Consider the following 72,089-nt stretch of genomic DNA (forward strand, 5'->3'; position numbering starts at 1 on the left):
GTATACATATGTATGTGACACTTATAATTGTTCTCCATCTTTAATGAAATATACTGATTATGTTATATTTTATGTAAATATTTCTTTAAATCCTATAGCTTTTGTTTAATAGTTATAGATTGATACATGTATTTTTTTTATAAATGTTTTCATTAAATAAGAAAATATTTTTTAATTGAGCAACACATTTTGTAACTACTTTATTTGTCATACTAGACTGAATTTGTGACTGTCGATCACAATTTAGCAACCAAATTTTGGTGGTCAAATCTAGGAACTAAATTTGTAATCGCTTAGTTGCAATTTAGTGGCCAAATTTTGGTGGTCAATGATAAATTTGTATCTTGATATAATTTTTATATTATTCATACATATTTATTCTTTATTTAAAAAGATTTTTGCATTGATTATCCTATTATTTGTTGTAAATGAACATATTTAAGAATACACAGGATTTTTGAACGTTTTAGACACAAACTTAATAGAATTATTCCAATATAGACAAAGCACATCCAACCCACAAGGAGTCAGCATGCCCGTGCTTCAACAATATCTTTATTGCTTTGTATGTTAATTAGGAATGCATGTTGAGAGATATTAGGAGAATTTAATGTGAGTTAGAACTGCATATATCTCGCTACAGTGACACACTTGTCGCTGAGTGAGATAGAATGAGCAAAATTTAGCTCTCTGGATTATCAAAGATTGGCTCTCTGGAGCATTCTGGCTGTAACAAGAGATAGATAAGATCAATCTATGTGTTGCGAGAGAGCTCGCTATAGTGAGGAGTTGTCTCGTCTCGCTAGCTGTAGTGAAAATATCAGAAAAACTATATGAAAATAAAGGAGTATCATTGTCTACACTTTTTGCTAGCTACAGTGAGAAGTTCCTAATGTAGCGAAAGAGCCACAAACACAGGAGTATTTAAGGGTTTTCAATTCAGGAAACCTGGATTATAATCCAAGTTATGATCCATGATGAATTCACTTTTTACTAAATTTTTATACATCATTTATTAATTTTTATAGAAAAGAATAGACTTAGATAGTGTAAATAAGATGAACATTCCAATTAGGCTAAATAATATAGGTTTCTTAGTTTTTGGTTAATTTACATGAATTTAGATAGTTTATTTTGCATGTCTTGATCATTTGAATAATGTGGCAGGAATCCCCAAGCTTATTTTGAAGAATTATTGGATTTTGAGGAAGTTGAGGTGAAAGTAACCACTTTCAAGATTGATAGTAACCACTACAGCAAGCTACTTTCAGCAAAGGGACCAAAGTAATCACTTTCAGAGTTCAAAGTGATCACTCCAGAGAGCCCAAAATCCACTAAGCTGCGCGTAATCACTTTCAAAGTTGAAAATGATCACTCTAGAGAGTGCAGAATTTCAGAAGCTGTGTATAAACACTTTCTAAATTCCAAGTGATCACTCCAGAGGGTGCAAAATACGTGTGTTCACTATGAAAGTTCATAGTGAACACTCCAGAGAGCCCAGAATTCATTAATGCTGCGCGTGTTTACTCTGAAGATTCATAGTGATCACTTTGGAGGGCGCCTACCTTAGTATAAATAGATTTTTTACCAAATTAGGGCAAGATTTCTTACATTTTTGTACCTTTTCTCTTCCTTACTTAATTAGGACGATTTTCCAGAGCTTAGGGCAACTTTGGGTGACAGCCAAGGGTCCAACCTAGGGTTTGGTTTCTCATTTCCATGGAGGGCTAAATTTAGTGTAATCCTTGGTAAGTTCACATAGATTCTTGAGTTCCTTAATTTTAATGATAATATAATTCCTTTCTTCTCATGAATTACTTCTTCCTTGTCTCTTGAATTGAATTAATGGTGAATGAGGGGGATATTGCTTAATTAACCCTAATTCATTTAAGGAGACTCTAAATTAGGGATTGCTTAATCCTAGATTTAATTCTAAGGTTGCATAACTTTGGGATGAGAGATTAGAGCCTAACAAATTGCGTAATTTTGTTAAGACCATAAGGTTGATTTTCGCTTGTTAAATTAACCTAATTCATGGGAGAAAGGATGAATGTTAAATCTTGAGTGGAATGAGGATAGAATCTTTATGGATGAACTAAGGATTGTTGCTTTCTATTGTTTGAATTAAGTAAACTTGCTTGCTTGTTGCTCTTTACATTGATTTGAAACCACAAAACCCCCATTTTAATTGCTTGTTCAATTATTGCCTTCAACATGTTTAATGAAGATTAATAGCCAATGTTCACGGGAGACAATCTAGGGTAACCCTAGTACTACATTAATTTGTTTAAATTTTGATGAGGATTTGCGACAAATCTTTTAAACACCTCAAGGAAAAACTCCATCATCAATCCACCCTCAGTTTTCTCTGACTTCTCTCTTCTTTTCATCTAGAAAATATCATATAAACCTCCAATTCGTTTTATATTTGAATTTGGGAGTTTCTTCCTCTTCCTTCTTGGTAAGTTCTTGAAGTTTAATTCTCCATTTCCTCAGTGATATTCTAGTTTCTTACTTCTGAGAGGATTTGTTTATGATGTTTAGGAAGAACTCAACTCTTGAGCACGATCCTTCTTAAACCTTAATCTAGATTGCATGTGTGTGTGTGTGTGTTTTGGTTGATAAAATATATTGTTGTTTGGTACAATATGTGTTTTTGTTTTGGATAAATTAAGTTTTACATAGTATGAAATATGTACGATATTGGACTGCGTCCAAAGGTATTCGATGTTCGGCATTGTTAATTGATATATGTCATAAAACTGAATATGAACAAGATAAAAAGGATAGTAAATATGATGTTAGGAATAAAAAATTAGTATCATGATGAGAAGTGAGAAAAAGAGTAAAGTACGATAGAATAAGTGATATGGACAAATATGGATAGTTTGGTATACTGCGAGTGTGGAAGATCGAGGCAATTCTAAGAATCTTGGGAAAATAAGGGTTGTGGATGTTTTTCTTTAATTTGTACACAACTAATGAGAGTAAGAATACCATAGGCCTCATACTTATTTCCTTACTTAAACTCTTGACTATATTTTTGTTAAAAAAGACTAAGTTGGCACATGTTGTATTCGTGTAGCTACGACTATCCAATAATTATCTGTATTAAGGAAGATATCAAGGGATCTCAGAGGCATTGAATGATTGAGACGAAGAAATTTAGGACTTATTATATGACTGAGATTATCTTGAAATGTAACTGTATTTTCTATCTGATTAGTATGTTATTTATGTATGTGTGATTTGTTATGAATGTTAATTATATATGGTAATGTGAAAATATGCTCATCCTTATCATAAACATTTCAAGAAACCAGGATGGCAATTGCATAGACAAGGATTAGTTTAGTAAATTATGTTGCTTGTAATAGATTAAATTATGTTTTAGAGAATATCATAGACTTGTTTAGTTTCATTTTAATATAGATTTTGTGGATGAACAATTATGTACCATAGAGATAATCTTAAACTATGATGTACCCTTCGACTTTCCAGTAAATAGTAGAATTCATTGTATACTTAGCTTTTATGTTTATCGAGGCGTTGTAAGGCCTTCTAGACTTGTAAATAATACATTTACCTATCATGACCATGACCTTTAAGGAAGACCTATTCGTTGGACCTCTGAGAGCTTTTCCAGTATAGAAGTGGTGGCAAATCCCAAAGATGCATATCTTGGAGAAGACGATGAGCTGACGGTTGAAGATATCACTTATATAAAGGGTTGGAATAGTGGGAGTGACTAGTATTATGCCCAGTTTCTTCTGGTTATAGGATTGTAACTGCTTATAGAGTTTACTATATTTTGTCTGCTTATAGAGTTTACTATATTTTGTTATGTAAATATTTCTTTAAATCCTATCACTTTTGTTTAACAGTTGTAAATTAATATTGTATGCATATGTATGTGACACTTATAATTGTTCTCCATCTTTAATGAAATATACTTATTATGTTATATTCTATTTCATTCGTTCGTCGCATGAGACAAAGTTTTAGGAAAAGGATTTATACACAAAAAAAAGTTTGAATTTTCTCTCATTTCAAGATTTGTTTGGAACGAAATTTATTTAATTATTTTCAATAAAATACAAAAGATTGCATATATTAGGAATGAAAATATATGATGTTTCATTTTAATTCTTGTTGTTAATACTGGATTATTTGTTGTTTAGGTAAGAAATTATCAATCAATTAATTTATCTTAAAATCTTGAGTAAGAAGAATCTAATGAGTAAATATAATAAAAATACATCATAAAACTTTGATATTTATTCAAACTATATTATGACTAAAATACAAAGTTAATTATAAATAAAATATAATCCGTGCATTTTATTATCATAATAAATTTGTATTTTATTATCTTATCTGTACTTTCATGAATTTAAGTAACTGATTGGATCAGTCAACATAATCTCATAAAATGTAAGATTAACCAATTCAATTAGTGAATAATCTCATATTTTTTTCGTAAACATGTATATTTGTAATTTTAACATTTGTAGATATATTGTCCAAAATTTAACATTTATTTCTATTTTAAAATATATCACCCATTAAAATAATATAATGTAATAAAGTTTTTAATAATTTTATTTTTTTATGAAATTAATATACTTAATAAGAACTTTTAATTAAATTAATAATCAAATTATTTAATCTTATATTTTATAAAAATTATTAAATAATATAAATGTTAAAATTTAACATACTGTGTAGCCGGATCTTTCTTTATATACATATATATATATATATATATATATATATATATATATATATATAACGAACAAGTTTATTTTTGTCCTGTTTGACTCAAATCAATTTTTGTACTCAAATAAAGTGGGACCAGACCGGATCCACCAAACTTATAATTATAAAAAAAAATAAAAAAAATTCTATGATATGTATAAAAAATTTATAGATTATCGTACATAAAATTTTTTACCAATAATATTTAGAGATGTATTTAAATAATAAATTTATTTAATAATAAATTATTATATTTTTTATATTTAAATAAATTAAAAAATATTTAAGTTAAAATTAAATAAATTAAATTTTAAAAATAAAATAATAATATTATATTAATATTATATTTTTAATTTTATTATTATTAATATTTAATTATTAAATTAATATATTATTTATAATTTTTTGTTTATGATAAATAAAAATTACTTAAATATAAATTATATTTTATTTAAAATAAAAATTTATAAAAAATAATAAAAATATAAAATTAAAAGTTTAATATACAATAAATATATATATATATATATATATATATATATATATGTAATAGGACTGTATAGTAATAATATAATTTTAAATAAATTACATATAATAATATTTTTTTTAACTTGTCACGTGTTTCTGTTTTTGTTTATATAAATTTTTTGAATACAAAATCATAAAAAAAAATTAGAAAATTATAGCACATACCTTATTAAAATATATTAATTTTAATATTATATATAGCTAAATCATAGAATTAATGAAGTATAAATTAAAATTAAATTATATTTCATAGCATGATTTTAAAACAAATAGTATAAATAGAATATGATATTTTAATATGAAAAATATTATATATTAAGTCTTAAAGTGTTAATAATAATACATAATTGCTTAAAAACTATAAATTTTAATAAGACAACTCGAATTAATTAGAACGCGAATCTGTTCTCTAAATACACCGATTTTGAAAACTTGAACCTGTCAGAATTAACATCGTATTAGAACACGTTTTCAGTGGGACAAGTCGGGTCTTGTACATTAAAAAAATATATTGTCTTGTTTTATTATCAGCTTGCATATTTCTCCGCTGAACAAAATTAAGTACAAAAGTTAGAATGAGGACATATAAATTAGTTATCCATTATCAGCTTGCTTGTTTTATTATCCATCGATTTTTTTCTTTTTCTTTGTGATAATAAGTTATCCATTTTTTCGTTGTTTAACTTCAAATCTTTAATTGATATTTATAAGTAAATATAAGATTAGTTATCTGTAAGATTTTAAAATCAAGATTTTAATAGATTCTTGCAAAACTTATAAGTCAGAATTTTAATTGATTCTACAGGACTCTGTGAACTTTGCAGAATTTTGTAGATTTGTCACAAAGAGTTCAAGATTTTTCTTATATATTCAAATTTAAAAAGAGTCAAAGACAAAAATAATAAAAAATATTAATATCTAAATAAATAATAATAATAATTTTTTACAATATCATGTCCTCTAAATAGCATCCACCCACGTATCCATAGCTATACTAGTCCTCTAAACATTAACTTCTTTTCGCTCTTATTCTTGAGTTTGAATAAGAGGCTCAAAATTATGATATTCATTAATTGGTAATATTGAAGATGAAGGTTAATCTATTGGTTCAATTAGAAAATTCATCAGAATGACATTATTCGTGAAGAAAGTTATATAGTGTTGTACATGTTAACACTGCAGAATTTATATAATTATAAAGGTATTGTTGATCATACATAACACACATCATAACATCAAAATATATTTCCAACAATATATATATAATTACATAAGCGCGTTAAACGCGTACCTGATGAGAATGCACGATCCATAAGCAGTTCTTCTTCACAAGTGAGCGTGTACTACTCTCTTCTCTGATTGTTCTTATCGCACACAAGTAACTGTCTAATGGGGCAACAGTTATGACCTAATCAGATGAGAGCAGGAACCTCTCACTAGGCACATAGAATGGCCCAACCCATCACGGATCATTCTCACTAAAAGCCCAAACATAAATCTATACGATTAATAATAATTTTGCATATTTATTAATTATTTCATAATTAATAACAAATATATCTATAATAATTTAATAATACTAATCCACAAATTAATATAAATATTAATATTAATGTTAAAAAATCTAACATTCTCACACTTGGATAGCATCGTTAAATTACTAAGTTCACAAACTATGTTATCATAACAAGTTATTAATTATCACAAAAGAAATAATAAGCTCTTAATAATATACAATCATATCCGATAGGGATATAGACCACACACTACAAACAACTTATATTTCAATCACAATATAGATAAAGGAAACATAAATATCAATTCCTCAAAGGTCCAAGCATAAAAAAACATAAAAGATATGCCAACAAAAGTGTCACAATCATGTCAATGAGCAAATACAAAATTAAGCTCCCACTAATCCAAAACATCAAAAGACTTGACTAAACCCATATGAGCTACATGATTTTGAAAAGCTCCAACGGTCAAGCCTTTGGTTAGTGGATCTGCCAACATGCTCTCTGTGGAAATGTACTTAATTCGAGTCTGAAACTCAAGTACTTTCTTTCTAACAAACAAGTACTTTATATCAAAGTGTTTTGAACGAGTAGAACTCTTATTATTCTGAGATAGAAGTACAGCAGCAGTATTGTCGCAATAAATCACAAGTGGCCTAGATATACTCTCAACAATGCGGAAGCTAGAAATCAAATTCTTTAGCCACATAGCCTGACGGGTAGCCTCATAACAAGCGACATACTCTGCTTCCATAGTAGAAGTAGCTGTAACTGTCTGTTTGACACTCTTCCAAGATACAGCTCCTCCTGCCATCATAAAAATAAAGCCTGAAGTAGACTTACGGTCATCAGATGATAAGAAAGAAATCAAAATAGGCACCTTTATGAAAAAACAAGAGCGCGACAAGTTGATTAAACTCTTGCATGATTATAATGACGTCTTTGCATGGTCTTATCAAGATATGCCAGGTCTAGATGTTGACATAGTCGAGCATAAATTGCCACTAAAACCAGAGTGTTTCCCGGTTAAGCAGAAATTAAGGAGAATGAAGCTTGAGATGTCATTGAAGATTAGGGAGGAGGTCAAGAAGCAATTTGATGCAGGTTTTCTTGCTGTTGCCAAATACCCTCAATGGGTTGCTAACATTGTGCCAGTTCCCAAGAAAGATGGAAAGGTTCGGATGTGTCCTCTTCAGCCATTTTGATCTGATTATAACCTGAGTAACCATCTATAAAAGAGAAAAATGAATGTTAAGCTGTATTATCTACTAGCATATCAATATGAGGCAATGGAAAATCATCTTTAGGGCTGGCTCTATTTAGATCCCGATAGTCAACACACATCCGAACCTTTCCATCTTTCTTGGGAACTGGCACAATGTTAGCAACCCATTGAGGGTATTTGGCAACAGCAAGAAAACCTGCATCAAATTGCTTCTTGACCTCCTCCATAATCTTCAATGACATCTCAGGCTTCATTCTCCTTAATTTCTGCTTAACCGGGAAACACTCTGGTTTTAGTGGCAATTTATGCTCGACTATATCAACATCTAGACCTGGCATATCTTGATAAGACCATGCAAAGACGTCATTATAATCATGCAAGAGTTTAATCAACTTGTCGCGCTCTTGTTTTTTCATAAGGGTGCCTATTTTGATTTCTTTCTTATCATCTTCAGTCCCTAAATTAATTGTCTCAGTGGGTTCATCATGAGGTTGGATCTCTTTCACTTCTTGATCGACCAATCTTAGAAATTCTGAGGGTAAATCAACATCACTATCATCTTCGACAGCTTGATTAATGGGACAATCAAAATTAGTGGATGAGATATTAGCACTGTTACTTTCAGACATGTCACTTTTGAATCTGCATTGTGCAAGAGTTGAGACAAAAAGAAAATAAACGACAAGATTCAACTGATAAAGAAAAAGACACGAAAGATTACTGAGAATTCAAATTACATTTCATTTAAATATACTTAAAAGGAAACATGTGTCCCAATTTACAAAACAAACTGATATTTTAAATTACAAAAAGAAATCATATATCAGTGTTTTCAAAAAGTAATGATATCCTAAAGCTTTGGAACAGAACAATAGGATTAACTTCAAGGATTACTTTGAATAGCTATTAAAAATCACAGGTAACTCGATGATCTCCCAATTGCCAACTTCTGTGTTTGGCGGACAAGTACGGACTAGGTCCACAACCTCTTCTTCAGGTGTATCCACATCAGCAGCAGCCACTGTGTCTTGAAACTCAAATCCAACACTATAGAAACTTTTCAGGAGATCACAAATGGGGACCCCTTCAGTCTTAGGCTCCCTACCTTCCAACCTGGCTAATCTTCTTTCTTTCTTTTCCTCCATGACTCTTCTCTTATCAGCTTTAGTGGGCGTGTATCCCAACCCAAATCTGTCCTTATTCTCATGGAGTTGTAACCAGTTTGTTGCTTTCGACATGACTTGCCCCAACATGTATCTGTACTGACAACCTCCATTGAGCATGACTTTAGCAGTCATTATGGATGTATTAGACAATCGAGGCTTTAAAATTGGAGCTCCCTCTCCTACATAAGTAGCATTCGCAATCTCTAAAGCTTGAAAAGAGGTCTCTAGAGCTTCTTCAGCAGCTTCAATATAAGGAGTGGACGAAGGCTTACTCACCAACACATCTTCTTCACCAGAGACAATCACTAACTTATTATCAATGATAAACTTTAGTTTCTGATGCAATGTGGATGGTACAACTCCAGCAGAATGAATCCAAGGCCTCCCTAAAAGACAGCTGTAAGCTGGCGCGATGTCCATTACTTGAAACAAAATCTGAAAAGTGCAAGGACCGATTTGGATTGGGATTTCAATTTCTCCAATGACCTCTCTCCTTGTTCCATCAAAAGCTCTTACTATCATGGCACTGGGTTTCATATGCGACTCATCACAAGGTAATTTTGACAATGTTACTTTTGGCATCACATTCAGAGAAGACCCATTGTCAATAAGCACTCTAGCAATAATGTGATCTCGACATTTCACAGATATATGCAGTGCTTTATTGTGCCCCATTCCTTCGACAGGTACTTCATCATCAGAGAAGGTGAGATAATTGTTTGAGACAATATTACCAACAATGCCTCCAAACTTGTCGGTAGTGATATCATGACTGACATGAGCCTCATTCAACACTTTCAAAAGAGTCCTCCTATGTGGCTCAGAGTTTAACAACAGCGATAAAAGAAATATCCGTGTTGGAGTTCTGTTTAATTGTTCCACAACTTGATATTCGCTTTGTCGAATAAATTTCAAAAACTCACAAGCTTCTTCATCTGACACTACTTTCTTTATTTCAGGCATTTTCTCTTCGTCAGCGTCTTCAAACTCGCCCACTTTGGCTTTCCCCTTTGAGGATCTCTCTATCTCTTTTGTTCGCTCCTTTCTCAGCTCCTCAGGTGTGTAAATGCGACCGCTACGGGTCATCCCACCAACACCAGCAACGTTTGAGACGACGAGAGTATCAGAATAAACCCTTGCATCATACTTCCATGGTACTGCTTTGTTGTCCTTATAAGGGAATGGAGCCGGTACTTGTATAGTGATAGGTCTAGGTCCATTGGTAGTTGGGGTATCCACACACTTGGTGTAATGAATGACCAAAGGTTTCAGAAAAGTTAGTGATTGTTCATCAACAGTCAAAACTTCATTTTTCCTTTTAAAGTGCCCGATTTGGACCAAATGCTTGTCCATCAGGGTTTGCAGAACATGCTTGAATTCTTCACAATCTTCAATGGAATGGTATGCATTAGGGTGCAAATCACACATATTTTCTTCATGTACAAAACCCTTGATCAAGTCAGCCTTGCACAACTCATAAAAAATAACCTTAAGAGGAGTGGTAACCTCTTCAACTTTCCTTTTTAAAACATGTGCAGACTCTTCCTCGACGACATTTACCGATGATCCTCCATGCCCAGGTAGGGGATTACTCCTAATGTTAGGATTATCCTCCTTGAAATTCAGCCATTTGGCATTAATTAAGTCTTGCACTTTGAACTTTAATGCCCTACAATTCTCTGTCGAATGACCAATACCACCAGCATGATACTCGCACTTAGCATTCGGGTCATACCCTCTTGGATAGGACGGTTCTACAGGTTTCATTGGACAAGGTACAACTAATGAACTTTAGAATAGACGAGGTAGTAACTCAGTGTAGGACATAGGGATTGGGTCGAATTGAACTTGCTTCCTTTCTTGACTGTTTTGGGGTCTTATTTGGTTGGGATTTGGGTTTTGGTTCCAATGTTGGGGTGGTCTCATGGGTGGTGCTATAGGAAAAGTAGGCGGAGCGGGTTGGTAGGGTCGCGACTGATAAGATTGGGGACTTGGATTCTGTGAAACAACATTGACATATGGGTAAGACATTTGAGGGGCAAGAAATGTGGGTTGAAATTGAAAAGGTGCAGGGTTAGGTCTGATGAAAGGAACTTCTCTTGGGTGAAAAGCTATAGCATTAGTCTCTCCCTCCTTCTTTCTTCCTGGACCATTTGTAAATTTCTTCAAATTGGAGGGTCTACCCGAATTGTGAAATATCTTACCATTCCTCATTCCTCTTTCCACTCTTTCTCCAATAATCACAATATCAGAGAAGTTTGACGAAATACTTCCAATCATCCTATCATAGAAAGGTGATTGGAGAGTATCAATAAACATAGCTACCATTTCTTTTTCAGACAAAGGGGGCTCCACTTGAGCTGCAACTTCTCTCCATCTCTGGGCGTATTCTTTAAAAGTCTCATCCTCCTTCTTTAACATATTCTGCAGTTGTAATCTATCAGGAGCCATATCAATGTTGTACTTATATTGCTTTAGGAAAGCATCAGCCAAGTCTTTCCAACCACGAATACAAGTACGCTCAAGATGCATATACCAACTCAAAGCTCCTCCAATCAAACTGTCTTGAAAAAAGTGAATTAGTAGCTTATCATCATGGGTATGTGATGCCATCTTCCTACAGTACATGATCAGATGACTCTTTGGGCATGTCGTTCCTTTGTACTTATCAAAATCAGGCACTTTGAATTTTGGAGGAACTATCACATCTGGGACCAAGCAAAGATCCGCGGCTTCTCCAATGCCATAGCTACTCCCCTCAATAGCTCTCAATCTTTCTTCCAATATTTGCAATTTTTCTCTAGATTGGAAGTGCTCCTCTGAGTAATTGGGTTGGGGTTCTTCTAAGGTCTTATGGGAATGGAATGGTGATATGGCTGGGTTTCCATCAAGGCTAGGATTAGTGATTTGTGGTTGGTGATGGATCGGTTGATTTGGGGTAGGTATAGTGTGGGGTATATGAGTTTCTTGAGGATGAGTATTTTGAGGGTAAGCATATGATGGGATGGATGTTTGGGTTGGTTGGATTTGTGGACCTGAAGGTTGTGCAGGATTGGGTTGATTTGATGGTTGGCCAGTGTTTGGTGGGTTCTCAGCTATCGGTGGTGTATAACCTTGAGGAAGGCCATATGGGGGAAATTGGACATCTTGTTGATTGAAAGCTTGTTGTGGAGGCCTTTCTACATGCAAGGTTAAAGGCACCATTGTTTCATGAGGAGGAAAATTTTGGGACGGTCCTTGTGTAGGGGTAAAACCTGGTGGATAGGTAGGAGTGGGTTGTGCTGGAGGTGCTTGAATAGGGGTCCCCTCTGTGGTTCTTCGCTCTAAAGACTTCAGTGCCTCTAGGATTTGTACCATTTGTTCTTTCAACTGATTAACATCATTTCTTAGCTCTTCATTGTGCTCCTCTAACTCATCCATGATCCTTGCTTGAGCGTGAGTTCTATAAGGATGCTTTAGAAAACGTTTCCCCATTATATTTGTTTAATTTTCTGAAATAGTTTGTAGTAAAAAAAGAATTAATCAAAATGAAAAATGCACTTAAAAAAAATAACAACCAAAGACTAAAGAATCATCACAGTTGTTGAGCGTCTTCAAGTCTTTAATGGAAATTAATGTAGGATCCTCGTTAAATGAAACACACCAAAATATAATCCATAATCAAATTAAAACATCAAAGTACATCAGAACTTGATTCAAAATACATCTTTCTTTCTTTTTTTTTTACCCATACCCTAAATCATTACATCACCCCTTCCTAGCCCTAGCTATCATTCCTTTCATCTCTGAGACCAACCAGTTGCAATGGCTAAGGAAATCTTTAATTTCTTGAGGTATCATGTAGAAAAAAGTAGTTGTCTCAGCCTTTGACAACATATACGGGACGTCATCAATCGCGGCATTAGCTAATGATGCAAGTTGTATGAAGCGCTTGATCCAATACTCAATAAGCTTATCTCCTTCTTCTATCTGACCATTTTTCACTTTCACAATAGCTTCGTACTCTTTCATGATTCTGATCACTTCCCACTTTTCAGCATTAATTTCAGCCTCGCATGCCATGACAATTTCCTTTATCTGCTCTTCCATATTTTTCACTCGTGTTTGGAGTTCACTGGCTTGAGTCAAAGCTTCTTCTCGATCTCTTTTTGCCTTGTACAATGCACCTTTCAATTGTCGTTTCTCATATAAAGCTGCATTTCGCTCCTTCACCCTCAATCCTAATTCCTTGTTTGCAGCTTCAAGGCAACGTTGAACTTTAGTTGTATGGCTTTGCACAGACTTCTGCTTCTTACAAACCTCTTCATAGGCTTGTTGTTTTTCACTGTTTTCTCTCTTCAAAATGGCGCAAGTTTGACGGCTCTCTCGAAGCTCCCTTTCTACCCTCACATTCTTTTCAATCATCTTAGCCAGTCTTACCTTTAATTCTTTTACTTCTTCATTCTCAAAGGGTTCTGGATTAGATGGCTCACTTTCTTGGGAGGTACCTGGATCTTTGAATGGTAACTTAATCTCTTGGACTCTTTCTTTAACCCATTGACGGTAACTTGCTTTCGCTGCACAACTTCTCACGCCTAACTCTTTTCCTTTTCGAACAACCCTTGCCCAAGCATTCCTTGCCTTTTGGATAAGCTCAGTGAAATTTCCATCTTCATAATAGACAACAAAAGGAATCAACAATTCCTCAGCAGGTGGTCCCATCATGGGATAAGCGAGCTGACGTTGTCCCATAATTGGATTGTAATTAATACAACCCCGAGTACCCATAAGAGGAACATTTGGGTAATTGCCACAATGATAAACAATAGTCATTGATTGTTGCCATGGAGTGTGCCACCTGACGTGTCCTTCATTCAAACTGGCTAAGTGATTAGCCCACTCTTGACCATTTTTCTGCCCAATCTGAAACCTCAGCAAATCAGTGATCGGACACTTGATCTCACTTGGCCTTTTAAAGGCATGAGCTGTGAGCCATATATAAAGCATAGGTAGACAACATATAATCCTCTTTCCTTTCCTTTCATGGCAGAAACTCAATATACAATAAACATCAGCTAGTAGTACAGGGACAGGATTTTCAGATAGATTTTTGCATGCAAGAAACACATCTATTGCTGCTAAATCCACAAAGCTGTCATGCTTAGGGAAGAGGACAATGCCATAAATGGTGAGTGCTAGGACATCTATGAAAGTCTCCCAATCTTCTTTTTCTGCCAAATTATGCATTTGTCACTCAAGAAATTCTCTTGTGAATCCTCTATTCTGATGTTTTTCTTGGTAAGCTTGCTGTAACTCGGCTGGATGAATCCTTAAGACATTGGCGATAGTCGGCAGAGATGCATGATGTTTCATAGGGCGATATGGCTGTTGACCCTCCAAAGGCAAGTCTAGAATTTGCTCAAATTCCTCTAAGGTCGGAGCCAACTGAAAATCTTGAAAAGTGAAGCACCTCAACGGGGAATCATAATACTGGGCTAGAGCTGTTATGGCATCTTCTTGCACATTCACTTCCATCAATCTCAAAATATTTCCATACCTCCTCACTAAAGTGAGTTGTTGGACCGTCTTCAGCTTCTTTCCTAATTCTCTCAAACTAGTAGTGTCAACCTTTTTAACTTTTAGATGCAATTTTCTTCTCAACTCTACTGATCTCATCTCACTGCTACTTGATCCCACATTAATTTCCATTTCCTCAAATACTCAAATAACTTTGTGATTCTCAACCTATAAATAAAAAGAAAATGATGAGAAATTATTTCAAATCTTGTATTTGTTTCATTAACATAGAATCCTAGTAGCCATAAGGATTAATATTGATTCTAAACAGATAAACATCCATATAAGAATCAACATTAATTCTAAAGGAATCGATAATCCACTCGGCTTTTACATTAATGAGACAAATATGTGATGACCATGATAATGCGAGGACAATATGAATCATCACCCTTTTTAAGATCTTTTGAATTTTATTTTTGATAAATCTAAATTGATACTTAAAAGGGTAATGCTTCATCTGACAATGCAATGGTGTAAGAAATTATGCAAATTGTCATCCTTAACCTTATTTCGAAACTAATTTTAAATTTATTACAAGTGTCAGAAGGATGGCAATAAGCATGATATTCAAATAAATGATATGCAATGATATATGAAATGATGATGATGTAAGAAAAATTAATTGAAAGAATCATGTGAATCACTAGTCCTTATATCATTCCAAAATATAGTAAAAAAGAAAGAAAAAAAAATAAAAAAATTCTTCTCTTCTTTTTATTTAAAACTTTAAGACACTAATAATTCACATGATTTCTAAAAGAGTAAATAAGGAAAGAATACCCCCTTTTGTGTCCTATTTCAGGTCGCCTAAAGGGTCTAACTTAAAGATCTACAACTTTCTTTTACGTGTAAAAACTCACAAAAGGTGGCTTGTAATCCTAAAAGGTCACTAGAGCTAAGATCCAATCCTTGATGTTGACCACAACAGTAGGGAGTCTACTAGATGCGGGACATCAAGAAAAGGTCAAACTCTAGCTAGGGTTTTCACGATAGCCAAATAGGACGTGCATCCAAAATGACACCGCTACATAACCCCTCTAATCCTAGGTATACTCAGACCTGGGTATAAGGCTCCACTCAAAGTGTGTGATAAATGTGTAAGTGGTAGTGTGTAAGGGAGCATACAAACCTTATCAACTCAACAAAAATAAAAAGCTGCAAAAATTAAACAACACGAGAATATACAAATTATCAATAGTCATCTACCCTAGGATTAATAACAATATCAATATGGGCATACAATGAGATTACGCAATTCATACACAAAATATTTGCACGAATAAAAGAAACACTACAATTAACTCAAATAAATAAAAAAAAGGGATTAAACAAATAGAAACAAAATAAAACAAATTCGCACAATCAATTATCAAAGGCTTGACTCTCTAAAAGATTTCCCCAGTGGAGTCGCCATCTGTCGCAACCGGGCGGTCGCAACAGTACGGCGAAAAACGTTTTTTTAAAAAGTATCAGAGGAGTCGCCACCAAAGTTTATTTTAAGAAAAACCTTGAAAAAACTTAAATATAATACGATCTTTGAAACCAAAAATGAGTTCGGGAGTCATTTACATGTAGGGAAGGTATTAGCACCCTACAACGTCCGTTTAAAAAACGGTTACCTAAAATTAATTGTGCAAATTCATTCTAATTTTGAAAAATATTTATTTAATCCCTAAACATTAATTATTTTTATTTTAAAATAAGAAAAATTATTTATTGAGATATTATTTGGATTATTTTGACAAAGAGAAAATTTATTTTGAAAATTATTTTGACTTGACGGGTTCGGTTCCCGCTCCTACATATCTCCAGGTGCAATGGAGAACTCAAAGCCACGTAGTTCTTATCTAAAAAATTACGAAGTCGGTTAATTAAAATAAGTTCAGTAAAAGAGATTTATTTTGAGATTAAAATTATTTTTGTAAAGTTATAAAATTTAGGATACAAGATAACGCGGTTATACATATACTCTACGATAAACAATATAGAAAGTGAAGAAAGATCACACAACTATATTGTAAATCGTTAAAATATCTTATTATTACAAAGTATTTAAATTTTACTTTTGATGTGAAAGAAAATTTAAGATAACGTAAGCTATACATAAATCTTCCTATAATTTGTTGGACAATCGAAGGCAATGTAAATCACACATCGATATTTGTATAAATAAGCAAAGAAATGTTTAGTTATTTAATTCATCAAATTTTGAAATATTAAGAAGAAAAATTACAATACGAAATTAAATCCATTTGATGAAAAGAATAAATATATCTAAATTGATTAAAGAAAATAACTATTTAATAAAAATTTAAATTTTATTTGATAAATTTATATTGCATAAGACCTAAGGTAACGTTGGTACACATAGATTTTATCAATTTATATTACATAACGATAGAAAACTATACATTAATTTTATAAATTGATGAGAATATTACACTATTTATTTGTTTACAAAATAATTTGTGAGTTATAAAAAAAGCTAAAATATGAATATAAAATCTAATTATATCAATCATCCTAAAATTAATACAATAAAGTAAAGAATGATAACACTGTAAATAAATAAATTATAAACACATAAATAAATATAAACTATATATACATACACACATATATTTACATGAATTATTTATGTATTTTTAAATTTAGTTGGCTGAATATGATATCCTTAAAATAATAATAATAAAAATAATAACAGAAAAAATGAAAAAAAGTGAATAATAAATAATAAAAAATTCAAGCGTAATCTAACATTAATCTCGGTCTAAACTTTTTGGAAGTGAACTATATTTTTATGACATAAAATAAATAAATAAATATAAAAGATATAAAGAAAAAAGAAAGAAAAGAAAAAAAAAAAAAAACGAAATGACTGCACCATGCTGTAAGTTAGACTGTTGCTCCTTTCACCGCCTATATTCTTCTATATCTCATATGCATAAAATCAATGAACTAACAAAGAATTGAAAAGACTATACTCTGCACTTCTCGATTTCCATCTTTATATCTATTTCATTTCCAATGCATTAATAAGCAAATAAAATAATATATAATGCAGCTTTTTGAATGGATTTGACCATATCTCTCCTCGACGTGCATAAGTCACGTTTTCATCAAACTCTCTTTTCATTTTTATAATAAAATAATAAGAACATATTAACAAAACAACTAAATCCTATCAAATGACCCATAACTTGTATTCTTTTTTATCTTGCGTCTTTCATCCCACGACATGGTTCTGTGAATATGAGTTTAGCAGTAAAGACAATACCTTGGCAGTATTCAAAGTTGAAGAACGTTCAGATTTGAGCAGCAACGGAGGATGAAAGACGGTGACTATGATTCCTTTCTTCTCTTGATTTTTGATTTTTTCTACTATTTTATTTATTCTCTTCTTTGTTGTGCTGTTCTCCTTCCTCTATAAAATGCTCCCTTTTTTTTACCTGCTTCCTCTCTTTCTCCCATATTCCTCTTCAAAATGTTTCTCTCTTTTTTTGAAAACAAACTTGTTGCTACCTCTTGAAATATTTTTCTTTCTCTGAAACTTTGTTTCTTCTCCAAAAAATTGTTTGCTTTCTTTTCAAAAAACTTCACACTCCTCTCTGAAAATTTTTGCTTTGCTTTTTTTTCTTTTCGAAAAGTTTTTTTCACCACATCTCTTGCTTTTGTATTTATATTGGTCATTTTTAGGATTTAACATGGAGACAAAATTCTAAAGCTTTCCCTTTCTTATGTATGGACTTTAGTTTGGGAGCTGGGTGTAAGCCTGCTTGATGCAGGATTTCCGTTTCTGGGACCAAATCTCTTTTTTCAAAATTTTCTATTTTTCTGTAAAATAATTTTATTTTATTTTTATAAATTAAAAAAAATTTGGAAGCCATTCCGGAAATACAAAAATTGGTATTCACACAAGTCCTCACTGGACAATTTAGAACTAAGGTTAGTGTCCTACAATTACTATTGTGACCCACTGCACATCCGAGAACTCAATATAGATCATTATTGTTGCGTCTATCATGTAGATCTGAGAATGAAACAGAAACTAAGTAAGGTGAGAATTTCTAAAATTCTTAGTAGAGTTGTGTACTTCTATGTTGACATCGCTTTCATTCTCAGTTACTTCATTTTTTTTTTTTAAATAAAGGGTTGCTAAACCAATAAGGAAATCTTTCAATTGTGATTATTGAAAAAATGGTCTGAGGTGTAAAGTAAATTTTATGTCTAGCATTTGTAATACACAAGATCATAAGGATTATGAAACACATATATAAGTAATTAAATAAATAGTCAAAAGACTCAACATGAATTATACATGTGACATAATAATACTTAAAGTTATAATTGAAAGCAACATAGAAATGAACTACTATTAATTAAAATACTCTTAATCACATAATAATGTGCTTAATTCTCATATATATTCCTATCCTTGGTCCCCTAGGAGTTCTTGGCCATAAGACTCTTGGGTAATAGTCTGCTTATCAGGATCGAGCTCGTTCCTATACAGGATTTGTCAGGTTTACTTTTCCTGACGCTCCCACCGACTTATTCCTCTTAACTTTTATCCGGGGCTGGCCTAAGTGATATAGGACTTTCTTATAACTTTCAATCATCTTAGACTTTCATAACTTTCATATTGTAACTCACATATCTCTTTGAAATTTTACAATTTATCCATAATTCTTACAAAATCTGTGCAGCATAACACATCATATTTAATAATTATATGATACAACTATAATTTTTGATTAAATTTTATTATAAAATGAAACTACGAAGTAGTATGATGGAAATGTACTTATCTAATATTTATTTTGCGATAGCAAACATCATACTTTTACTCTTTCAATCGGATATTTTTAGGCTCTTTTAATTCAAACGCGCTGTTTTTATCATGCATTCCTTGTTTTTAGTCTCCACAAGTGTCTGTTGAGCCTTTAAACATGGCCAGCTAAGGATGTGGAACGTGTGGATGAGATTGGTACATCATTCATTTCATATATGGATTTGTGCTCCTTTCCTCGCTGATTATACACATTAATTGCATTCCTCTCTTTGAATATCAATATCAACCCTTCTTCATCGTTCTTTTTCAATGATGGCTAAGTTTGAGTCAGTTCCATTTGCTGTTGCTTCAAACCTCATTCACAGGTTAGCTTCCCCATATTTTCTTAAATTTTAACACAATTTATCGTATATTTCGATTGTTGTTCGAAGGCTTCGTACGTACGTCCAGAAACTCATAGGTTACTCTGAGTTGTGTTAAGATTAAATGTGTTTGCTAACTCGTAAACTTAGTACCAAAGACACTGTTAATCATGCCTTTTTTTTTTATTCTTTCATAAAAATTGTTTAATTTCCAGTTTACTTTGTATTTAATTTAATTTTTCTAATTTCCGTTTATTTTAGATTTCTCTTAACTTCTAATTGTTTTTAACACAGTTTTACGTGTGTCTTTAAATTTATCTAATGTTTGGCATATGAAGTTTATTTTGTGGTATTGTTTTACAGTGTTTGTATCTTTTAACTGTTAAAAGACAAAAATAAAAAAAAAATAAAAGTAAGTCTTATTATATTACAAAAAACTTACCTTTCTTTTTTGGCAGTTTTCATTTGTCATTTGTTTTGAGTTTTAACCATTCACTTTTTAATTTTTTCTCAAGCTAAGTTTCTGACCTTTTGTATTTTAAAATAATTAGTATTTAAAGTTTGTTTACCGATTGATTATTTTGTAATTTCCACTTTTCTGCTGAATTATATTTTAACTGAAATCGAAGCAAATCATAATTATATTAATTTTTAGCAAAAAGAAAAAAAGATAAGATAAGAAAAGCAATCGCTTAATAAGTAAAACAACAATAGATCATCTAAAATCTTTAAATCATTCTTTTTGTCTCCAACAAAATCAGATCTTAAATTAAAAAATATAATATTTAAAATTCTAATAAAAATATGTTATCTTTTTTCTATTAATATATTAGTTAAAAGTTATTTTATTAGTATAGATAATATCACGTTAAAGTACGACAATCATTTTATCAAGAGTATATTATAATCTGCTATCTTAAAATTATATTATATTACACTCTATTCTATTTTAAATAAAATAACCTCCTCTCATAAAAATTAAAATGTATCGCATCATTATCATTTTAAGGATTTTGTAAAGCATTGTTAACACTTGTACGTTCTAATTTTATTTTATTTTTAATTCCTATAGTCTAATTTTCATTTAAATGCCTTAATTTTTAAATTTGTTTTTACACTTTACTTTTTCTTTGAATATTGTTAAGATGTCTCATGTTAGTTAGTAATAGAGTCAATAGTTAGGATAGTCCTCTTATGAGCTAGTATTTAAGGATGAGTTAAACCATAATTTCTTAACATGGTATTAAAGCCTATTTAGTTTGAATATTAGGTTAGATACAAATGTTTAATTCTACAAATTTCACACATTAGGTGTAAAGTCTTGAACCTCTCCTGCATATTTTATGTACTAGATGTCTAGTCCTAATCGTGAGGGGTGTGTTAAAGATGTCCCACAGTTTCTTAACAAATATATTAATATAACTCATTTATATTTTGTACGTTTTCATTAAATGTGAATTTTTTTTTTTTTATAAAATCTTGTTTCATTTTTTTGCTCCCAAGATAACATTTTAAAACTTTTATAACAAGTGTTTACTATTTTATAAAAAAATACATTGAGTTCATTCAGCTTTTAAAAAATTAACAAAAAGGAAGTGTAAATTTTATTTAAAAATTTATTTTAGTAAGAACATTTCAAATAAGTATTTAACTAAGTTGTAACAAAAAAAAAAACTTAAAATGGATTAAACTGTGATGCATTTTAATTTTTTAGGGAAGGAATGTATGATTTGAAAATAGAAGAAAGAGTAGTGCAGTATATGCATTTTTTGATAACAAAAAAAATTAATTTAATCTTTTCTTTATTCCCAAGAATTGTTTTCTTATTGTTTTTACATCAATTATGACTCTAATATTTTAATAAATTAATCAAAATAAATATTGGACTGAATGAAATTACTTATTTATTTTTTAAAAATATTGATTATATTAATTAATTACTATCACAAATTAATCATGATAGTAAAAAATAATTTAATGTATAATTTGACAAAGTTTTCCAAACAAATTAATTAAATATAAAAAGATATATTAATTTGTTAGAGTATGTTTGTTTCCAATTTTTAAAAGAGTTTTTTCTTTTTAAAAATTAAAAATACATACATTTTTAGTTTTTAAAAAGAGAAAACTCCTTTAAAAATTAAAAATAAGCATACCCTTAGTCTTTATAGTTTTCTTTACATTTTAATTAAATCCTTGTAATTTTAAAGTTTTTAATTAAATTTTTTAATTTTAATTTTTTAATTAAATTTTTAACAATTAATATCATTATATTTCTATTAATGATATTTTTAATTTACCAACCTATTTTTTTCGTTTTAAACTATCTTTTTCTATAATTATTTTATATAGTTAAATTTCTTTAAATTTATAAATTTATTGTTAGGTGATAAAATGAATACTAAATTGAGAACCTATTTTTTAAACTATATTTATCCTCACATATTTAATATGCAAGAATTAGAATATTTTAAATTACAAAACATTGAACGAAAAAAAATTATGAATTACTCTTAAAAGGAGTGATTCTAATATCTTCCTTATCTTTGTTGGAAATCTTTAAAGGTTAGTTTTTCAAAAGCTTATATGGCTTCTTCACCGTTGATTTGAAGTATTTTTAATTCAATCACTAAGATTACATAACGGGTAACTAAAAAGAGTCTATGACACATATAACAATAGTGACAACACTATCATTGTAATGCTTCATTATTAATGAATGAAACCAAAATTGCTTTAAACAAATTCTTGGCCATGAATATGTCACAATTGTGTTTGAAGATATGAAAACCTCTAGAGTTTCACAAAACTCAAAACTCAACCGTTCCTTTTCAGCCACTATTATGTCTCACATGTGAACCGTTTCCACAAAGGGTTGATTAAAAGATCATCACACTTTCATCAGAATGACACAAAAATCTATAACTGGTTCACCATTTTCGTACTCTCTGTATCTCTATCCAACAAGTTCATTCTCCTAAAAATAAGGGTTCATCGTGACAAAACCTTGAAATACCAGAGTTAAGAGCATGTAAATGTAGTGCCCAGTATTAACACTTGCGCGCTGTCACCAAACAAGAACACTTTGTGAAGAATTATCGTGTCACCAAACAAGAACACTCTATCAAGAATCATCGTATTCTGAAAGTGCATGTTCTGGTGTTGACGTCCAATTGACAGAGATAGCAAGTTAGTCTAAACAACGAAATTATTGAGGGAGTTATGGCCATTTGTGTAGCCAGTTTTCATCATCTATTATTAACCATCCCATTTAGAAAAACAAAAAATCAACTGTCATAAAACTTGAAGAAATCATCATTTAGCCTTCTGATAAGTTATCCTTTAAAAACTTTCAATAAAGATAACTAGGATATTAGAATCTCTTAAAAATTACCTTTACAAAAAGTTCAAGTTTAGAGTTTATCTTCTTTGATCGTAAATTCAAAATTTTAAAAGTAATTTTATATAAGTATTTTATTATAATAAATTATGTATGAAAAATTACTTTACGCTTATCTATATTAACATGTAGAATTTAAATGTTCTAACAATAATTTAATATAAAAAATATCACCTAATAATAATATGATTTAGAGAAAAATATTTATGAAAAATAACTATAAAAAGTAAAAAACTATAAAAAAAAATATATTATCAATCTATATAAAAATACCACGCTATTAATACATAATAGTTGTATAATATATTTACACATTGCCTTCGTCATTCTGCATCAAATCTTATTCACAGGTTAGCTTCGCCCGATTTTCTTGAATTTGGACAAGAGTTTGGTGTGATGGAAGAGTTAGAAGAGCTTAAGAACACTATTGAATCCATCAACGATAAGCTCCTTGATGCCGACAATAAACAAGATCGAGACGATGGTGTGCGAGTTTGGATCAGAAGGTTCAAAAAAGTAATTCATCAGGCAGACGACTTCTTAGATGACCTTGCTATCGAGTTTAGGAGAGACAAATTGAGTGCAGCAGAAGGAAAAGAAGTAAACAAGGTAATTAAAAACGTACGAGAAAGTTTTAATGGTCTAGTAAAAGAAATGAAGGATTTGAATTTAAGCTCACTATCTGTGATGGTTAAGCAAACTAACAGTGAATGGAGGGAAACATGGTCTTTTGCGTTAGAATCAGATATCATTGGAAGAGATGACAGTAAAAAGGAGATTATTAGTCTGTTGAGACCACATCACGATAACCAAAAAGTTTATGTGATTGCCATTTCTGGCCTTGGTGGTTTAGGAAAGACAGCTCTTGCTCAGCTGGTGTACAATGACTTGGCAGTGCAGAAATCTTTTGACAAGCGAATGTGGGTGTGTGTATCTGATAACTTTGATGTGAAAACTATTGTGAAGAAAATATTGCAATCAGTTACTGGTCGCCACATAGCAGAAGGATCATCATTAGACAACTTGCAAGAAGAGCTTCGCAAAAATTTAAGTGGCAAAAAATATTTGTTGGTCCTGGATGACATTTGGAATGAGAATCCTATAAAATGGGCTGAATTGAGAACTTACTTGATGTGTGGCCGTCAAGATAGCAAGATTTTAGTGACAACTCGAAGTGAAAATGTAGCAAAGGCAATGACCGTTGACACTTTCTATCCTTTGAAAGCTTTGACTGATGAAGAATCTTGGAGGTTGTTGAAGAACATTGCATTTGGGGATGATTCCAAAGGAGTGAATCAAAATTTAGAATCAATGGGGAAAGAAATAGCAAAAAGATGTAAAGGGGTTCCACTGGCAGTTAAAATGCTGGGAGACCTGTTACGAGAACAAACTGCGGAAAGTAAATGGGAAGATGTTTTATGTGGTGACTTATGGGAATTATGTATAGAGCAAGATAGTATTATGCCAATTCTAAAACTCAGTTACTACAACTTGTCGCCAGAAATGAGACAATGTTTTGCTTATTGCTCTTTATATCCCAAGGATTCAGAAATTCCAAAGAATGAGTTGATCCAGTTATGGATGGCACAGGGTTACCTTAAATATTGTTCAACTGAAAAACAGCACGGGAACCAATTTGTAAATATTTTCTTGATGAAGTCATTTTTTCAAGATGCAAAGAGTGATGAACATGGTGAGATCATTAGTTTCAAAATGCATGATTTAATGCATGATCTTGCAATGCTTGTTGCTGGCAATGATTGCTGTTACTTGGATAGTAAGGCGGAAAAAGTTGAAGGCAGTCCCATGCACGTGTCTTTGGAATCTGATGGGGCCATTCATTTATTGAATTCATTGTATAAGAGCAGGCTGCGAACGTTGATTTTGTGGTCTTACAACAATAAGGAGGAATTGCCAGTTGCAAACTTCAAATACTTGCGCGTCTTGAAGATGTCGTCTTCTTCTTTTTGCAGATTGTTTGATTCAATTGAAAACTTGAAGCATTTAAGATGTCTTCACATTGCTGATGATGATGACTCCTTGAGTGGGATGGCAGTTGGGTTGGGAAAATTGTGCTCGCTGCAGATCTTACCAAACTTTGTTGTGGGAGATAGCCAAGAAACAAAGTGTGGGACACTAAATGAATTGAAAGACGTAAACCTAAGAGGAGAATTAAGAATTAATCATCTCAATCGTGTGAGAGACGTGGTTCTGGAATCACAGCATGTAAATTTACAAGAGAAAAAATTCCTTCAATCCTTGACTCTAAATTGGTCTGATATCGATTGTTCTATGCCTCGTTTCATTTGGAACAGTGACAGCTTACAATTACTAGAAAACCTTCGGCCCCACCATAATCTTAAGCAATTGAATGTGAACAGGTATCCGGGCGTGCTCTTCCCAAATTGGCTTTCTCTCCTCACAAATGTTGTTGACATCTCTCTCGTTGGGCTTACGAACTGCCGCTGTCTCCCACCGTTGGAACGTCTCCCGTCTCTGAAGTCACTTGTGATAGAGTGTCTTTATGAATTGGAATACATATATTTTTATGAAGATGATTTTGCAGTAACCTTCCCCTCTTTGGAGATCCTCATGGTGTTTTGTTGTTTTAAGCTTAGGGGATGGCGGAGGAGGGGTGATGATATGAATGATTCACATAATCTGTCCTTACCTCTTTCATTTCCTCATCTTTATCAACTAACTGTCTCTTTCTGTCCAGAGTTGACTTGCGTGCCTACTTTTCCGAACGTTAAGGTTTTACATTGGCCTGAATGCAGTGTGGAGCCATTAATAGCAACACTAAACACAACAGCATCAACTTGTTCAGCTGACTCATCTTCCTCCGCTGCTCCTCTTTCCATGCTCAAACATTTGACAATTTCTGATCCTACGAATTTACCAAAGGGTTGGATGCAAAATCTGACTTCTCTCGAGACTCTTCAGATTGGATGGTATAAATCTGAAACACTGGAGGAATTTGAAACTGAGTTTAAGGACGACAACAACTGCCTTCCTTCTCTGCTAAAAATCAGCATATTTAAGTGTGAAAATTTAAAGGCTTTGCCAGATTGGATTTGCAACCTCTCATCGCTTGTGCAGATCTTGATCTCAGGCTGCCCAAGATTGGCATCGCTGCCCGAAGGAATGAGTCGTCTTACCAACTTAGTGATCTTTAAGGTTGTGAATTGTTCCCTCTTAATTAAAGAATGCCGAACAGAGACAAGTGCTGTTCGTCGCCGATTATCCTTCATGAATAGTGATCCTAGAGGTACTGATGCACTCTTTTCTCAACTGGTTTCTATCGTTTAATTTTTAAAAACAAATTAATTATTTACAATGTAAAAAACAGTTTTTGTTTTGTTTTAGTGTAAAGGTCGTGTTAATCAACAAATTAATTATTGCTTTACTAATAAAATTACTTTTAATTCATTTTGAATTTTTAAGGTTAAATAGAAATCATTCTAATAAAATTTATTTTCAACTGTTAAACAATATTGGAGTTTGCGTTCAAATTGATATTAACCGTACATTTAATGCAAGTTAATTTCTTTTGCATTGTACTGGTATATTAAAATTAAATTAAATTTTTAAATAAAAATTATTTTATAATCTAATCAGTTTTATAAATATTAATAAATGGATATTTAATTATTAATAATAATATTCTTTTATATTAAAAAAGATTAATTTAAAGATAATTTTTTAAAATTTAAAACTAATTATAAAAATTGTATTAGAAGCTCAATTATTTAAAACTTATGATAAGATGTTTTGTCATTTGCAAAATAACACTTCAAGATTTGCTAGATTAAGGAAAGTTTTGTTACTTTATGATTTGCTATACATATATAATTGTTATACCTTGTATTTTATAACTATTTGACTGCGTTAGCTCACTCTTGCATTATGTATATGTTGGTTGTATGCTGTGATGATCGTACGGTAGTACCTGACCTGTGACAGTGACATGTCCACTCTATGCAGGAGAGTTTGGCTGAGGAGTGGTCCATGTTGAAGATTTTGAAATTTGTAGCTTTATTTTGTTAGTTTAGGTCTTAGTGTGAGTCTAGACTACTTAACTATAGCTTTGCCTTAAAATGTAATTATTCAATTTTTAAGTTTGTATTTTGAGCTCTATGTCGAGCAACTTTTTATATGTGTATATTTAAAAATCTATTAACATGGCCTTTGGAGGTTTTACTCTACCATTGAGATATTGAATTTTTTATTTCCATTAATAGTTTTGAGTTAGATTTTGATTCTTTTTAAATATTTAAAATTTATACAGGCATTAAAATTGGATAGTATGTCATAGATCCTTCCTAAAAAGAGGTCGTGACAAGTGTTGTTGATGAGATAGTATTAAAGAGAATGAAAAGAAAAGCAAAAACATGAGTAAATACTGTTGGTCAAGTGTAAGCTCTACTAAGGATGACAATGGGTAAAGTATTGATGAGTACCCACAAAATTTATTCTTAACGGGTAAGGCATTTACTTGCTAAACGGGTATAGGTATAAGAATGGAGAAAATTTCACAAATTTTAATGAAGATGGGTACAAGTATGGGTACCTATGTACTCACTCCGTCCCACACCCGCATTTTATATATATATATATATATATATATATATATATATATATTATTATTATTAATTGTGTTACTTATGTGATGGAGGCTTTAACCCAAAAGCTCATGATGGGAGGGAATTAGGATTAATACTTTATATATTTGGTTAGATTTTCTCAATAGTTATTGACAATTATGTACTCATATGAGTTTCTCTAGAACTTGTCCTATCAAGAGTTGTACTTTAAGAGCGTGATTTACAGAGAAAAATCTAACCTATCACTTTTAATAGAATTTAAAGATCAAGTACGATAATTTTCATGCAAATTTAAGTTTTTAACAAGTAAGTCTAAAATTCTATTATAATTATTATTGATATTTCTAATTATCTTTGAGGTTCTAATTTCATATAATCTTGTATGAACAATTTTTTACTTACAATTGAACAACTAAGAATTTAAGAAAATAAGAACCTAATTCACTTTTAGTTTTTAGAAAGTTTTTGTAGATGCTTTTCTAAAATTTTGATCAAGATAAATATTTTACTATTTATTTTATGTAATTTCATGTCTTATATTTTTTACTCAGTCTAGAGTTCTTTTATCGACCATGATTATTTTATTTTTTTGAATGAACAAATTTTCTATTTTGAATTTTTGAGTAATATTGTCCTTCAATTTATAATTTTTTGTTTTTAAATTTTTTTTATACAAAATAAAAGGTTAAAAATTTAATATAAATATTTATGTTACTCAAATAAAAGAATACATATTTAAAGATATAAAATCTATCTAATTAAATTTGTTTTATAAGATTAACATAAAAATATATTTATCAATAGAGTCAACCATAGAAATAATTTTTTTTCATATTTTTAAGAAAAATTTTATTTTTTATTTTATATTATTTAATTAGACTAATACAATTTAATTATTATATGGTTGATATGAGATTGACTTTTTTTTAAAAAAAATTATTTATTATGACACATACAAAATGTTTAGAAATTTAATAATTAAAATTATGTGATATTATATTGACTTGGGTTAAATAAGGTTTTTGATTTAAGTTCTTACTTTGATATAGGTAATAACAAATGGAACACATGAATAACTCCTTCAAAAGAATCTGAAAGTAGCTCTTCTCTAATTATTTTCATTACTTCTCACATAACTTGAAAATGTTTTTAAGTGTTTTTTTTTAGGTTTTGGAGAGTGATAGTACAACACTTTAAAGTTTATGAGTTGGTTGTTTTACAAGATCTTAAAGATTATGTGTAAAATTTTACTTATGATTTTTAAGTATTTTAGTTTAGAAAGTTAATATATTAAGATACACTAAGTACTTGTGACCTTTAAATATTTATTTTCTATTTATGCTTGAACTTTATTTAGTTACGTATCAAACTTTTATATTATTATTTTACTTATATAAAATTATATAAGCATATTTTTTTTTATAAGTATTTTTTTTAGACAAGCACGAGTAATAAGGGCGGGTATGGGTATGCGGGTACCCAGCGGGTATAAGTATGAGAATGAAAATTATCACTCATGCTGACATGGGGCTGAGTACGAGTATTTTTTTAAAATATAGATATGGAGATGAGTACTATAGTACCTACCCATACCTTACCCATTACCATCCTTAAGCTACTATTCAAGTCCTTTTATTTTATATTGTTAATAGTAATATGTTGCTCCCTCTCCACTAAATACATGTCAAATCTATTTTATTTATTAATTTACAATATGCATGTCACTATTTTTGTTTCATGTTATCTTATATATTTTATATATTTAACTAGATCTCCTTTAAAAGATCATGTAAGTACATAAGTTACTCTACAATTTGTCTTATCTAATATTGTGATTTGGAAGAATAAATTGAGGGGAAAATTTTAACTAATTACTTATCATATAATTCAAAGCTCAAATATAAAATTTTTTATTCCAAAAGTTATATCTTTAATAAGTAAACTTAAAATTTTATTATAATTATATTTAGTATTTTAATTTTATCTAATTTCATTTAAACAATTATTTACTTACAATGTAAATTTATGTTATAAAAAGAACTACAAAATTTTGTCATAAAAACTATTGTGATAGAATTGTAAGTGGGAATTATTCAATTTTGTAAATTTTTGTTTATCAAATTATTTACATAAAAGTAATTTATTTTACCTTTCTATTGTTATTTTGAATTAAAAGAAGATTAAAATAAATTATATTTGTAAACTTATAAACTATTTTTTTTTTAGAAGTCACGTCAGAGTACCAATTAAACTACCAATAGGGTGTTTTTTATGCGTAAATGCTACTTCAAATATTAGTTTTTCTTTGTCCTTACATTATCTGAAGAGCCGGACTCGCATGTCCCAGACATTTTTACAAACATTGTTTAATGCATTGAGGCTGCTGCCAATCTTGACGATGACTTTATCACGTGTGAATGCTTCCTCGAAATAAAACAAATACAACATATTTTTTAGTATATTTTATAATTAGTTAGTTTTTAAAAAATTAATTCATAAGATATGTATTTCAATTTTTTAAAATTAATAAAAAATATTTTTATTTTACAAATGTGGTAGCACCTGCGGCTTTATTATATATGTGTATTATTAGATTAAAGATAATATCAAACCATTGAATTAATAAATTATATTTGTGCTTTTGCTGAATACATATGCGAATAGTGTTTATTGCTGAATGTTAACTTTTAGCAAGCGTACCAAATCTTATTATATTATTTATTTTAAAAAAAGTCGAATGTCACAGATGACTTTTGTTTTATATAAAAAAATTTAATACAAGACATATATAGGATATACAATTATGTTTTAAAATAAATAAATAAATATAAAAATTGTATATCTTTTGTACGATCTTATTATATTATTTTTAAAAAATATTTATATAGAGAGCCGTATTTTTTAAATACAACTCATAAAAAATTAAAGGTGGGTGGTATATGTTATATATAACTTAACTATTTTATTAATAAATTTACAAGTTAACATTTTACGGGTGCACTATTTTGATTAAAAGAAAAAACTTTTTTTTTTTTTGAGTCTTTCTTTTTTGCACACTTTATTATTGTGGAGTTGTTAAGGCATCTTTGTCCTATGAAAATACATATTGAGAAATAAGTTAAATGATTCTCAAGTACGTCATATGGTTGACATTGTATTAATGTTAAATTATTCTCAAGTGTCATACTTTCGTACTGGCGTACAACCTTCTTATTTTCTTTTTCTGTGATTTTCTTCACTTTATGGACATTATTTGTAAAGACTCACTGCTCTTAGACTTGAGTGCAGAGGTCCAGCTACAAAGCTGTAAACTTTGGACACAAACCTAGTATTAAATTATAACAAAAGTCCATTGAAAATAATTTAAGACTTTGTTTAATAACTTAGAGCAAAAGAAAGAAAAAGTTTGATGGGTAAAGGAGAAGAAAGAAGAGTTAATAAAAAAAAAATTAAATTGGAGAAACTAAAATATAAACTTGAGATTGAAGGATTTATAAACTCTCCTCTTCTCATCTAAAAACTCATGAATAAAAATAACCATAAAATTTAACTCAAACAAAGGTTAAGGTTATGAAATTTTCTTCTACAACACACATTTTTATCTTCCCTAAATTCTAATAATATAAATATATTATAAATTTGGATTGCCTTGATTTAGTTCAGTTTTAACCATAGGAAACAAAAATAAAACTGCACCACATAAGAAATATGATTCTTTCTTCATCTTTTGTTAGATCAGTTTTTATATGTTTTTACTTTTTAATAGATTTAGCATTTTAAAAACAACTTGATGCATTTTTTAACAGCTTTACTCATTCTAAGAGTTAGTAATAAAATAATCACAAACTTGTTGTATCCAATTAAATATTACTAATCCACTTATAATTTGTGCACTCTAAATTGCAACACATATTCATAGACCAAAGTTTATAACCTTTTAGCTTTGTAATTTATAAGCTCGCCTCAAGATTTTAGTTTGTAGCTTAAAACTTTAAATTTTTGAATAATTTATATATTAAAATTATCTAATAAATTTTGTGACCTAAATTCAATATTATTTCTTTTTTTGATAAAATACACTAATTCATGGAATGCATAAGTAAGCTTAATGATTAATTCTATCAATTTAAGTTTAGATATCTATAATTGATTAGTGTAAATTAAAGTGTTAGTCTAAACTAATATTATTATTTTATATATTTAGCTAGATCCCTTTTGACGGATTATATAATTACATGAATTATTCTACAATTTATCCTATTGAGAGTTGTGATTTGAGAAAGTAAATTATAGAAAAAAATCTAACCTATTACATGTCACATAATTCAAAACTCGAATACAACAATTTCATATAATCTTTTTTAAGTAATTTTTTATTTATGTTGTAAGCTTATTTTATAAAAAAAATTACAAATTTTTAAATAAATTACAAACACGTGTTATAAAAATTACTATATTAGAATTGTAAGTGTGGATTATTCAACTATTGTAAATATTTGTTTATCAAATTATTTACATAAAAATAATTTATTTTACCTTTCTATTGATATTTGAATTAAAAGAATATTAAAATTAATTATATTTCTAAATTTATTAATTAAAGTTTTTTTAAATAAACAATTTAATTGAATACTTATCTTAACAAATAATTATATGAGAGTTTATGATATAGATTTGATTACAAAGTTTATTAAAAACAATTAAAAACTTATTTGATAAGTTATAATAAAAAATTATTAAAATTAAATTAAAAAAACGTATAAGAGTTATAAATTATTCTCAAAAGCTTTTTATACCTCTCAAAATGTCTCTTAAAATAAGAATTTTATAAAATGAAAGATTAAAGTAAATCTCACTTACAATTTTTAGGAAATACAATTGATATATTTTTCTTTTTCTCAAATCTTACATGCTTTGTTATATGAAGAAAAATTACTATCAAATTTAATTATTTAGTTTTCAAATTTTATATCCTGAATTTTACTAAAAAAAATTAAGTGTTATTAAAGTAAAATTTTTGCATAGTTAAATATAACTTTTGAAATAAGATTAAATAAGAATTTAGTTTCGCTGAATATTGCTGTTTTTTAAATTAATTCTAATAAAAAAATGTTAAAGTTTAATTTCTAATATTGTATAGGAATAAAAATATTTATAATTTTCTGTTTAACTCATGATTTATATCTTTACTAAAGCCTTTTAAACAAAAATTATATTTTTACCGTCACGTTTAGCTTAAATTAAAATGGCAAGAATATTCCAGATGATTTTAGGATGGGTAAAATTAATTTCTCTTTTCTTATCTTTTAAAAACTTTTCTTTTTCAGTTTTGTAAACTTTTAATCATTTAAAATAAGATTAAATAAGAATTTTAACTTTCCCAGTAGTATGCTTTTTATTCGTAGATGCTACTTTAAATATTAATTTTTCTTTGTCCTTTAATTATTTGATGATCTGGACTCACATGTCTCAGACATTTTTATAAACATTTTTTCCTTTATTAAAGTTCAGTGTAGAACCCCACATACTAGAGGTCGCTGCCAATTTTGACGATGACTTAATTGTCCCTCAATGCTTCTTCCACGAAATAAAGAAAAAGAAATACAACAACACATTTCTTTTGTATATTTTTGTAATTAGTTATTTTTAAATAAATTAATCCATTAAACGAATGAAGATTAAAGATAAGATCAGACCATTAAACGAATAAATGAAATAATAAATTATGGGTTGACTGACTCTACTGATTATATTTGATCCTCTTGCTGGGTACATATGCAAATAGGGTTTTTGCTTCCTCCATTCCCAATCTCAAAAGTTTGAAACATCAAGTGGTCTTTTGAAGTCTTCTCTGATCATTCTGACGATGGCTGAACAAATTCCATTTGCTGTTACTTCAAATCTCATTCACAGGTTCGTTTTCGCACCTTTTCTTCAACTTTAGCTCTATTTATCCACCTTTCCATTGCTGTTCCAAGGCTTTCACTCAACGTCTTAAAATTCATACTGCCGAAAATTGGCATCGCTGCCCGAGGGAATGAGTCGTCTTACCAACTTAAACATCTTTGAGGTTACGAATTGCCCCCTCTTAATTGAAGAATGCCGAATGGAGACAAGTGCTGTTCGTCGCCAAATCTATGAAAATAACTAAATCCTAATATTTTTATTGATATTCTTAACACTCTCACTCAATCTAGTGAATGTGTATTTATCATTCTCAAATTGCATGAAAGATCTAGGATTTTTTTAGTGAATATTTGTTAGTAAATCTCTTAAAGAGATATAAATAATAGCCACAAAACCACTATCCAGTTTTTTGTTAATGAAATGTCAATTAATTTCTATTTGTTTTGTCTTATCCTTTCAATAGGATTATGAACTATATTGATAGCAAACTTGTTATCACACAATAATTTTATAGAACCAATAAATTTTAATTTAAGGTCATCAAGAGTGATCTTCGTACATAGAAGTTCATACTCTCCTTGAGTCATAGCTTGGAATTTAAATTCAACACTTAATTTGGCCATAACACTTTGTTTCTTGCTTTTCTATGCTACAAAATTTTTTCTAAGAAACATACAATATCTTGAAGTGGATCTTCTATCTACAATGAAATCTGTGTAGTTAGTGTATGTATATACCTCTAAGGAGAGAAATTCTCCTATTTCAAAAAGAATGTCTTGTTCAAGACTTCCTTGTAGATACTGGAGAATCTTGTTTACTAATTGTCAATGTCTTTCACATTGATCATGAATGAATTGACTAGCAACAGTGTTTATTAGTATCACGATACTTACGATGCGAATCATGCGAAATGTCATGAATCAACAATTGAACGATACTGAATCACTGCCAGAATTGTTTTGGGATTGAATTGCTGCCGGAATCGACCGAATTGTAATATTCAATTCTGAATCGTGATATTTGAGGGTGAGATGTGATACATTTATGAACTATTTACTTCTTATTTTATATTTGTCTATCTCCAAATATTTTTAATTGCTGTTTGCTGGAGACTAATGGGTCCTACCAAAAAAATAAAAGAGAGTGATATTACGTGGAAATATTGTGGAAGTGTCCCCTCACACAAGCTGTTAGTAAAATGCAAGTATTGTATACTTGTTGGGGTGGAGTTGTAAGGATGAAACATCATTTAGCTGGAACAAGGGAAAATGTAAGTGCCTATCCAAGTGTTACAGACGAGGTAAAGGAGATATTCATCAAATTATTGAAATAGAAAGAAAAGAAAAAATGTGAAAATAGCTTGGAGTGTTTTGAAGAAGCTGCTACCCAAGATGCAAGTGGTCAAAAGGAAAGAATGAATTTTTTTGTTAGCAAAGAAAAGGAAGGGACATCTAAGGCTCCAAAGCAAACAACAATGAATACAATGATTAAAGATATAGATGTTGTCATTCAAAAAATTTGTAAATGCATATATACTAATGCCTTATCATTTAATTTGGTAAAAAGTCCTCATTTTATTCAAATGTTTAAAGCTGTTGGAGAATTTGGTAAAGGTTTAAAACCTCCTACTTATCATGAAGTGAGAGTATCTTTTCTGAAAAAAAACAGTTGATAGCATCCATGAAAATTTGTAGAAATACAGGAGTGAATGGGATAAGTGGGGTTGCACTTTAATGTTTGATGGATGGACAGATGGAAAAGGAAGATCTCTTACTAATTTTCTTGTTAACAGTCTAAGTAGGACTGTTTTCTTAAAATCAGTTGATACTAGTAATGTTATCAAGGATGTCAAACAAATGTTTGAATTATTGGATGGCATGATAGAAGAAATTAGGGAGGATAATGTAGTGCAAGTTGTGATAGATGGTGCTTCTAACCTTGTGGCAGTTGGAAAAATGCTAGAGGAGAAGAGGACAAAATTGTTTTGGTCCCCTTGTGCAGCTCATTGTTTAGATTTGGTGCTTAAAGATATTGGACAACTTCCAGTATTCTTTAACACAATTTCAAATGCAAAGAAAATTACAACTTACATATATAGGCATATATGGGTCCTTAACTTATATAGACAGCATTATAAAGAAAGAGAATTAGCAAGACCAGTTGTAACAAGGTTTGCAACTTCTTATCTTACACTAAATTGCATTATGTAATAAAAGAATACGCTTCGATCTATGTTTGCTTCAGAAGAATGGGATGAAGTTATTATGCTACTAAAAGTGAAGCTAAGCAAGTCATGAATTTAGTTTTGAGTGATTCTAGATTTTGAAAATCCATTCAGTATTGCTTAAAGTGTGTGATTCAAAACCAGCCATACCATATATTTATGAACCAATGGATAGAGCTAAAGAGCAAATTGCTAAAAACTTTCAAAATCAAGAGTCAATACAAAAAGGTGTGGAAAATTATTGATACTAGGTGGAATTTGCAACTACATTGGCCTCTTCATGCAGCTGTCTATTATCTCAATCCTGGATAAATAAAGTCATCATCAATCTATTCATGCTTTTATATTTTTTCAAAGATTGGGTAACTTAAGTTGTATGTCGTATGTCTTCTTTAATTGGGTTTCACTATGACAAAAAATTCAATCCGGACAGTGAGGTTTTATTTGGCTTGTATGAAACCATTGAAAGAATGGTTCCAGATAAAAAGACAAGATTTTCTATTGATCAACAACTTGAAAAATTCAACACTGCTAGGGGACTTTTGGGAATGAATATGACAAAAGATACTAGAGACAAGAAGCAACCTGGAAGTTTTAAATTGATTTTTTCATATTTTAAAGTTGTTTTTATGACATACATCTTATTTTTGTTTTAATAGGACTTTGGTGGGAAAGATATGGTTGAGAGTGCAAAGAGCTAACAAAAGTAGCTATGAGAATTTGAAGTCTCACATGTAGTGCTATGGGTTATGAAAGAAACTGGAGTACATTTGATCAAGTGCATACCAAGAGCAGAAATCGATTGGAGGAACAAAGATTAAATGCACTTGTTTCTGTCAAGTACAATCTTTAACTTGATATGAGACAAAAGACTAGAGAAGAGAAGGGAGAAACTTATGATCCTATATGCTTGTCTGATATTAAATCAGATGATAAGTGGATTACTGAAAAAGAAGACCCTTGCTTAAAAATTGATGCTTCTTGGATGGATATACATGAGTGTTTCACTTCTGATGAAGGAGCTCCAAGCAAGAAAAGGAAGAGAGGTATTTGTTTAATGAAAAAATAGTATAATTATAGGTCTAATTGATTCTTAATGCTTTTATTTTATTTTATAAGTCTAAGAAACTTAAATGCTAAGGCCAATAAGAAGAAAAATCTATAGTTGGAGATGAGAATCAAATTGAAGAAAATTAAGAGATATTTGAAGATGGGAAGGAAGGGAAAGAACAAGAACAAGAAGAGCCTTTGCCATTGAAAAATGAGGATGAACTAAGTGATATTGATCTTGGGGAGGATAACTAGATTATGTATTTGGAATTTATACTTATTGAATATGTTTAGGGTTTAGAACTAGAAATAATGACTTGCTATTAGTTACTATTATTTTTTGTAGGTATATATGGCTGATTCATGCAGTCACAATCTTCTTCTTTTTTTTTTGTGTCATTGTGGCTGATTTGAGGTACATACATACATATATACATACATACATACATATATATATATATATATATATAGTTACAACTTTTTGATGTCATTGTAACTAATATGCCTTAAATTTTTGTACTACGTTTTATTTTATTAATTATGCAATGAAGTATTTGATTATAAAGTGTCAATATATGAAAGTATTTAATGAAAGTATTTAATTTTTTTTATATTATATTATTTTTTAATATAGTTTTAATAATGGTTATGAATCTTACGATTCACGATATAATTCGATTCACGATTCGAATCTCGATTTAACTACCATGGCTAGCAATGCTAACAGCATATGAAATATCATGTCTAGTATGAGATAGCTAAATTAACTTTTACATTAGTCTTTGGTATTGGGCTTTGCTTTGTTTATAGTAGGACTCTCTTCTTCTCCTCCTATTTAATTTTTTTTTTTGTGTGGGTATTCTAATAGCTTTGAATCTCAGTTTTTCAGTCTCTTTGAAAATATCTATAAAATATTTTCTTCAAGATGTAAAAATTTCATAATTTAAGTAGGCTACCACAATTCATAGGAAGTACTTCAGTCTTCTTAGACCCTTCATCACAAACTGAGCAACTAGTTTTTCCTTGAAGTTTTGTTTTTTAACATTACCTATGATGCCATATAAACTAGTAAAAATGTTAGTTTACTATCTTGTGAGTGTTTTATGAAAAAAATATGATCTTCCTAGCATTGGTTGTATTCTAAGGACATTATAGCCTAGCTTGAGTAAATTTCTCAAATCAAGCATGAGGAGATTGCTTAAGCCTATATAAAGCTTTCTTCAATTTGCACACTTTGTTTCCACCATCGTGTCAAATCTTGGGAGAATATCTATATATACTTTCTCCTATGAGTCTCCATGCAATAAATACATAAAACATATGTGAGATCCAACCAAAGTATGTTGTTATTGAATATGATAGTTCTACTAGTATTCATTTTTGTTACTAATGCAAATGTATTCTCATAGTCAAATCTATTAGTCTAAGTGTATCTTTTTGCAACTAATATGTCCATCTACCAATTAAGGGTACCATCTAATTGATATTTAATTATGTTGATCCACTTGCTACCCATAATTTTCTTGTTCTTGGATAATTTTACAATCTCCTAAGTGGTATTTTTTTTCAATGCACTTATCTTTTAATTATAACTTGAACTTAATTAATTCTCATCCTTTAAGGCTTCATGTACTAACTTAGGAATATTTGAAGAATAAGGCTTCATGTACTGGCTTAGGAATATATGAAGAATCAATAGCAAGGATAAAACCATAATGCTGCACATATAGATGTTTAGTGGATATAAATTGAGAAATTTGATACTTGACACCGGAACATTTTTCTTTTTGCAAAGTAATGACTAGATCATCTATGTTAGACACATAATTGTTTAAAGAAATAATTAATAACCCAAGATTAATGGTACTAGAACTTACCTCTAATTTGATTGACTGAAGTTGTTATTAAATCAAGTCAGGTTTTCTTCTCCTCAAGATAGGTGTACTTGCTTTTGTGGGCAATGACTCACTTTCTTCTTTGCTTGAGTTAGGGAGAATGGAGAGTAAATTCTTACAGATGATAAGGGTGAAGAGGAAGAAAAGATAAAGACTCATAAGGACTACTAAACTGAACCTTATGATGACTCTCCCCTAAAGTTGAGTATATGAGTAAAATGACTCTGCCTTATTAAAGGCGGCATTTATAGAAATGTGGACTTAACAACTCGAAGGATTATAACATTTACAACTTTTTTTTATTTGGAGTATTCCCTATGAAAATACAGTTAACAACATGAGGATTCAAATTATCACAATACTGACTTTAAACATGAACAAAAACAAGACAACTAAAGACACAAATCTCAAAGTTGTTTAGGACATGAACTAAAGGATGAAAGATAGAATTGCACAAATTAGGACTAGAACCAATCAAAATATGACTTGACAACCTGTTGATTAAGTAATAAGCAACCATTAAAATTGATTCTTCCCAATATGATTTTGACACTCTCATCTAAAATAACAAAATTTTGGTAACTTTCAAGAAATGTGAAATTTTTTATTTTTTATTTTTGCAATTCCATTTTGTTTAAGTATCTACACATGTCAATTCATGAAAAAAACTATTTTCTTGTAAAAATTGAAGCAAATTTTAGTTCACATATGCTCGTTCATTATCTACCCATAAATGTTTAATTGTTTGTTCAAATTGAGTTTGAATTAAGTAATCACAAATAGTTGAGTCACTCCTATTTTATCCTGTATAAAAAAGGTCGTGTCACAAGTATGCCCTCATCAATTAAGGATATAAACCATCTAACACCGTAAACATTAGCAATAGGAGCAAGTCCCTATACATAAAAGTGGATAAGATCGAAAGCTGTATTAATTTTTTAAAAAAATTATTTGAAAAAGTAACACATTGGTGTTTAGTAAACTAAGAATCATCACATTAAAAGGACTCAACTGATTTTTCATAAAATAAAGAAGGAAATAACTTTTATACAATTTAAAAGGTAGATGACCTACACACATTGTTTGAAGCCAAATTTAAAACTTTGAAGAATACTAGTTACAAAACTTAAGTCTTCCTTTTCCAAAATTGTTTTAGACTTCAAATTTCACTAAAGGAAAGTAATATAATCCTCTCCATTCCTTAACAACTCCAATCGTCCTCCCTAAACAAGATCATGGAAACATAATGAGATGAAAAAAATGTTACACCATAATTTAGGTCACGGGTGGGTTTATGAATGGAGATAAGTTTATGGATAGTTGAGGAACATGAAAAATATTTTTTAATGAAAGAGAGGTAGTGAGATGAATATTACTAGAACTAGGTATGGGATTCTATAAACCATTAGCAATTGTAATGTGATGTGCACCAAATAAAGTGAAATATGAAGTAAAAGAAGAAATGTTAGGAGTCATGTGATCCGAAGCACCAGAGTTAATTATCCAAATATTCTCAGGTACAAAACATGAGGTATTAAAAGAAGATAAACCAAAATTCTTACTAATCATTGCAAGAAAGAAACATGGGTCATCCATAGTGAGAAACACTTATGTTTTAACAGAGAACTTATAAAAGTTGAAGAAACAATCACCCAAATAGCTACGGTTAGAGGAACGAAGGGTAAAATGTACTAGACAAAATGACGTTTGTGATGAGACAAACAACAGTCAAGAAGGCAACACATGACTTTCACATGCCAACGAGAACTTGTGTGGGTCGGGTGGTCCTTGGAAGCTTTCTTGGAGACAAAATTTTTAGGTTTGGCCAATCTTGGTCATGTACTTCGGGTGATGTGATTTCTACAGTTGGTTGGTGGTCCAATAGGTGGCGGATCCACAGAGTTGAGGGAGGCAAATGCATCTCCTCAAATTTCATAAATCCTTTTAATTTTAATAAATTACTATTAATAATATAATTCTTTTTAATTTTTGCGCCCTCTGATCTTAGGGTCTTGGATTCGCCACTAGGTCCAACGATACTAATAGTGATGATAACAGTGGTAGCAATTGTCCCAAAGAAAAAAGATGTCTAACTAAAATGAATGTGTAGACATATGTTGTGATAAAAAATACTACTAGAATTTGAATGTTGCGAAAGGTGGCAAAATTTTAGGTGTGTAGAAGCCAAGACCCTAGAATTAGAGGTTTGATACCAACTTGAATTTCTAAATTATATTTTATCATTGTACATTATAATTTACATATACATATAGTCTAATCTTAATATTTATATAAGATAATATTCTAGATTATTTTTTAATAATAAATTAATAATAAAGATAATGACAAAGAATAACAAATATAATAATAATAATAAGTAATCATGATATTCAAATTAATTCTGCATTATTTTCTAGTAACAATAGAGAGACAATAACTAATAATTAAGAGATATTTTCAATATATATGCATGTCCTTATTTAACAAAATTTTATTTTTGACTAACTCTAGTATTCATATTTTGTACCGTTTATTTTATATTTTTAAATATAATTTTTATTTATAAATAGTAAATTATAAAATGATATCACACTATTTGAAAATAAAAACTCAACACAATTGTAAAAATATAGAATTAATAATAAAACATAATAACCGAACAAAGTAATAGGTATTATATTTTGGATAAATTATATAAATAACTACATATATTTAGAAAATAAAAAATTATAAGTTTAAAATAAGTTAAATAAAAAATATATTTTTTAACAGGTATAAAATATTAGATAAAGCATTAAAAAATATATTATCTTATTTTTTTTAAAGTAATTACTCATTAATTTTATATTTAATTAATAAATTTTATATTAATTATTATGAGTTTATAAATTTTATAGTCTTCTATGTAGACTTTCTTAATCATTTTAAGGATGGAGCATTTCTTGTAGTGATATCTCATTCACAGGTTGGCCTCTGCTGATTTTATTGAATTTGGAGAAAAATATGATGTGAAGGAAGAGTTGAAAGAGCTTAAGAAGACAATTGAATCTATCAATGATGTGCTCCTTGATGCTGACCTCAAACAAGATCAAGTTCGTGTGCGAAATTGGATAATGCACTTCAAAGAAGTACTTCATTGCGCAGATGACTTGTTGGATGACCTTGCTATCGAATTTATGCAACACAAATTGGATGCAGGACATGGAAAACAAGAAAACAAGGTACTTTATTCCTTTTCATCTTCAAATCGAATTGATTTTCCCATTCAAATGGCTGAAGAAATTAAAAAAACACGAGAAAGTTTTGATGCTGTAGTAAAAGGCATGTATAAATTGAATTTATGCCCAAGATCTATTGTGGTCAAGCAAACTGATAGTGGATGGAGGGAAACATGTTCTTTTGTGTTAGAGACAGATATCATTGGAAGAGATGACACTAAAAAGGAGATTATTAGTCTGTTGAGACATCATCATGAAAACCAAAAAGTTTCTGTGATTGCCATTGTTGGCCTTGGTGGTCTGGGGAAGACAGCTCTTGCACAATTGGTGTATAATGACTTGGAAGTGCAGAATTCTTTTGAAAGGAAAATGTGGGTGTGTGTCTCTGATAACTTTGATGTCAAAAATATTCTGAAGAAAATATTAGAATCAATTACTGATAGCCAAAGACAAGACCAATCGTTAGAGAAGTTGCAAAGAGAGCTTCATAAAAATTTAAGCGGTAAGAAATATTTGTTGGTCCTGGATGACATTTGGAATGAGAGGCATGACAAATGGGCTGAGGTGAGAAAGTACTTGATGTGTGGTGCTCAGGATAGCAAGATTTTAGTGACAACTCGAAGTGAAAATGTAGCAAAGACAATGAGTTGTAGCACGTCCTATCCTTTGAGAGGTTTGACTGATGAGGCATCTTGGAGTTTGTTGAAGAACATTGCATTTGAGGATGATTCCAAAGGAGTGAATCAAAATCTAGAATCAACGGGGAAAGAAATAGCCAAAAAATGTAAAGGGGTTCCACTGGCAGTTAAAGCGCTGGGAGGCCTGTTACAAGGACAAAATGAACAAAGTGAATGGGAGAAGGTTTTACGTGGTGACTTCTGGAAATTATGTGAAGAGCAAACTAGTATCATGCCAATTCTAAAACTCAGTTACGAAAACTTGTCCCCAAAAATGAGACAATGTTTTGCTTATTGCTCTTTATATCCCAAAGATTCAAGAATTTCAAAGAATGAGTTGATTCAGTTATGGATGGCACAGGGTTACCTTATATGTTCAACTAAAGAGCAGCACGTGGAAGATATTGGTAACCAATTTGTAAAGATTTTTTTGGTGAACTCAATTTTTCAAGATGCACTGAGTGATGAATATGGTGAGATTATTAGTTTCCAAATGCACGATTTAATGCATGATCTTGCACTACTTGTTGCTGGCAATGATTGCTGTTACTTGGATAGTAAGGCGGAAAAAGTTGAAGGCAGTCCCGTGCACGTATCACTGGAATCTTATAAGACCATTCATTTGTTGAAATCATTAGACCCGAGCAGACTGCGAACTTTGATTTTGCCAAATGTCTTTCACAAAGAAGAATACTTGTCGGTTATTACGAACTTCAAATACTTACGTGTCCTGAAGATGCAGACATTTTGGGCTTTTGATCTCTCGGATTCCATTGAAAATTTGAAGCATTTAAGATACCTTGCTTTGGGAAAACGAACAAGTGTTCCCAGATCTATGAGCAATCTTATTTTCCTACAAACATTAAAATTGTGGAATTGCAAAGAAGAATCATTTTCCGAAGTGGTCACAAAATTAGTCAATCTGAGATGGCTTGAGGTTCATGATTATGACTCATTGAGTGAGATGGCAGTTGGGTGGGGAAAATTATCTTCGTTGCAATTCTTACCCATCTTTGTCGTGAGAGATAGCCAAGAAACAGTAAGTGGCACACTAAATGAATTGAAGGACTTAAACCTAAGAGGCAAATTAGAAATTAAGCATCTCCGTCGTGTTAGAGACGTGGCTCTGGAATCACTTGATGTAAATTTAAAAGGAAAACAGTTTCTTCAGTCCTTGACACTACATTGGAGTTCCCCTGATGATGACTTCTGTGACGGTGAAGACAACCGTAACAGTGACAGCTTCCAATTGTTAGAAAACCTTCAGCCTCATCTTAATCTAAAACAATTGAAGGTGATTTATTATCCAGGCGTGCATTTCCCAACTTGGCTTTCTCTTCTCACAAATGTTGTTCACATCACTCTCGTTGAGTTTGATAATTGTCGCTGTCTCCCACCGTTGGAACGTCTCCCGTCACTGAAGTCACTTGAGATAGAAAGTCTTGAAGAATTGGAATACATAGATCTTGATGAAGATGATTGTGCAGTAACCTTCTTCCCCTCTTTGGAGAGCCTCAAATTAGAGTTTTGCTCTAATCTCAGGGGATGGCGGAGGCGGGGAGTTGATATAAATGAGAATTCACATAATCTCTCCTTACCTCTTTCATTTCCTCGTCTTTCTCATCTAGATGTCTCTCTCTGTCCAAATTTGACTTGCATGCCAACTTTTCCAAAAGTTAAGGATTTAGAGTGGCTTAGATCAAGTGCAGAGCCATTAATAGCAACACTAAACTCAACAGTGTCAACATGTTCAGCTGACTCATCTTCGTCAGCTGCTCCTCTTTCTATGCTCGAAGGATTTAGGATTTCTGATCCTACCAAGTTACCAAAGGGTTGGATGCAAAATCTGACTTCTCTCGAGTCTCTTGAAATTAGATGGTATGAAAATGCAACACTCAAGGAATTTGGGACTGGGTTTAAGGACGACACCAACTGCCTTCCTTCTCTACGACAAATTTCATTCTATGAGTGTAAAAACCTAAAGGCTTTGCCAGATTGGATTTGCAACCTCTCATCGGTTCACCATATCAAGATCTCATACTGCCGAGAATTGGCATCGCTGCCCGAAGGAATGAGTCGTCTTACCAACTTAAAGATCTTTGAGGTTATGAGTTGCCCCCTCTTACTTAAAGAATGCCGAAGAGAGAAAAGTGCTGTTAGTAGCCAAATCGCACACATCCCACAAATTATCCTTCTTGATTCCATCAAAAAGGTACTAATGCCCTTTTCTATGGTTTAGTATAAACCTCGTGTAACTCAACAATTATTGCGCCTATTTCTTTTGCTAATAAAATACTTCTAACTAGTTTTTGAGTTAATGTTCATTTGTTTCAAAGATAAATTGAAATTATCCTAATAATATTAATTTTAAATGATTAAACAATATCAGAGTCGGTGTTTAAATTGATATAAACCATCGTATATTTAATGCTAATAAGTTTTTTCTTCCTTGCACTGATATTATTAAAAAATATAATTTTTAAATTAAAATTAAAATGTTACATAATTTAATAAATTTTATAAGTAAATATTTAATTATTAATAATAAATATTTTATTATATTAATGAGATTAAATTAAAGAGAATATTTTATAAATTAAAACTAAGTTCAATTATTCATGACATAAGATAATAAGTTGTTACTTTATTAATTGATATTTTATCTGCATGCTCAAGTTTTATTTATCATGTTTTTTATTGTATAATTTTAAATTTATTTGCTAAAATAATGCACATTAACTTTCTTTTTCTTTATTGTTTTCGTTGCAGAGATAGTTAGAGATAAAGAGTAGACATATTTGAGTTTACGAGCATTATGTTGGCCAGCATAATGGAGCAACTTCTTTCTGGAAAAAGTCATAAGAACTTAATTTCTTCCTTAGTGTTTGTGCGATGCCAAGTTGGATCCTCATATTTTAAAAATGCCATGAGTTTATAGTTTTCAAGATAATAGATAGAAAATATTTGTGTGAGTATAGTATTTAATCAATTTCTTTTGCACAGTAATAACATATTTCTTTAATTGGTAACTTTTTTAATCCATATGTTCAATATGTATGCCATGTTCTATAACATGTACTTAGTTGTTAAAAAGGTATTGATGTTCTTAATTTTACTTGTAGCTAACTTTTGAGAGGACATTAATGTTCTTGGTCGTATTGATCACTGTGTATCTTCTATCTTCTATATATATATATGATACCATTACTGGCCGGGAGCCTCTTATATCATAACCCAGAAAGAAACTATCAGCACTTTCTAATACTTTGAACAAACCTGTATGCATTTTTCTTGTACTCATGTTGATCACTTTTCCTAAATTATAATAAAGAGGACCGTAGCAACAGGATCTTTCACCTAGAAATGTTCTGATGCACAGGATCCATTAAAATGGCAAGTGCAGAGCATACTTCTTTCTAGTCAGGGACTAGAGGATAGTCATTATAAACAAAGCTTTCAGAGAGAGAAACTTAGAAACAACTCATGATATATGAAACACACAATTTTTATTTCAATCTAATCTGCCTTCAAATGGCATGAGCTCCTCCTTATATAGAGGATGGACAACAGATATAATAATTACATTCGATAGGTTTGGATAAGATTCCAATCCTTTTACAAAGTAGCTTTACACAAGCATATAAAAGAAAAAACTTTAAGTACATTTGAGTCACACAAAAAACATAATACATAAAGACGCTTTTTTACATAAAGGTACTTTATGTGAGATTCTTCAGTCCTTGAAGATGGGCTCGTGACTTGGCGACATATTAGGATCATGCAAAGATTCTTCATCTTTAATTATGACATGGCTAGTTGTTTCCCAATTTCCAAAAGTAATACTGGAACAGGTCACTAGTGGACTTATTTGTTGAATTTTATTCCATATAGATGGATTATCATTATCAGAAGGGCAAATTATGTCCATTGCTTTCAACTTAGAACACGTAGATTTCACCTTAAGCATTTCTTCTTGGGCTCAATTTTCAACATGAAGGTGAATATTTAGATCTGCCTGAATAAAAGGTGGTCTGTTTGGTTGAGATATTTCCTTGAGATTTGGATAAGTATTCCAAACCCTGACCTGATTCTGAGTATAAAGTAATTTTGTAACAGGATGTTCAAAATAAGGTCTGTGAATGCTTACCACCGTTACATGTTCTGGAGTCTCAGTTGGAGACAGATTAATTTCCTTCCATATGCTGAGTCTTTGCATTTCAGTCTGAACATCTTTTTTCCAGTTATGAATAGGTTGATACCAAGATAGAAACTTCCATATCAATGTTGACTGATTTCAAGGATCATTGAGAAACTGAAACATACTGAATATAGGAAAAACTATGGGATAATGGAATAAAAGAGTAGCATACCAGAGATACCATACATCTTCTTCAATTAAGGAAAAATCCATTAATAAAGCAAAGATGTTTAGGTATGGTGTATCAAGTTGAAACCAGGTAGGTTTTGGTTTAGCACCATGGTTATGAAGGGAAAGAGCCAAATAATGGAACATATGATTTCTGGCAAAATCTTTAATGTATTCCACTGTAATGACTCCATCATTTCTCATGTCAGGAGGAAACATAGGGAGAGGATTGTGTCTAGTACTTGTACTAGCTTCGGCAATGTTAAGCGGGAAGATTAATGGGTATGTATTCAGTGAAGTAACAATGGCAACAGGCTTTTTTGGTCTAGATAAAAGATCTGGAACAACATTTTTTTCTCCTTTGATATGTTTTACAGTAAAATTATACTTGGAGAACCAATTCTTTAGTCTGAGAACCTGAGGATCAGGTGTCATTTTGTTCTTGAAATCAAGCAATGCAGGAAAAGCAGAGTTATCCATATGGACCTCAAAATTATGACCTCTGAGATAGAAGTCAAATTTTTGAATACCATTTTTGACTACTAGAGCTTCTTTATAGGTTGTGTGATAATGCTTCTCAGATTCTTTGAATTGTCCACTAGCATGCCCACAATAAGCCTTTTTTCCATTAATTTCTTCAAGTAGAACAGCTCCCCAATAATGATCACTAGCATCTGTTTGCAAGATTCTTTTTCCATTACCAGGAATCTTCAATGGAGGAGGATTATGGGCTATCTTCTTCAGATGATGGACAACTTCAGTCTGTTCATTACTCCATGGTGGAGGAATTTTTCTCAATAATTTTGACAGAGGACTGGTGTATTTGGCTGCATTAGGAATGAAATCCCTAATATAATTCAGTACACCAAGAAATTGTTGGATTTGTTTGACTGTGAAATTTTCATCAGGAAAGTTCAGAAGTTCTTCTGCAATGTGGGCTGTGGTTGATAATTTCCCTGAGAAAAATGTATTCCCAGAAAATCTATCTGGGTTTGGGCTAACTGAATCTTTTTTTTCTAATAACATAATCCCATGATCATTAGCAAGGTTAAAAAAAATACATTATCTATAAAACTTATAAAATATTCTTTTATTAAATGAAATAAGACAAAAAATATTATTTTATTAATATTACAACATAAAAATTCTAAATTTTAGTATTAGCATCATCAAAATTATTTTTTGTTTGTCATAAAAATTATAAAAATATCCATTAAAAATTAATATTTCTTACAAATAAAATCATGTATATAAACTATTATATACATGATTTTATTTATGTCTCATTTATTCTTACTTTAAATTTTATAGGTATTGCATCATTATTGCTTCCAGGTGGTAGAACAGCTCACAGTAGATCTCAAATACCATTAGATCTTTTTGAAGAGAGCACATGTTCAATCAAATAAAACACTCAGCTTGCTCAGTTAATAATTCAAACAGATCTCATTGGTTAGGATGAAATACCAATGATAAATAGATTGGCTTTTGAGGCTCTTGATAGATCCCTCAAAGATATTGTGGGTTATAAATATCTTAACAGTACGTCTAAGCCATTTGGAGGAAAAACAGTAACTCTTGGAAGAGACTTTAGATAAATATTACCCATAATACCAAAAGAACGACGACAAAACATAGTTCAAGCATGCATTAATAAGTCGTATTTGTGGGATCATTGCAAAATTTATATGTTGTCCAGAAGTATGAGAATTTTCAACAACTCCTCTTCAAGTTAGGAAAATTCCTTGGCACATGAATTTAATAAATGACTCATACAAGTTGGAGATAGAAACATACCAACAATTAGTAAAGAAGGAGAAGACATTCCCATGTGGATAAAAATTCCAAGCCAATATCCACTCAAGCCAATGGAGAATTTACTCAAGCAAATTTTTGAAAGCACATATCCAAATTTCCAACAACAAATGCGAGATGAAAAATACCTTCAAGAGAGGGCCATACTTACTCCTTTAAATGATATTGTTGATGATATTAATAATTATATCATAAACATAGTTGAAGGATCAATAAAGTATTACAGAAGCTCTGACGAGATTACAAAGCAACTGATAAAATAACTAAGCAAGAGCTTATGTATCCCGTAGAATTCTTGAATACTTTAAATTTCAATGGATTTCCTCTCCATTGCTTGCAACTCAAAGAAGGAATGTCAATTATGCTACTTAGGAACATCAATCCCGCAATAGGAATGTGCAATAGAACAAGAATCCTTATCATATGTTTAGGAGAGTGGATAATTGAAGCAAAAATAATTACAGGAAGCAACATTGGTGCTAAAATACTAATTCTGCAGATAGTTTTAACAGCAAGTGACCTTTCCTTTTAAGAAGAAAATAATTTCCAATAAAGGTATGTTATGCAATGACAATAAACAAAAGTCAAGGACAATCGTTAAATTATATTGGATTATATTTGTCAAAACCTGTATTTAGTCATAGTCAATTATATGTTGCATTGTCTAGAGTAACGTCAGTAAAAGGAATAAAAATCCTTATTATTGAAGAGTATGACAAATATATAAAATATACAAAAAATATTGTACATAAGAAAATATTTCATAATCTTTTTCAATGTAATTATATTTAATATAATAAATTTTTTATTATATTTTAATATTTTTATATTTAAATTATATATTTTATATTTTAAAATAAATTAATTTAATAAAAATAAAACAAATCCATGCGACGCACTGGCATATTTACTAGTTTTACATTAAATTTGATCTACAAGTGCAATTTTCCACTCCTAGGAGCTCAATGCTATTCTTTATAAGTTGTTGTTAGTGTTTCAGCTTATAAATTCTTTTTGGACTTCCTTTTTATTTTTCTGTAATTTTGAGTTAGTTCTTTATTATTTTCTATGTGAAAATAAATTTAATGCTTTTATTCATTAACTTGTTATATAATACACGATTGAATATTTGATGTGATGAAGATTACTTTTATATCAAACTCACTCACAGAAATATTATTATAAATTTTTTAAATTAAAACTCAAATTTCAAAAATGCTATTTTTTCACCCACAACGCGACAATGTTCTTAATAAATATAAATCATTATACATAATAAATAAATAAATAAATAAATAGGTTGAAATTGATTTGACATGATATATCGATTGTACTGATAACTATACAAAAATTGCTAATTAATCTCCGCCCATTGCAACTTACATTAATAGGTCATAGCTTGGGTATGGTACACAGGTTTAAAAACGTGTGTACCTGTAATATTACCGGCTATTTTTATGTTGTATAAAACTAAAAACTGTAAGAATGCAAATTTTCACATCAAACTATGTTTTAATTAAAAGGATAGTTATTACGATATTCATTTTTGTCACCATTGTAAATGTTTTCTCATAGTCAATGTGTGTATTTTTTTAACTAATCTAGCTTTGTATCAACCAAGAGTACAATCTGATCAATATTCAATTGTCTAGATCAATTTGCAATCCCCCATATGATAATAGCAGTAAAAGTGAATTTTGAACAACTCTATATTGCTAAAAAGAAAAAGTTAAAGAAGACTTATAAAGGTAAAACACCTCTATTATTATGTGTTACAACTATTATTTCAGTGGTAAAATTGCTACTTTAATCACAAATAAGTAACATTAAGAAATAAAAATCACCCCAATAACATGCAACAATTGTAATTATGCAAGGGCCTTCTGATTCAAAGGAGTTGCACATGTACCATCAATGCAAAGCAAAATACCTTTCCCATGGCAAAGCTCTAAAAATATAACTTAATGCAAACAGTTCTAAGGAGTGGATTAGTAGAAGACTCAATGAAAAATAAACAGACCCATAATTTAGGATAATAGCTTACGAAATCTGGACCATCAATTAATTTCATTATATCAGAGAAATCTCAAAAAGGTAAAACATAAAAAGTAATATGTTTATATTACGTGCCTCTATTAATCATTACATTTCCAAAGCATGACTTTTATTGCTTTTTGGCATTGTAATGGTATTATTAAAAAATATATTTTAAATAAAATTAAAATATTTCATAAATTAATGAATTTAAAATATTTATAGTTTTAATATGTAAAACTGCAGAAGATATACTCAATGCAAAATCACGTTGTTATCCATATGACCATACGATGCTAGTTTAAGTTCACCAATGACAAATTCTTACACACTGTAGTTATTCCTCTACTGACTCCTCATCTACTGATATAATGTTCCTTCAGATGATGATTATACAGATTATTCATGATAAAAATTTGTATGTTATTTTTAAATGTATTTATTTGGATGCTTTTGTCTTCATTTGTAATAACATTTAAATTTTATATTTTATAAATCATTTTTAAATGTTTAGATGCCCAATTTATAGTTTTTATTATGTTTATAAATTGTGATAATCAAGAACAGAAAGAAATAACTATTTATATAAACAAAAAATACCAGTAATAGTAAAATATATCACAGACGGATTACAGACAGACAAATTTTTTTATCTGTAATTCTTTACCGATGAGGATATTACAAACGGTTTATGTCCGTTTGTAATGGAAAAAACCGTCTGTAATGGTCTAAAAATTTGTTTGTAAATCCGTCTGTATATACAGACTTTTTAGTAGTGAGTTGGGCTAGCATTATCTCTATCTCGCCTGGGGAATGCTCTCCTAGCCTGGGCGAGCATCTCCTCGCCTGGGCGAGATAGCTCTGCAACCTCCTTTCTCTGCACGAAGCATCTCGCTTGGGCGAGACTCACATCGCCTAAGCGAGATCTCCTGCACCAAAACTCCTCAAAAAATCATCCAAACTCCCCTATAAACACATTCCAACATTAATTAACATTAAACACACATAAATTACAGAAAAGTGAAAAGAGGATGTTACACATGTCATATCATTTCATTTCATACATAAAACTCTTTCTTAATTTGAGAATGGTATAATACTTTTTATTAACAACATAATTTCACCTATTCCAACATGCATCAGTCATCAACAAACATTCATATTTATAGTATCATATCCATCTAATACAAAAAATCCTCAAACAATTTCACACTACACAGATCGATACAATGTGCTGGAGATCGAACACCTCTGGACTCAGCCCAATCATACAATTCAACATACACACTTTCTCAACATTAATAAGATCGCATATCCTAAAGTTCAATATTACTTGTTCATACATAAATAATAGTAAAATCTCTAAAAAAATTCCTCAAAAGCTTAGTTACTCATCTTTTCACTATAAAATTTTATCTAAATGATCTTTGGATTAAATTATTGGTTCCTCATACCTAAAATTTCATTTGTAGTAATACAATTTAGAGAATCATTGAGGTTCTATTACCCAAAACAAAATACTGAGGTTAGGGTTCAGAAGGGGGTTTTAGTGTCAAACTCTCTATCCTACATATTAGACTTTTAAGAAAACATTAGTATTTTAAGGTCCCAATAGAAACTTAGCATTTTCAAACTAAAATACCAAGAAGGAGTTAGGGTTTGAGATTAACTCCCCTTACCTGGAAATGGATCTTATAGATTGAGTTTTCCTAGAGATCTAAGGAAGAGGCACAACGTCCCGGTAGAGAATATCGGCTTGAGGGTGAAGGTTCCCCCTAAGTATTGCACAACATACACTTTAGACCGAATAGAATTGAGAAATAAGAATGAAGTTGGAGAACAAAGCTCTAAGAAACTTGGATTTGAATGGTTAAACTCCCAAGCTTGGATTTGAAGAAAGATTGAAGTTTAAAAGAGGATTTCTAAGAAGAGAGAGTGAGAGATTAGAGAGAATGTGAGAGAGATTGGGATTTTGGATTGTAATCCAAGTTTCCTAGGTTGAATGCCCTTAAATACCCCTTAACTCGTGATATTATCGCTACAGCGAGTTAATTCTCGTTACAAATAGAGATTCTCGCTACAACGAGCTCTCTTTTCTCTACAGCGAAAAAACCAGATAGAATTTTTCTTTATTGTCTGTCATTTACAGCGAGAATTTCTCGCTGTAGTGAGAAATTTTGGCTATAGCGAAAGCGTATCAGAAAGCCTGATTCTGAACGCTCTTTCTTGCTACAACAAGAGATATCTCGCTACAGCAAGATACCCTGAACCCAAAACTCATATTTTTTTATATAAGGGCCACAAAATTGAGGGTGTTACATATTCAAGTTTTATTAATCTTATTTAAACAATTTTTTATTAAAATTATTTTATAAATAAAACCGCAAATTTTTAAATAAATTACAAAAATGTGTTATAAAAATTATTATATTAGAATTGTAAGTGTGGATTATTCATCTTTGTAAATATTTGTTTATCAAATTATTTACATAAAAATAATTTATTTTTCCTTTCTATTAATATTTGAATTAAAAAATATTAAATTAAATTATATTCATAAATTTATTAATTGAAACTTATTTAAATAAACAATTTAATTGGATGCTTATCTTAAAAAATTATTATATGAGAGTTTATGATATGGATTTGATTACAAAGTTGACTAAAAAAAATTAAAAACTTATTTGATATGTTATGATAAAAAATTATTAAAATAGGAATAAAAAAGTATAAAAATTATAAATTATTTTCAAAAGCTTTTTATACCTCTCAAAATGTCTCATAAAATAAAAAATTTATAAAATGGAAGAATAAAGTAAATTGCACTTACAATTCTTATAAAAAATTGTTAAAGTTTAATTTCTAATATCTTAAAGGAATACAATATTTATAATTTTCTGTTTAACTCATAATTTATATCTTTACTCTTTTTAAACAAAAATTATATATTTACCGTCACGTTAGCTTAAATTAAAATGGCAAGAATATTCCAGATGAGTTTAGGATGTGTAATCACTGTACTCATTGATCGTTGAATTTTGTGATGAGTTGGACTCACATGTCTAGGCATTTTTTATCAGCAATTTTTCCCTTATTAAATTTAAATGGAAAACCTCACATAATAAATTTAATGCATCGAGGCCGCTTCCAATCTTGAATGCTTCTTCCTCGAAATAAAACAAATACAACTTATTTTTTAGTATATTTTTAAAAAATTAATTCATAAGATATGTATTTCATTTTTTAAAAATTAATAACAAATATTTTTATTTTACAAATGTGGTAGCACCTACCGCTTTATTATATATCTGTATTATTAGATTAAAGATTAGATCAAAGCATTGAATTAATAATTATGGGTTGACTGACTCTACTGATTATATTTGATCCTCTTGCTGGGTACATATGCAAATGGGGTTTTTGCTTCCTCCATTCCCAATCTCAAAAGTTTGAAACATCAAGTGGTCTTTTGAAGTCTTCTCTGATCATTCTGACGATGGCTGAACAAATTCCATTTGCTGTTACTTCAAATCTCATTCACAGGTTCGTTTTCGCACCTTTTCTTCAACTTTAACTCTATTTAGCGTACCTTTCCATTGCTGTTCCAAGGCTTTCACTCTCAAGGTTAGTTTCTAACTTTTTGTTTTTAAAGATAATTAGTATTTGAAGTTTGTTTACCGATTTATTATTTTGTAATTTCTACTTTTTTACCGAATTATATTTTAACTGAAATCAAAGCAAAAAAGTAATCGACTTGATTCGTAAAACAAACATAGATCATATCTAAATTTTTTAATAATCATTAAAAAATATTCAATAAGGATATGCATATTATTATATTACCCTCATTTTTATTTTAAAATTATAAAACCTCTTCTCATAAAATTTTATTTAAATTGGATTACATTTTAATCTATTTTAAGGTTTCGCAAAACATTATTAAACAATTGTATGTCCTAATTTTATTTTTATTTTTTACTTATAGACTAATCTTCATTTATATGTCTTATTTTTATTTTTTTTTGTATTTTACCGTTTTTTGTTAAACTTGTAAGTCATTTATATCTTGGACATTTTCATCAAAGATAAGAATACTTAGTTTTCTTTCATTATTTGTTGCTAAGACAAGTTTTCTTTCATTATTTGTTGCTAAGACAAGTCTTTAAAACTTTTTTTTTTGTTATAAAGTTTTTAAAACTTTTATAAGCACAAGTATTAACTATTTCATGAAAATTGCATTAAGCTTGTTCAGCTTTTTGAAAAATTATCAAAAGAGTGTAAAATTAATTAAAAAATTATTTTAACAAGAAACTTTCAAATAGCTATTTAATAATTCTTTAATGAAAAATTTAAAAGGGATTAAATTGTGATGCATTTTAATTTTGTAATTAATTTTTAAAAAAATTCAATAAGGATATGTATATTATTATATTACCCTCACTTCTATTTTAAAATTATAAAACCTCTTCTCATAAAAAAATATTGAGAATTTTATTTTATTTTTTACTTATAGACTAATCTTCATTTATATGTCTTATTTTTTTTAGTATTTTACCTTTTTTTTTAATATGTTAAACTTTTAAGTCATTTATATTTTATACATTTTCATTTATGATTCTAATAAAATCTTGTACACTATGACAGAAAGGAGATTTAAGAACGATTTTATCTGAACTTAGAGAACGGTTATATGTACATTAAAATTTTGCATTATTGAATGTTTTATATTTAAAAAAGCGGTTATTTAACTGTTCTTAAAAATTTACTTTAGAGACCAGTTGTTCTCGTAACTCGTAACTGCACTTTTATAAGTATATTTATAAGAGCGATTGTCGTGGAACTATTTTCAGAAGTTTTAACACAGATAGTGGTATAAGCACATTAGCTCTCTTATCTCACGCATTTGAAAACAGTCACACGTTAACTACTCTTTAAAGTAGACTTTTAAGAGTAATTTTTGGTTAATCGCTCTATAAAGTAAACTTGTAAGACATATCTTACACATTTTCACAAAAAAAAAAGAATATTTAGCTTTTCATTATTTGTAAGGACAAATGTTTACTATTTCATGAAAAATACATTAAGCTAGTTTAGCTTGTTGAAAAATTAACAAAAAAAAGTGTAAAATTAATTAAATAATTTATTTTAATAAGAAATTTTCATATAGGTATTTAATAATGCTTTAATGAAAAATTTAAATTGTGATGCGTTTTAGTTTTTCAGGAAAGGAAGTTATATAATTTTAAAATAGAAGAGAGATTAGTGTAATATATGCATCTTTTAAGAGAGAAAATTTTAATTTAATATTTTATTTATTTCCTAGAAGATTTTTCTTTTTATTGTTTCTTCTTCATGGTTCTAATATTTTATTAAATATAAATATTGGATTGAATCAAATTATATTATTTATTTTTACAAAAATATTGATAATACTCATTAATTAAACAAATCAAGATAGTAAAAAAAAAATAGTATAATTTGACAAAGTTTGTAAAAAATAGTTAAGATGAATTAATTTGTTAGTCCATATAGATTCTTTGCATTTTTAATTAAGTTCTTATAGTTAAATTTTTTTAATTAAATTGTTATAATTTAATTTTTTAATTAAATTATTAACAATTAATATCATTATATCTCTATCAAATATCAATGAGATGAAATTTTTAATTCACTAACCTATTATTTTATTTGAAATTATCTTTTTTCTAATTATTTTATACAGATAAATTTCTGTAAATAATCAAATCCGGTTATTGATAGGTGATAAAATTAATACTAAATTAAAAACTGACTTTTAAACTATATTTATACTCACTTATTTAATAGGCAACAACTAAAATATTTTAAATTTCAAAATATCATGAATGAAAAAAGATGTTTTGATTTACTCTTAACTCTTAAAGACTCTTAAACATTATTTTAACGAAAAGTTCAAGTTTGGCGTCTAACTTCTTTCATCTGAATTCAAATTTTACACTAGTTTTTTTTTTTATTAATTTTATATAATAAAATAATAAATAATGACTAGAAAATTTACTTTAAACTTATTTGTATCAACATGTAGAGTCCAAATGTTCTAACAAAAACTTAACTTAAAAAATATCTCTCAATAATAATATGATTTATATATATATATGAAAGATAAATAAAAAAATAAAAAATATAATTGTCAAATTATATAAAAATGGCACAGTATTATACTTAACAAATATATAACTATTAATTAATAGAGATATAATTACCATTACCAAGTTTAACACCCTACGTAATTGATTGTCTGAATGAAATACTATGGGTATGCTAAATATAATATTATGCAAGGAGAGTTTTACAGTGAGACTAAATATTATTGGTAAAATACTAAAATTTACTCTTAAAAAATTTAAACAATATCACGTATATGAAATACCATCATCAGACAACATTTTAAATACATATTATTATATTCAATAATAAAGTCTTATATATAATTTATGAGAGTGAATTTTAAGAATGTCTTTAAGAAAATTTTCAAATGACAATGCTTCTAATTTTTTTTATTGTGCCAAGTGATTTTTATTATATTAATTATTTATTTTTTATTTATTAAATTAAATTTTGAAATTTTATAATTTAAATTAATTTTTTATTTACCTAATATAATAAAATATTTTATTAATAATTATAATATTTAAATTTTTAAAATTATAAATTTTTTAAATATTAAAATTATTGTGTAATATATATTTATAATTATTTAATAAAACATTATTTTAATTTAACAATACCGTGCAATTTACCAAAAAAATTAGTCACACTATGGTGTGTAGGTAAGTATTTAAATCTGAAAGAGAAAAATTTTAATTCGATAGCTATTAATATTTAGCAGCTTGAGTTAAGCACCAAGAATTTAGTTGAATCACTTAATTCAGGTAATAAATATTCAAATAGGCTAAGAATGATACTGATAAAATGTGTAATCATTTAAAATCGGCAAATATGAAAATAACTAAATCCTAATATTTTTATTGATATTCTTAACACTCTCACTCAATCTAGTGAATGTGTATCTATCATTCCCAAATTGCATGAAGATCTAGGATTGTTTAGCTACAAATTTTTTAGTGAATATTTGTTAGTAAATCTCTTAAAGAGACATAAATAATAGCCACAAAACCACTATCCAGTTTTTTTGTTAATGAAATATCAATTAATCTCTATTTGTTTTGTCTTATCCTATTTGATAGAATTATGAGCTATGTTGATTGTTGATAGCATACTTGTTATCACACAATAGTTTTATAGAACCAATGAATTTTAATTTAAGGTCATCAAGAGTGATCTTCATACATAGAAGTTCATACACTCCTTGAGCCATAACTTGGAATTTAGCTTCAACATTTAATTTGGCCAACACTTTATTTCTTGCTCTTCCATGCTACTAGATTTTCTCTAAGAAACATACAATATCTTGAAGTGGATCTTCTATCTACAATGAAATCTGCGTAGATAGTGTTTGTATATACCTCTAAGGAGAGAGACTCTCCTATTTTAAAAAGAATGTCTTGTGCAAGACTTCCTTTTAAATTCTGGAGAATCTTGTTTACTACTTGTCAATGTCTTTCAAATTGATCATGATGAATTGGCTAGCAATGCTAACAGCATATGCAATATCATGTCTAGTATGAGATAGGTAGATTAACTTTTCTACTAGTCTTTGGTATTAGGCTTTGCTTTGTTTACAATAGGATTCTCTTCTTCTTCTTTTATTTAACATTGTTTTTCTATGGGTATTCTAATAGCTTTGAATCTTAGTTTTTCAATCTCCTTGAAAATATCTAGAACATATTTTCTCCATGATGTAAAATTTTCATAATTTAAGTAGGCCATCATAATTCATAGAAAGTACTTCAGTCTTCTTAGACCCTCCATCACAAACTGAGCAGCTAGTTTCTCCTTGAAGTTTTGTTTCTTTAACATCACCTATGATGATTATATCACCCATATAAACTAGTAAAAATGTTCGTTTACCATCTTGTGAGTGTTTTTATGAAAAAATATGATCTTCCTAGCATTGTTTGTATCCTAACGACATCATAGCCTAGCCTGAGTAAGTTTCTCAAACCAAGCATGAGGAGATTGCTTAAGCCTATACAAAGCTCTCTTCAATTTGCACTCTTTGTTTCCACCATCAATTGTGTCAAATTCTGGGATAATATCTATATATACTTTCTCCTATGAGTCTCCATGCAATAAATACATAAAGCATATGTGAGATCCAACCAAAGTATGTTGTTAATGAATAGGATAGTTCTCACAGTGTTCATTCTTGTCACTAATGAAAATGTCTCCTCATAGCATTGAAAAAAATACCACTTAGAAGATTGTAGAATGACTCAAAAACAAGAAAGTATATATAGATATTATCATGACTTGAACTTAATTAATTCTCATCCTTTAAGGCTTCATGTACTAACTGAGGAATATTTGAAGAATAAGGCTTCATGTACTGGCTTAGGGATATTTGAAGAATCAATTGCAAAGATTAAACCCCAATACTTCACATAATTATTTAAAAGGATATTCAATAACTTAGGATTAATGGTACTAGAACTTATCTCTAATTTGATTGACTGAAGTTATTGTTAGATCAAGTTGGGTTTTCTTCTCTTCAAGATAGGTGTACTTGTTTTGTTGGCAATGACTCACTTTCTTCTTTGCTTGAGTTAGAGAGAATGAGGAGTAAATTCCTACATATGATAAGGGTTAAGAGGAATAAAATACAAAGACTCGTAAGGATTACTAAACTGAACCTTATGATGACTCTCCCCCTAAAGTTGAGTATGAGTAAAATGACTCTGTCTTATTAAATGTGACATTTATAAAAATGTGGACTCTACAACTCAAAGGATGATAACATTTACAACTTTTTTTTTATTTGGAGTATACTCTATCAAAATAAACTTAACAACATGAGGATTCAAATTATCACAATGTTGACTTTGAACATGAACAAAAGTAATACAACTAAAGACATGAACCTCAAGGTTGTTTAGGACATGAACAAAAGGATGAAAGATAGACATGCACAACATAGGACTAGAACCATTCAAAATATGACTTGACAACTTGTTGATTAAGTAAGCAACTATTAAAATGGGTTCTTGCCAATATGATTTTGACGCTGTCATATAAAATAACAAAGTTTTGGTAACTTTCAAGAGATGTCAAATATTTTATTTTTTTTACAATTCCATTTTGTTTAAGTATTTACACATGTCAATTCATGAAAAATACTCTTTTCTTGTAGAAACTAAAACAAATTTTAGTTCACATATGCTCGTCCATTATCTACTCATAAACGTTTAATTGCTTGTTCAAATTGAGTTTGAATTAAGTAATAATAGCTCACAAATAGTTGACTCACTCCTATTTTATCCTGTATAAAAAAGGTCCATGTCACAAGTATGTAATCATCAGTAAAGGATACAAATCATTTAACACCATAAAAATTAGCAATAGGAGCAGGTCTCTATACATAAAAATGAATAAGATTGAAAGTTGTATTACTTTTTTTAAAAAAATTATTTGGAAAAGTAACACAATGGTGTTTAGCAAACAGACAAACATCACATTAAAATGACTCAATTGATTTTTCATAAAATAAAGAAGGAATAAAATGACTCAATTGATTTTTCATAAAATAAAGAAGGAAATATATATACTCTTATATAATCTAAAAGGTAAATGACCTAGACACCTTTTTTGAAGCCAAATTTGAGACCTTGAAGAATACTAGCTACAAAACTTAACTCTTCCTCTTTGAAAATTGTTTTAGACTTCAAATTTCACTAAAGGAAAGTAATATAATCCTCTCTATTCCTTAGCAACTCCAATCATCCTCCCTAAACAAGATCATGGAAATATTATGCGATGAAAAAATTGTTAACACCATAATTTAGATCATGGGTGAGTTTATGAATGGAGATAAGTTTATGAACATTTAGGAACATGAAGAATATTTTTTAATGAAAGAGAGGTAGTGAGATGAATATTACTAGAACTAGGTATGGGATTCTATAAACCATTAGCAATTGTAATGTGATGTGCACCAAATAAAGTGAAATATGAAGTAAAAGAAGAAATGTTAGGAGTCATGTGATCGGAAGCACCAGAGTTAATTATCAAAATATTCTCAAGTACAAAACATGAGGTATTAAAAGAAGATAAACCAAATTTCTTACTAGTCATTGCAAGAAAGAAACATGGGTCATCCATAGTGAGAAACACTTATGTTTTAACAGAGAACTTATAAAAGTTGAAGAAACAATCACCCAAATAGCTACGGTTAGAGGAACGAAGGGTGACAAAATGACATTTGTGGCAAGACAAACAACAGTCAAGAAGGCAACACATGACTTTCACATGCCAAGGAGAACTTGTGTGGTGTAGTGGTCCTTGGAGGCTTTCTTGGAGACAAATTGGCTCAGAAACCAGTAAGGGAAAGTGACCAAGTAGTGCTTAGAACTCTCAAATAGGACAAGAGAGAACTAGAGCTTGAAACTCTTAGTAGAGAATGAGAATTTGGTTATTCAACTTGATGCTAAAATGAGGAGTACAATGGGGTATTTATAGTATTATAAGGATGGTTCTAGAACATAAATTATTTTATAGTAGATATTAAATAAGATAATTCTAGATTAGAGATGTTTCTAGAGAATGGATAAGTCGAGAGTAAGGATATTTCTAAACTAGAGATGTTTCTAGATATTGAGCCATATTGTTAGGGATGTTTCTAGATATTGGGCCATATTGCTAGGGATGTTCCTAGATATTGGGCCATACTCCCCTAGTTGGAAAAGACTCGTCCTCAAGTCTAAGTATTATCTTCATAGTAAGGCAATAGATCTGTAACGTTGAATGTAGCAGAAACTCCGTATGACTCAGGCATTTCTATCTTATAAGTATTGTCATTGATCTTCTGTACTACTCGAAATTGTCCATCTGCTCTTGGAGACAATTTAGCATTTTGCTGCTTTAGAAATCTATCCTTCCGCAGATGAATCCATGTTATTTAACATCTACTATAAAATAATCTATGTTCTAGAACCATCCTTATAATACTATAAATACCCCATTATACTCCTCATTTTAGCATCAAGTTGAATAACCAAATTTTCATTCTCTACTAAGAGTTTTAAGCTCTAGTTCTCTCTTGTCCTATTTGAGAGTTCTAAGCACTACTTGGTCACTTTTCCTTACTGGTTTCTGAGCCACAAACTTTTTAGGTTAGGCCAATCTTTTGGTCATGCTCTTGGGACGATGTAATTTCTAGAGTTGGTTGGTTGTCCAACGATACTAATGATAGTGGTAGCAATTGTCATAAAGGAAAAAAGATGTCTAACTACAATGAATGTGTAGACGTATATTGTAATAAAAAAAGCTACTAGAATTTGGATGTTGCGATAAAGATAGCAATTTTTGGTGTGCGGAAGCCAAGACCCTGTCATTAGAAGTTTTGATACCAACTTGAAATTCTAAGTTGCATCCTGTCATTATACATTATAGTTTACATAAATACATAGGAGTCTAATCTTAATATTTACATAAGATAATATTCTAAATTATCTTCTAATAATGATAAAGATAATGACAAAGAATTACAAAGACAATAATAATAATAATTAATCATAATAAATTCTAGATTATCTTCCTGTGACGATCGAGATAATGACAATAACTAATAATTAGGAGATATTTTAACCAACTCTAGTATTCGTATTTTATATCGTTTATCTTATATTTTTTAAATATAATTTTTATTTATAAATATTAAATTATAAAATAATATTACACTAATTGAAAATAAAAACTCAACACAACCGTTAAAGTATAGAAACAAGAATAAAACATATAATAACCAAACAAAGTAATAGATATTATATTTTGGATAAATTATAGAATAATTACATATATTTAAAAAAATAAAAGATTCTAAGTTTAAAATAAATTAAATAAAAAAATATTTTTTAACATTTGTAAAATATTTTATAAAGTATTAAAAAATATATTATCTTGATTTTTTCTTTAAATTAATTAATAATTTTATATTTAATTTTAATTAATAAATTTTATATTAATTATTATGAGTTTATAAATTTTATAACCTTATATGTCGATTTTCAATCGTTTTAAAATTGGCTAAGTCACTTCACATCTCATTCACAGGTTGGCCTCCTCTGATCTTATAGAATTTGGAGAACAGTATGATGTGAAGGAAGAGTTCGAAAAGCTTAAGAAGACAATTGAATCTATCAATGATGTGCTCCTTGATGCTGACCACAAACAAGAACAAGTTCGTGTGCGAAATTGGATAATGCACTTCAAAGAAGTACTTCATCGCGCAGATGACTTGTTGGATGACCTTGCTATCGAATTTATGCGACACAAATTGGATGCAGGACATGGAAAACAAGTAAACAAGGCACTTTATTCCTATTCATCTTCAAATCGAACTAATTTTCCCATTCAAATGGCTGAAGAAATTAGAGAAACACGAGAAAGTTTTGATGCTGTAGTAGAAGACATGTATAAATTGAATTTATGCCCAAGATCTATTGTGGTCAAGCAAACTGACAGTGGATGGAGAGAAACATGCTCTTATGTATTAGAGACAGATATCATTGGAAGAGATGAGACCAAAAAGGAGATTATTAGTCTGTTGAAACAACCTCATGAAAACCAAGAAGTTTCCGTGGTTGCCATTGTTGGCCTTGGTGGTCTGGGGAAGACAGCTCTTGCACAATTGGTGTATAATGACTTGGAAGTGCAGAATTCTTTTGAAATGCAAATGTGGGTGTGTGTCTCTGATAACTTTGATGTCAAAAATATTCTGAAGAAAATATTAGAATCAATTACTGATAGCCAAAGACAAGACCAATCGTTAGAGAAGTTGCAAAGAGAGCTTCATAAAAATTTAAGTGGTAAGAAATATTTGTTGGTCCTGGATGACATTTGGAATGAGAGACGTGACAAATGGGCTGAGTTGAGAAAGTACTTGATGTGTGGCGCTCAAGATAGCAAGATTTTAGTGACAACTCGAAGTGAAAATGTAGCCAAGACAATGAGTTGTAGCACTTCCTATCCTTTGAGAGGTTTGACAGATGAGGCATCTTGGAGTTTGTTGAAGAACATTGCATTTGAGGATGATTCCAAAGGAGTAAATCAAAATCTAGAATCAACGGGGAAAGAAATAGCCAAAAAATGTAAAGGGGTTCCACTGGCAGTTAAAGCGCTGGGAGGCCTGTTACAAGGACAAAATGAACAAAGTGAATGGGAGAAGGTTTTACGTGGTGACTTCTGGAAATTATGTGAAGAGCAAACTAGTATCATGCCAATTCTAAAACTCAGTTACGAAAACTTGTCCCCAAAAATGAGACAATGTTTTGCTTATTGCTCTTTATATCCCAAAGATTCAAGAATTTCAAAGAATGAGTTGATTCAGTTATGGATGGCACAAGGTTACCTTATATGTTCAACTAAAGAGGAGCACATGGAAGATATTGGTAACCAATTTGTAAATATATTTTTGGTGAACTCAATTTTTCAAGAAGCAAAGAGCGATAAATACGGTGAGATCACTAGTTTCAAAATGCACGATTTAATGCATGATCTTGCAATACTTGTTGCTGGCAATGATTGCTGTTACTTGGACAGTAAGGCGGCAAAAGTTGAAGGCAGTCCCGTGCACGTATCACTGAAATCTTCTAAGGCCATTCGTTTGTTGAAATCATTAGATCCGACCAGGCTGCGAACTTTGATTTTGCCGTATGACTTTAAAGCGGAGAAATATCAGTCGGTTATTGCAAAGTTCAAATACTTGCGTGTCTTGAAGATTGAGAAAGTGTGGGCTTTCGTTCTCTCGGATTCCACTGCAAATTTGAAGCATTTAAGATACCTTGCAATTGTGGGCTTTCGTTCTGTCCTCGAAAATGTTGTTCACATCTCTCTCTTTGGATTTCGTAATTGTCGCTGTCTCCCGCCGTTGGAACATCTCCAGTCACTGAAGTCACTTAAGATAGCAGATCTTTCTGAATTGGAATACATAGATCTTGATGAAGATGATTCTGCAGTAACCTTCTTCCCCTCTTTAGAGAGCCTCAAATTAGAGTGGTGCTCTAGTCTCAGGGGATGGCGGAGGCGGGGAGATGATATCAATGAGAATTCACACAATCTCCCCTTACCTCTTTCATTTCCTCGTCTTTCTCAACTACATGTCTCTTCCTGTCCAAAGTTGACTTGCATGCCAACTTTTCATAAAGTTAAGGATTTAGAGTGGTGTAGATCTAGTGCAGAGCCATTAATAGCAGCACTAAACACAGCAGCGTCAACATGCTCAGATGACTCATCTTCCTCCGCTGCTCCTTTTTCCATGCTCAAACAATTGACGATTTCTCATCTTACGAATTTTCCAAAGGGTTGGATGCAAAATCTGACTTCTCTCGAGTCTCTTCAAATTGGACGGCATGAAAGTGAAACGCTAAAGGAATTTGAAACTGAGTTTAAGGACGACACCAACTGCCTTCCTTCTCTGCTTAAAATCAGCATACAGTTGTGTAAAATAAAGGCTTTGCCAAATTGGGTTTGCAACCTCTCATCGCTTCAGCATATCAGAGTCTCATCTTGCCGAAATTTGTCATCGCTGCCCGAAAGAATGAGTTGTCTTACCAACTTAAAAATCTTTGAGGTCTATCGCTGTCCCCTTTTACTTAAAGAATGCAGAACAGAGACAAGTACTGTTAGTCGCCAAATTGCACACATCCCACGAATTATCCTTCGCTGATTACTCATCATAAAGGTACTGATGCCCTTTTCTATGGTTTAGTATAAACGTGGTGTAACTCCACAATTATTGCGCCTATTTCTTTTGCTAATAAAATACTTCTATCTAGTTTTTGAGTTAATGTTCATTTGTTTCAAAGATAAATTGAAATTATCCTAATAATATTAATGATAAATTATTACTTTATCAATTGATATTTTTATCTTCATGCTCAAGTTTTGTTTATCATGTTTTCTATTATATAATTTTAAATATATTTGTTAAAATAAGGCACATTAACTTTTTTTTCTTTATTATTTTTGTTGTAGAGTTGGTTAAAGATAAAGAGTAGAGATACCTAAGGTGACGAGCATCATAATGGGTACAACTTCTTTCTTGAAAGAAGTCATAAGAACTAAATTCCTTCCTTAAATTGACTTGGTGTTTGTACAATGTAAGTTGGATCATCGTATTTTAAAAATGTTGTGTTTATAGTTTTTTAAGATAATAGATAGAAAATATTTGTGTGAATATAGTATTTAATTTCTTTTGCGCAGTAGTAACATATTTTTTTAGTCGGTAACTCTTTTAATCCATATGTTCAATATGCATGTCTTGTTGTATGACATGCACCTAGTTGTTAAAAGGGTGGTATTGCTGCTCTTAATCGTCCTTGCACCTAACTATTGAGAGGACATTAATGTTCTTAGTCGTACTGATCCCCGTATACTTTACATTAAATTTGATCTACGAGTGCAATTCTCCACTCCAAGAAGCTCACTACTATTATTTATAAGTGGTTAATGTTTGAGCTTATAAATTCTTTTTGGAATTCCTTTTTACTTTTTTGTAATTTTGAGTTAGTCCTTTATTATTTTTCATGTGAGAATAAATTTGATGTTTTTATTCATTATCTTGCTTGTCATATAATACACTATTGAACATTTGATGTGATTAAATGCCACTTAAATAAGATAATAATTAATATTTTTTATAGGACATTATTCTCCAACTAAACTTATATTGAAATCCAATCAAAATGCTTAATGTTCCAAGTCACCTATCACTTATCTATATATATTTTATTAATAACTATTTTAACTTAAAGCAATTGTTTTTTACCTAATTCTTTTTCATTTTAATTTCTTATAAAACATTCAATCCACACACCATCTCTTGCGAATACTTTAAAAATATATGAGATCATTTAAAAATATAATATTTAAAATGAATTAAAAAAGAAAGGTAAATTAATAATTATTTTAAATAATTTTATATTATTTTCAATTATTAAATTACTTTTATATCAAAATCATTCACGGAAATATCATTATAAACTTTTTATAATCTCTAAAGTGTTTAAGTTGTTTCTCATAATCAAATGAAAAATTACATACTATTAGTAAAGAAAAGTTACATACAGTATATTCAAATCTTTTTTTAGAGTATCATTCTATTGCGTGTATTTAATCTAACTGGATTCCAAGGTAGTTTTTCAACTCACTCCAGATTTTGAGATCATGAATCATTTCTCGTAAGGTAGAAACAAGCATTACAATCAAGATAAATACACCCAACTCATGTCAAATGAACAAACATATATAAAAATATCAAAACATTCAGAGTACGAAGATTACATCCAATCTCTAGAGTTTTAGCTGTTCATGACATACATTGCAATAAGAAAATGTAAGGAAAACAAATAGAAATTAGTTTCTCCAATGGTTCTTAATCATTTTTCCAATTCTCGTTCAAGCAAGCCAATTCTCGTTCAAGCGAAAAACAACCAGAACGCAAAGTTGGTTGTAGGATTTCTCGCTCAAATTCTTTAGCCATTTCTCGCACAGATTCCCACTCAAGCGAGCCAATTCTTGCTCAAGCAATCCAATTCCTGCCAGGGCGAGATCCATTCTCACTCAAGCAAGAAAATTAGTAAAAAATCTAGTATGGATATTGCATTTTTTACCCAAGCAAGATAATTCTCGCTCTATCGAGACTTGAAAATCTGGGCAACTTCAACAAATCTGCCTCATCTTCAAAATTTCATAAAAAAGTTATGACCATATATGCATATAAAAGCTTTAGATGTGTAGAATCTAATATAACTAGCATCAATCAAAAATAATATCTGAAAAAAAAGTTATAGCTAAAAGAGTAGAAAAAGGTAAGATTGGCTAAAAATATGAAATTACAACATTCATACAAAACAAGCACAAATCATTTTTGTTAATAAGAAATGGTAAAAACTCTCAAAATAAATGTCCATATTTAAAATTATTTGCACTATTTAATCTTAAGATACCGTTCATTTGAATGGACGAATAAGGTGCTAATACCTTCTCTATTTATAACCACCTCTCGAGCTTGGGACTCTTAAGAATGTTTTTTAATATTTTTTCTTTATAAGAATAAATAAAATTTTGATGGCAGCTCTATTTTTTTTCAAATTAAAACTCAATTTTCAAAAGTGCTATTTTTTCGCCCAAAAAATGACAATGGTCTTGATAAATATAAGTTATTATACATAATAAAAAAATAATTAGGATGAAATTTGATATGCTATATCGATTATACTAATAACTATATAAAAATTGCTAATTAATCTCCGCCCATTGCAACTTACATTAATAGGTCATAGCTTGGGTATGGTACACAGGTTTAAACAATGTGGACCTGTAATATTACCGGCTATTTTTATGTTGTATAAAACTAAAAACTGTAAGAATGCAAATTTTCACATCAAACTATGTTTTAATTAAAAGGATAGTTATTACGATATTCATTTTTGTCACCATTGTAAATGTTTTCTCATAGTCAATGTGTGTATTTTTTTAACTAATCTAGCTTTGTATCAACCAAGAGTACAATCTGATCAATATTCAATTGTCTAGATCAATTTGCAATCCCCCATATGATAATAGCAGTAAAAGTGAATTTTGAACAACTCTATATTGCTAAAAAGAAAAAGTTAAAGAAGACTTATAAAGGTAAAACACCTCTATTATTATGTGTTACAACTATTATTTCAGTGGTAAAATTGCTACTTTAATCACAAATAAGTAACATTAAGAAATAAAAATCACCCCAATAACATGCAACAATTGTAATTATGCAAGGGCCTTCTGATTCAAAGGAGTTGCACATGTACCATCAATGCAAAGCAAAATACCTTTCCCATGGCAAAGCTCTAAAAATATAACTTAATGCAAACAGTTCTAAGGAGTGGATTAGTAGAAGACTCAATGAAAAATAAACAGACCCATAATTTAGGATAATAGCTTACGAAATCTGGACCATCAATTAATTTCATTATATCAGAGAAATCTCAAAAAGGTAAAACATAAAAAGTAATATGTTTATATTACGTGCCTCTATTAATCATTACATTTCCAAAGCATGACTTTTATTGCTTTTTGGCATTGTAATGGTATTATTAAAAAATATATTTTAAATAAAATTAAAATATTTCATAAATTAATGAATTTAAAATATTTATAGTTTTAATATGCAAAACTGCAGAAGATATACTCAATGCAAAATCACGTTGTTATCCATATGACCATACGATGCTAGTTTAAGCTCACCAATGACAAATTCTTGCACACTTTAGTTAGTATAAAATTCAATCATAAAAAAGTACGGATAAGAGAATTAGCCGATAATATGAAAGGAAAAAGGTAATATGCTTTATTTCTGTTACTATTTGAATTTTGAACTCATTAGAAAAATTTCAGGTAAATTAGCATTATTTTCTTGAAAATTCCTTTTTAAAGTAAATTCAGATACAAATTATCAAGTTGGTAGCACTACATTGGCCAAAAAATAACCTTTTATAGCGCTAACTTGAATAGCCGTCAGTAAAAATCGCTTTATGTAATGCAATATAAAAGCAATTAATAGTAAACCATTCTTCAATGGAGGCTTCTGAAAGCTATTCCTGAATAACTGCTATCTAATATAGACTTTTAAAAGTAGTTACAAAAGAACCGCTTTCAGAGGCTTCCAATTTACGAGAGCGGTTGACACGTGAAACTACTTTCAGAAACTTTAGAGAGCAGTTGCCATGTTGAACTGCTTGAAGAAGTATTGATTACAGAGCAGTTTTTACTTAACAGCTCTCTAAAGTTGTATTTCAAATTGAACCCTAGCCCCAAAATCTCGTCATCCCTGTCCTCGTGCTCACTCTATACTCCTAAAATTATATCTGTTCACTGTGTTCTGAGATGGAATTCAATTAATAAAAATATAATTTTTCTGCACTATATTGTTCTTATTCTGATCATTTTTCAAGTGTTTTTGCTGTGTTTAGTTTTCCTTTTTGTTATATGCGTGAAAAAAATAAAAGCAAGACTGCTCTTGTGTTTGATCTGGACATAGACAGAACATTGAGAAGGTTGATAAACAAATTAAGAGCAGGAAATTCAGCAAGCAAAGAGCAAGAATTGGAATCTACTCCTTTTATTCCTAAATCGGAAGAACTTCAAATTCCTTCTCTTACACCACCAACATCTCAAGAGAAGATAATGGCTGAACAGATCATGATGAGAACTTTAGGGGATTATGCACTACCTAACATGCAGCGATACAAATTCTCTATAGTCATACCTACCATATAAGTCAACCATTTTGAAATAAAACTAGCTTTACTTCATTTAGTTTAGCAAGATCAATTTTCTGGTTCAATTTTGGATGACTCTAACTTACATATCTCTAACTTTTTGCAGCTTTGTGACATAATAAGGATGAATGGAGTCAGCGAGGATATAATTAGATTGAGATTATTTCCATTTTCCTTAAGAGATAAAGCAAAGTGCAAGCTGCAAGCTCAACCACAAGGAAGCATAACCACTTGGGCAGACCTTGTCAATAAATTCCTTACCAAGTATTTTTCACCATCTAAAGTTGCCAAATTAAAAGAAGAGATTACATCATTTGTGCAGCAAGAAGGAGAATCTCTATATGAGGCTTGGGAGAGATATAAAGAGTTATTGAGGAAGTGTCCACACCATTGTATACCGGAATGGATGCAGTTAGAAACTTTCTATAATAGAATGAGTCTAGCCACTAGAACTATGATTGATACAGCTACGGGAGGATCATTGAATACAAAATCATTAGAGAAAGCTCAGCAGATTATAGAAATGATGGCTTCATCTATGTATTAAAATTCTAATTCAAGACACTCTACAAGGAGTGGAGGATATGAAATTAAAATTCTTAAGACTTTCTTTGCGCCTAACCAGCTGCAAAACCAAATGTTTTCTGAGCAAATTGTTGCACTAACTCAACAAATAAGCAATATACAGACTGCTCAAATTCAAAACATGCAACTTGTTTGTGATTTTTGTGGAGGAAGTCATGCTAATGATGCATGTGATGCACCTACAACTAAACCTCAAGAGCACATTATTATATGGGAAATTTTCAGAGACAACACCCCTCATTCCCACCTGATTTTTAGTACTCTAATAGTAGAAACCAGCAGTACTATAATTGGAAATCTCAAAATTCTGCTGCAAGAAATTCTAATTCTTTTGTACCTTTTTCTGGTGCAGGTCCAGTAGCACAACAATCCTATTTTCAAGGGAATCCAACCATTCAACCTCAAAGAAATAAAAAATTCTCTAAGCCTATGACTGAAATGAATAAGATGGAGGAAACCATGCTGAAATTTATGAAAGTGACCCAAATAAGCTTCAAGAACCAAGAATCTTTCATGAAAAAGCTTGAAACTCAAATTGGACAGTTGACTGAACAATTGTCCATTAGTGTCCATTAGAGAAGAATGGAGATTTCCTAGCAATACAGTTGTCAATCAAAAGAACAATGTTAAGCTGTAATGACTAGGAGTGAGGCTATTATGGGGAGTCCTAAACTTGTCAAAAAGAGAGAAAAATTTCTGTTGAGGAAGAGAAGTTGAAATCTGATTTAGATGAAGGAAAATTCACTTTGCTGAAATGACAGAATTCAGAAAAAAGAAAATTTTTCATGGGCTGTAAGAAAGATAAAAAGGAAAATACTTGAGGAAGCAAATTAATCTATTGATGAGGAGAAATATAGGAGACTTCCTTACCCTCAAAGAATGCTTAATCCAAAACAAGAAAAGTAGTTTGAGAGATTTCTAGATGCCTTCAAGAAACTTCAAATAAATATTCCTTTTGCTAAAGCACTTGAGCAAATGCCTTCCTATGCTAA

At 30.1% G+C, this 72,089-nt stretch overlaps 5 protein-coding genes and 1 non-coding gene across 6 annotated transcripts; 3 read left to right on the top strand and 3 right to left on the bottom strand.

The window, feature by feature from the left end:
- Positions 1–7,200: 7,200 nt before the first annotated feature.
- On the bottom strand, positions 7,201–10,958 carry LOC113850691. The gene is made up of 4 exons (XM_027481253.1): positions 8,920–10,958; positions 8,151–8,667; positions 7,928–8,029; positions 7,201–7,680 (listed from the first exon to the last, which is right to left on the bottom strand). Exons 1-4 carry the CDS (start codon positions 10,956–10,958, stop codon positions 7,201–7,203), a joined length of 3,138 nt encoding a protein of 1,045 aa, XP_027337054.1.
- A 24-nt stretch (positions 10,959–10,982) lies between these two features.
- LOC113850692 lies at positions 10,983–12,665 on the bottom strand. The gene has a single exon (XM_027481254.1). It carries the CDS (start codon positions 12,663–12,665, stop codon positions 10,983–10,985), a length of 1,683 nt encoding a protein of 560 aa, XP_027337055.1.
- Positions 12,666–19,854: 7,189 nt separating this feature from the next.
- On the top strand, positions 19,855–26,613 carry LOC113850693 (putative disease resistance protein RGA3). Its single transcript, XM_027481255.1, has 2 exons — positions 19,855–19,907; positions 23,655–26,613. The coding sequence occupies exons 1-2, from the start codon at positions 19,855–19,857 to the stop codon at positions 26,611–26,613; spliced, it is 3,012 nt and encodes a 1,003-aa protein (XP_027337056.1).
- A 7,044-nt stretch (positions 26,614–33,657) lies between these two features.
- On the top strand, positions 33,658–46,103 carry LOC113850108 (putative disease resistance protein RGA3). Its single transcript, XM_027480476.1, has 3 exons — positions 33,658–33,821; positions 41,950–45,091; positions 45,649–46,103. Exons 1-3 carry the CDS (start codon positions 33,775–33,777, stop codon positions 45,652–45,654), a joined length of 3,195 nt encoding a protein of 1,064 aa, XP_027336277.1. The 5' UTR covers positions 33,658–33,774; the 3' UTR covers positions 45,655–46,103.
- Positions 46,104–54,590: 8,487 nt separating this feature from the next.
- LOC113850694 (putative disease resistance protein At3g14460) lies at positions 54,591–65,915 on the top strand. The gene is made up of 3 exons (XM_027481256.1): positions 54,591–54,637; positions 63,302–64,638; positions 64,684–65,915. The coding sequence occupies exons 1-3, from the start codon at positions 54,591–54,593 to the stop codon at positions 65,913–65,915; spliced, it is 2,616 nt and encodes an 871-aa protein (XP_027337057.1).
- A 4,886-nt stretch (positions 65,916–70,801) lies between these two features.
- Positions 70,802–70,908, bottom strand: LOC113851772. The gene has a single exon (XR_003502337.1). It is a non-coding gene; the product is annotated as a small nucleolar RNA R71 (small nucleolar RNA).
- Between the last annotated feature and the right edge of the window lie 1,181 nt (positions 70,909–72,089).

The sequence above is a fragment of the Abrus precatorius genome, unplaced genomic scaffold, assembly GCF_003935025.1.
Source record: "Abrus precatorius isolate BTA unplaced genomic scaffold, Abrus_2018 Scaffold9, whole genome shotgun sequence".
NCBI lineage: Eukaryota > Viridiplantae > Streptophyta > Magnoliopsida > Fabales > Fabaceae > Abrus > Abrus precatorius.

Bases quoted from the DNA above. Each gene is read 5' to 3' on its own strand.
- LOC113850108 (XM_027480476.1), top strand. From the start codon at position 33,775: ATGGCTGAACAAATTCCATTTGCTGTTACTTCAAATCTCATTCACAG. The intron at 33,822-41,949 runs GTTCGTTTTCGC...TCTCATTCACAG, and splicing joins ACTTCAAATCTCATTCACAG to GTTGGCCTCTGCTGATTTTA.
- LOC113850694 (XM_027481256.1), top strand. From the start codon at position 54,591: ATGGCTGAACAAATTCCATTTGCTGTTACTTCAAATCTCATTCACAG. The intron at 54,638-63,301 runs GTTCGTTTTCGC...TCTCATTCACAG, and splicing joins ACTTCAAATCTCATTCACAG to GTTGGCCTCCTCTGATCTTA. The intron at 64,639-64,683 runs GTAACCAATTTG...CAATTTTTCAAG, and splicing joins GGAGCACATGGAAGATATTG to AAGCAAAGAGCGATAAATAC.
- LOC113850691 (XM_027481253.1), bottom strand. From the start codon at position 10,958: ATGAAACCTGTAGAACCGTCCTATCCAAGAGGGTATGACCCGAATGCT. The intron at 8,668-8,919 runs GTAATCCTTGAA...TGCACAATGCAG, and splicing joins ATTTTTAATAGCTATTCAAA to ATTCAAAAGTGACATGTCTG. The intron at 7,681-7,927 runs GTATTTGGCAAC...TTTTTCATAAAG, and splicing joins ATGTTAGCAACCCATTGAGG to GTGCCTATTTTGATTTCTTT.
- LOC113850692 (XM_027481254.1), bottom strand. From the start codon at position 12,665: ATGGGGAAACGTTTTCTAAAGCATCCTTATAGAACTCACGCTCAAGCA.
- LOC113850693 (XM_027481255.1), top strand. From the start codon at position 19,855: ATGGCTAAGTTTGAGTCAGTTCCATTTGCTGTTGCTTCAAACCTCATT. The intron at 19,908-23,654 runs GTTAGCTTCCCC...TCTTATTCACAG, and splicing joins GCTTCAAACCTCATTCACAG to GTTAGCTTCGCCCGATTTTC.